General features: G+C 42.8%; 1 long non-coding RNA gene and 1 pseudogene across 1 annotated transcript; both read left to right on the top strand.

The window, feature by feature from the left end:
* The first annotated feature begins 12,833 nt into the window (after positions 1 to 12,833).
* LOC110344331 (uncharacterized) lies at positions 12,834 to 44,179 on the top strand. Its single transcript, XR_002386839.2, has 3 exons — positions 12,834 to 12,919; positions 13,021 to 13,095; positions 43,696 to 44,179. It is a non-coding gene; the product is annotated as an uncharacterized LOC110344331 (long non-coding RNA).
* Positions 44,180 to 69,701: 25,522 nt separating this feature from the next.
* The window catches only part of LOC101722476 (collagenase 3-like), an 8,088-nt pseudogene continuing 5,700 nt past the window's right edge, over positions 69,702 to 72,089 (top strand).

Here is a 72,089-nt window from a genome sequence, read left to right as displayed (position 1 = left end):
CCTAGCCGTGTCCCTCAGGGCTGGGAGGTGGGGTCGGCATCCTCCTCACACTTCATAGCCTGGTTTGGACCCTTGCATAAGGAGCTCCCCAATGGGCTGGTGTAGTCTGGCTTGATCTTTTCTTTCCCTCCTCATTGTGGTCACCCACTGGCCTCTCAGTCACTCTCTCTGATTCATTGAACACATGGCATCTGCTGAAGTTTTCATCCATATGCCAAAGTCCTGGGAACTTTAATGTCCACATGGAAAACTTATCCAAAATCCTGGCCAGTCTGTCCTCTCATCTCTTCACAATTTCACACACACACACACACACACACACACACACACACACACATTGATCTTCATCTTTGCTCCACTTTAGGCAGCCACCCCCACAGTGATGTCAGGGTCTTATTGTCCATAATTGCTCCCCCTTTGAAATCCTACATTCATACATCCTGCAGTTTTGACCACAAATTCTTATCTACCAAGTTCTCCTGCTCAGTTTCTTCTATTAAGTGTGCTTTTCACTCTTTTGGTGAATCCCTTAATTTCTTCACCTTACTCATCCGTATTTTCTTTCTCGACCAGTTTAAATTCTCTGGTTGATCATTTCAACACTGTATTAATCAGGATTCTCCAGAAAAACCAAACTAATGGGTGTTTCTGTATGTGATATATACATTCATTACATATGTACTATAAAGAATTGGCTTACATGATTATGAAGGCTGAAAAGTCTCCAGATCTGCAGTTGGCAAGCTGGAGACCCAGGAGAGAGGATGTATAAATTTCAGTTTGGCAGCTGGGAGGCTCAAGACTAAAGAAGAGTCAATGTTTTGAGTTCAAGTTCCAGACAAGGAAGAACTTCTCTGCCTGGTGGCCATTAGGTAGGAGGAGAATTGCTCTTGGGAGAGTTGAGTTTTTTTGTCTTACTCAGGCCTTCAGCTGTCTTAATGGGATCCATCCATATTAGAGAGAACCACCTGCTTCAAAACCTACAGATTCATATGTTAATTTCATCCAGAAGCGCCCTCATAGACACATCCAGAATCATTTTTGATCCAATGTCTGGGCACCCGTGGCCCAGTCAAACTGACACCTACAATTCACCACCACTGCTACCTTTTTGTATTCTCAGGCACTTTGCACCGCTGCTTCAGTCTCATAAGATGGAAAAACTCTAAACTGGATCAGTGCAATGGCTTACTCTTTTCACTTTTTTTCTTCTCTCTTTCCCTAAACTTTTGGTGTTTATCAGTGTTCATTCTCTGGCACTGCTTTACTTTTACTGGACAAATTCTCTCTGGTTATTTAAGTTCAACCCTATGACCCTAATTATGATCAGTCTGCTGATGACTGGCAACTCGTCTCTACCCAGACCACTTGTGTGTCCCACTCTTGGCTGCCTATCTCTAAAACTTAATCATCAGCCCCATCTGAACAAAAGTGTTCCTCTTCTTGCGTTCCTGCCCTTGGAAAATTCATTCATTTGGCTCATATTTATTCAGCGCCTGCTCTGTGCCAGGCAGTGGACTAGGCTCTGGGTACCCTCTGTCTGGCTGCCCAAGCCAGAAAGCCTCAAGTCAGATTTGACTCCTCTTTGATTTTCCATCTTTTAAAGCCACAAAATTCTGCCAGATCTATCTTTGCAGTATTTTTAAAATGTCTCCTGGTCTGTCCACTCTGACGGTTTCCTGGATCCTGTAGTTTGGATCTGAAGTGTTCTCCCGTGGTCCATGTGGTGCTACTGGGAGGTGATGGGATTTTTAAGAGGTGAGGCCTGCTGGGAGATCTTTAGGTGATTGACTGTTTGCTCTTGAAGAGGACAGTGGAACTCTAATTTCTTCCTTTTCTTTTATACCTCTTCCCAGCCATAAAGTGAGCAGTTTTGCTTGGTCATGCATTTCCTCCATGATGTGCAACCGAAAGCAATGGGGCCAACTACTAATCACAGACTGAAGCCTCTAAAATTGTGAGTCAAAATAAACTGTTTTCTCTATAAATTGATTATCTCAAGTGTTTATTATAGTAATGGAAAGCTGACTTACTACCTCAACTCCCAAATTTATCTTCCTACTTTCAGTTTTGTCCCCTGTAATCCCTCATCTCTATCAAAATAGGTTATTCGCACCACCATGCTACCACCAAATCTTTAGTAGACTGAAATTGGTAGATTGAAAGCTGTTCTTTGCTGTCAGCCTTCCCAAGGGCCTAAAAACAAACCTGCTTTTATGTGACTTGACCTCTGCTTACGTCCACAGGCTCATTTCTCATGGTCCCTGTCCTTGTCTATGATACAGACAAGATGAAGAATTTGTAGGCCCAGGCATGCCATGTTGTCTCTTCTGCCTAGCCTTTCCTGCCTGCCCCTCTTTGCCTGGCAAAACTTTCCTGACTTGGCTAGTGTCTCTGAGATCTTTTTTCTCCAGAAGCTCCTGATCTTCCAAGACCAGCTCAGGTATTCCAGCCTAGCATCCTATCTTGCTTTGTCCTGGAAACCATTACAATGTAATTCACAGCTGCTTTATTCACTGTTGGTCCACCTTCACAATGAAGTTCTTTCTAGGGAAGGGCTGTGTGTATACAAATCATCATTTGTATTCCCAGCACTTCACATAGTAACTGTTATATAGTAGGTGTTCAATATATGTATGTTAAGTGAAAAAATAGGCAGTGAGACAGGCAATGTATTAAATGGCCCAGAGCTCAGTCTGGACCACAGTGGACAAGGGTATCCAAGGATAAGGAGGGACTCTAAAGGTACAGAATGAGGATGAAGCTATCACCACAAATTCTGGTACTTGTTTGGCAACCCCAGTGGGGATGGAAGTAGTGCTGAACTCTGGGTCAGAGAAGTTGGATTCAAGTTATGTTTCAGATATTTTTTAGCTATTAATGACTCATGGCAATTCCTTTAACCTTTCTAGGTCCTTGATTTTCTCATTTGTTAAATGGGGACATGAATGCCAAGCTCACACTATTGCCAGAATTAAATGAGGTGAGAGTTGTGGGAAGTGCCATGGATTTTCCAAATGTGATGAAAGTCGCTTCAGCATCTGTTAAGAACTTGGGTGGGTGGCAACCTTAGACAGGCATGGCTTGGTCACACACAAAAGGGAGCCAGGCACCCCAGGGCAGCTGCTCCCTGGAGTTTGGGGATAGAGTCTCAGTAGGACAGACAGTGCTACCTCTAAAGCTTGTGGGTGTACCCCAGCAGGAAGAAGTTCAGCCTGGATTTAGCTCCGACCCAGACCCAGGCCTCCTGCCTAGGAAATAGGCCCAAGGGTGTGCACTCAAGAAGTCACAGCTTGAGTGTGTCCTATGGGAGCAGGACAGCCAGACCCACCCTCCTGAACCTGGCAAGCTCCCAGTCCCCTTCCCTTGCTCTGTCTTTTCCTGGATCTGTACCTGTCCTTCCCCTGTCTTGTTCCCAGGGCCTCAGGAAGCCCACCAGAGCTAAAGAGGTACCTAAATGTGGGCTAAGAGGTCACTGAACATAGCAGGAAGGCTGTGAGGAGGTGAGGAGATGTGGGTTCCTGTTCTACCTTTGACACTTATCAGTTTTGTGGCCTGGACAGTTGCTTCTGGGCCTTTTCTGTGTCTCAAGAACAGAATTTCAAGCTCAGCACACAGGCTGTTGTGCAGCCCTGTAGGATCAAAGAGCTTAAACTACATGGGACTGGGATTTAGCTCAGTGGTTCCACCAACTGCCTCAAAAGCGCAAGGTCCCCAGTTACATCCCTGGTACCAAAAAACAAAAAAAACCCCAAATAGCAAAAAAACTAAAAAACCCTACTCTGTGGATCATGAATGCTGTGTAAAGATTAGGAATGAGCAGAGACCAGGCTTTGTAAAGGCCTCCATGGAATCTGTACATTAGTCCAAAGATGAGTCCTAGTCACACCTGTTGGATTCTAGCCCTGAACCAGAATGTGTCACAGGGGTTTCATGAGGGTGGATTCCAAAACAGGGAGTTTCCTCCTTGTGTGTCCTCCAGTTTTGGGGTTTCCTGGGGGCGGGGGGGGCGTATGTGTGAGGAGAACACAGGGCTGCTGCCCAGTTTCAGAGGAGAGGTGAGGAGGAGGGAGGTCAGAGGAGAGGGGGTGGAGATCAGGAGAGGGCAGGAGGGTAGAGAAGGAGGACTCTGAAGAGCTGGGCAGGCTGATGCCAGGACTCAGCAGTGCCAGAGATTTAAACTGGTTGCTTATAGTTGAGTGTTTAAAGCAGTTTACTTGTGTGCCAACTGTTCTTGGATGATTTTCCCTAAATGTTTTATGTTTTGTACTTGTGCCCAGAGGCAATTTTATGTGGTGGGGGCTCTTCTGTCAATCTGTCACTGCGAATGATTAAAAGAAGAAAGGAGGAAAGGGAGGTGCCCGTGTGCTCCCAGGGGTCTGGGGGAGGTCTGTGTGCATAGTCAGTCAGGCAGACCATCTGTTGGTCAGTCCACCTTCTGGACTGAGAGAGCCCATAAATTCCTTAAATGTGGCTGGATGAGGGTGCCCAAGGAATGGCTGCTGTTGTCTTTGCCCTCAGGGTGCATAGGATCAATTCTCCAATTCTCTGTCTCTTTTAATCTCTGTCTCTAATGCACACACACAGGCACACATCTACACACACACACACACACACACACACACACACACACACACACACACAGAGGAAGCTTGAGTAACAGCTAATCTGGCTAGTGGATGATTCCCTATAGGGCATGATTTAGGAACCTCTGGGAGGATTCCCCATTACAAAACCTCTCCTCTATCCTATTACCTGGATTTCTTTTTCCTGAGAGGAGTAACTCTGACTTTTTTCAAATCTTAACTGCCAGGACAGGTACCAAGAGAGCAAACTATCTAATCTGGGACAAGGGCATGCTGCCAGCTGGATTCTTCTCTCTGTTTATAATTGTGCTGCTTAGGCACTGAATGCTAGCCACTCTGGCCTCAGAGCCTGGCTGCTGGTGGCTTCCGGACCAAATGGAATAATACCACAGTCAAAGGCCAGAGCACGAGCTCTGGGTGGCCTGGGATATGACCTGGCATGTTTAGTGTCCAGGACTGTGCCTGGCACAGTATTGTCATGACGTGAATATTTGTTAAATGGATGAATGAATGAAGACCTGTCAGAGCTCTAGAGTCAGGGTTTACTTTGTGAGCAAACTTTTATAAAATGCAGCTGCCCAGGCCAGAAGTTATGGAAAGCAGCCAGCGTGGAGTCAGACAGATCCAGCTTAGACTCAGCTTTCTTGACCCCAATGTGTGCAATCTCAGTTTCTTCATCTGTGAAATGGAAATGGATAAGGACCTCTCTCTTGTAGAGTTGTGGTGTGGATCAAATGTATAAGAATGTATAAGTTGGGAGGAAAGGCAAGCAAGAGGCTCAAGTGGCTGTGGGACTGGAAAGGAGGAAGGTTTGCTCTAGTAAACTCTTGCTGCAGGCTAGCTAGGCAGGGAATCCCTGAGGTAGGACTTTCACACCTCTGCTGGCCTGGGAGCCAAATCAAGCTCTGAGGTCTTGGTCCTGCAATAGTTGGTGGGGGACAGAGTGGAAAGCAACTCCTTAATTGAAACCGTTATCAGTCATTTCTGCCTTATTATATGTAACTTTGCAAGAGTTCCCTTGCCTTTCTGACCAATGGATAAAATGATGAACAGAAAGAGGATTATTTTAGGCCGGGATGATGCCGAAGGAAGCCTAAGCAGGGTGCCAGAAACCTGGGAAAGAGCAGAGAAAGTGGATCACTAAGGATTTGTTTTACTCTGGATACTCTTGCTTGGGAACTAGAAAATCAAAACATATTAACTTTCTACCACGTGCTTCACAAACCCATATTATTTCATCTAATTTTCATAAAAGCTCTGAAAGATGTTCATACAAGATACTATTTTCCCACTCTGAAGACGGTAAACTGCAGAGAATGGAAGGAGGCAGGCATGTGAGCTTGTGTACCAACCCCTGAAAACTGCATTTCTTGGTTGATGGGACTGTTATAGTGTAAAGAAGCTGAGGGTTGTTTAGGAGCTTTGGTCACTGAGGGGCAGTCCTTGTTTGAAAATCTGTAAGCAGTAAGGATGGGGATTTGGGGGACAGGTTCACATCCAACTCTGCCAGCCCCAATGGAGACAGCAACAGATTGTGAAGCAGGGTCTGGGTCCTGAGTTGGGAGGGTGGTCTGGAGCCGGGTGGTATGAATTCTGTCACCTGGCCCACTGTTCCCGGGTACCGGATGGTCTTGGGGCCATGTTACCCACCAGTGCGATGGCAGGAAATCATCTCTACACTGTGGTCCAGAGTCTGGGGTAAAGTCTGCATTCTGCTGCTTGCTGGCTGTGGAGCCATAGGTACAAGCCACTGGGTCCTCATTAGCCACCCGGTGGACTCTCTGGGACAGAGTTTGTGTCAGGGAGAGAAACTGTGGGGACAGAAAGGGTGAGCCCAGGGAGGGCCTCTTCCAATGCCAAGATGTTTGGATGTCAGCTTTAAATGAACACCCCATGTGTGCATCATGTCATAGAGGTGCAAAAAGCAGTGTCTGTGGAATTGATGAAATAACCTGGACAGGACCAGCTGCATAATTTGTGGGCTCCTGCAGTATAGAGGAGGCCAAAGGGCACCGCTGTCTCTGCACTGAGCAGACACAGAGGGATGTCTGCTCATCGCCTACCAGCCCTGTTCCCTCTCCCTCCCAAAGCCAGCACAAGGTAATAGTTTTTGATGCATTGCACTGAAATATAATAAAATATTTGCATGGCATTATTAGATAAATAAGGGTTGACTTGAAGCAGTGCTTATTGGGAAATGTGATATGAAAATTCATTTAATATGAAAGAACGTGGAAGCTTAAGTTTATGGTAATGGATTGATTGCAGATAGTATCTAATAACTCCATATAAATATATTTCAATCACAATATCTGTCGGGTTGGTCCCTGGTTCCACAGGCACAGGGGGTGATTGTATGCCTGACTTCTCTTCCGGGCCAGATTAGAATTAATTAATTGTTAATATTGCAACATTACTTTTGTAATTAAGAAGCCCCACAATTTTCAGTGGCAGTGAGAATGAGAAGTATTTATTATCATCTCAGATGAAGTAGGGAAGGAAGAAAAGCAGAAAAAGTCTAGAGAGGGAGAATGTATTGTTTCACTCTGTCTTGAGGTTTTCTGCCTGGTCTGCCGAGCCTGGAGCCTGTGAAGAGAGGCCGGGTCTCAGGGCTGGGCCAAGGGCAGAGCTTCTAGCACCAGCACAGAAAGTCAAGGGCAGCTTGTCTCTCAGATTTGCTGATCCCAGGAGGCTGGACCGGGAGCTGACTGAGTGAGGGGGGTCAGACACAAAGTTGTGGCCACGGAGGGGCGGGAAAGGCAGAGAGCAAAGGTGGGTCATGGTTGATGAGTCTGGACACGCCCCTTCCTCCCTTGATAAACTGTGAAATCCATTTGTCCTTGGCCACAATGAACTGAGTGTGGCGATTGCTGTCACTCCTGGGTGTCTGCAGAGGGGGCTGGAGGAGGAGGAGAAGGAGGAGGAGAGGTGCCTGTCTGAGGCCCATATGCCGGCCTGTCTCCCAGTATACGACCCTGGGAGTTTGCTTGTCTTTCTGCCTTTTCTCATCCTGGGGAGAAAATGGAAATAATTTCCTTTGAAACGTGACATTTCCTAATCCGGCGCCTGGCCTGGCTGACAGCAGGATTAGTGTGCACGGGCTGCCAAGCCTGGCTGGCCATATGCAGGCGCCTCCCATGAGGCCTCAGTGGCCAGTGCCAGCACCCTTCCCCAGCTCTTCTCCCAGCCCCAGCCTGGTCTCAGCTTCCCTCTCCATCTGCACACCAGGGATAGGTGGACTGGAAGCCAGCTCTGGGGCCCTTTCCTGACCAGGGACTGGGGGTCAGTCAGGGTGGGTTCTTGTATCCACCAGAAGCTGCTAGTGTGCTTAGTGGAAAGGAAGGTGGGGTGGCCAGGCTCCTAGAGATGGGTTCAAGTCCTGTCTCTACAGGGACCTACCATGTGACCTGGGGCTGTTCACGTCCCCTCTCTGTTTTAGTCTTCTTGTCTTCCAAAAGAGAATGTTGCATTAGGTGTTTTCCTCCCTTTTGCTTCCCGCAGTCTCTGGTCCTATAGTTGGTCAAGGCACTTTTGTTAATAAGGATCAACCTAATAATAAAATATCAAAGGCTGTTACTGAGAGAAGCATTCTTCTGGCTCTACTTCCCATTCTCTGTTCCTGTCCTTGAACGTGTCCAGGATGGGTCTTTGCCCATGAGGTCTGTCCACTGATGTGCTGGACACATATCTTACATTCCTGCATATGCCAGCCTGTTAGACTACACAACGACAAAGCCTCACACCAGTGTGACAGGTGGACATTGTTTTCTTCCTTCTTGTGGAAGAAGAAGCTACAGATCAGAGAGGTTAAACGATGTGTTCAAGTTTTTAGCTCAAGCAAAGTTGTGCCCAGAATGGCCAACTCCAAATCCCTGCCTGTCAGATGTTGACACATGAACCATCTTTCCCCACCCCACCTGCACCCTCCACCAAGCCTGTGAATTCCAGGACTTGGGCCACCAGCTCCACCCTACCCTAGGGAAGTGTCTTTTTTAAATTTTGCAGTGGGGATGGAGTGATTCCTGAGCATGCTCTCAGCTCCGCTCAGGCATTGTGACCTCTGAGGCTGGGAGCTCTGGGGATGTGCCCAGTTGCAGAGTGCCCTATCCTCAGGCTGCATCCACACATCAGGATGAGAACTGAAAATTCAGATGGGACAACTTTTTGGAGGCAACCATACAAGGAGCTCTAAATAGGTTTGCTGGGGTGGCATTTTCCCCAGTATATTGCTGGAGATCTTGTTCCTGGTCTTTGAGACTAAGAGCGGAAGAAGCCCAGGCTTCGAGGAGTGAATGAGCAGTGAGGTGGTCCTGGTTGCTTCAGCCTCAGTTTCCATATCATCACTGAAATCCTGGCTTGGATCTGAGACTCTAGGGTCTTTCCAAGATGTTTTGAGCCAGTGCGGGAGGAAGGGAGAGATTATGCACCTCCTCACCCCTCCATCTCCTCTGTGTGGCAGTGTTGTAAATGGGGTTTGCAAAATTGAGAAGCATTGTATTTAGGGGAGTGGGCATTGGTGGGGGAAAGGAGAGAGGGGAGTTAAAGGGTAATTGTTGCTTGAATGGCAGGAGGAAATGACAGTCAGTTCTCCCTTCCTCATCTCTGTCAAGAACAGCCTACAACAAGACTCCTCCATTGGGGTTTGGAATCACAGATGGGAACAGGTACTGCTTTTGGATGACCTAGGGGTGAAAGAGGACAGCTTGGTCAGCAGATGCCCTTCTTGGAAGCTGTATTTTGGAGATTAGGGTAGCAATGCTCAAACAACATCTAAACACCCAGGGCTGGGAGAGCTGGGCTGCCTCTGTCAGAGGGGTGTGGGTTACTGGGAACATCCCCCCCTCTTTGGGGTGAGTCTTTGCCCCATCTTCTTCTCTGAAGCCCAAGGGACCTTGGTCCACTTCACAGGTCTGTCTGTCTGTCTCCTGCTTGGTCTTCCTGCTTGTCCTTTCTTCTCTGTGCCCTGCCTCTTTCTTGGTGTCTCTGCCCCTCCCACTTTCCTCTCATTTTCTCCCTCCCCTATCGATCTCCCGACCTCTGCATTAGCATTCACAACCTCAGGCACCAGCCACTTAGGCCAGAAAGACAGCTCCTTGGAAACACAATTGAAATATTTTTATAAATGACCAGCGGAGTTTGAGTGACATGCCCTTCTTCGGCTAAATAAACTTAAACTTAAACCTTCTAAAAAATACATGAGCCAAACATCCTCTGCACATTTCATTATGCAAATGCAGCTGTCCTGGCGCTGCACAAATTAGCCCTCCTTTTGGAATTCGCTGCTGCTTCTTCCTTTCCCTTTGCGTTCCTCTTTTTTTTCTCTTCTTTCTTTCCTCTCTTTGGGCTTTGAGGGAAAGGCTTTATGATTTTAGGCCGACAGCTGGAGTCTGGGGGGTGGGAAGACCAGAGAACTTCTGATTTCTTCTTTGTCCCGTTCTTCCCTCTCTTTTGGGGGAACGCGGCGAGAGAACAATGAACGCTGGAGGAGGCCTCCGCCTTTCCGTCTCCCAGCTGCTTTGCAGGGTCTGGCCGGGAGAGGTCAGTCTGGGGCTGGGAATGGGGCTCTGGGGAGTGGGGGCTCTTGGATCCCTCAGTCTGGGGTTTTGGCTGTCAGGGACCCTGAGGGATGGAAAGACTGACTGATACTCCCCTCTCCCGCCCAGGTCCAGGCTCTCCTTTCCCAGGGCCTCAGGGAGGAGGGCGGGGCCACCCGGCTACCCTGGGGCTTTTTACCTGCCCAAGGCCAGTTGCCTAGTCTGGAAGAGAGGACCGTAGCCCTTACACCCGACCCTGAGCAGGCGCTGCTCCAGAGGGAGATGCCACCAGGAGAGTAACTTATTTGTCCTGTCCCCAGAAGGAGAAATACATCAGGAAAGGGTACAAAATCAGGTATACGAAGGTGTGAATTTTCTCCTAGAATCTCAGAGTTTGGATGTGTCCTACAGAGTTTCTGGTTTCCTTCTAAGGTATAGGGACTGAGATCAAAATGGACATGGTGTCCTGGCCTAGGCCCTGGGGGCCTAATTAGAACAGGCCCCGGGTTCTAAGCTCTCTTCGTTGATTGGGGCTGCTATAACATAATATATTTCTCTCAGTTTGGGAGGTTCAAGATACAGGAAACAGACTTACGTCAGTATGGCGGTGTTTGTATGTTTTTTTGGTCTGTTTCCTACTTTTCTTTTCCTCAATTCTGTTTTTAATGTTTATTCATGTTGTTAAATACAACTATTCCACTACTGCTGGCTGTTATCTAGCGCTTCTCTCTAAGCATCCACCAAATATTCCAAATATTCATGGGCTGCCTCATGTTCCTTGCCGTGATAGACAGTTTCTAACAAGTCATCTGGTGGGTCTTGGTGGAAGTTTGTCTGATGTGTGAGCCCAGAGAGACCTGTTCAGTTTCACTCAGAACTGCTCGGGGCTCTGGAGGTCAGCTTTGTCAGGGGACTGCCCCTCAGTGTGCCTGTGGGTTTTTGTCTCCCTCACCTTTTCCTACACTTAGTGTCCTCTGGCTTTCTAATGGGGCCAGGCAGAGGGGCGTAAAGGCATTCTTCACTGTTCTCTGCATTTCTGAGTATTATGTGATCATGTACCTTTTCACCTGCTTGTGTGGGGAAGGACTCGTTAAAATTTCACCTTACATGAATTGCCTATTCATACTTGTTTGCCCTTTCTCATTTGTGTTTTGCTTGTTGATTTGGAGGAGTTCCTAACGTGTGTTGGCTTGACACAGTCTTTTAGTTGTTGCAGTATTTTCTCTTCTTTGGTCACCTGCCCATTAACTCTTTGGTGTCCTTCTGTTAGCAGAAATCCTCAATTATATTCTGGTCAAATATATCATTTCTTTTTTGCCTTATAGTTTGTGCCTTTTGGGGTCTTATTAAAGAAATCTTCCCATACCAAGGTCAAAGTGATATACTTTCTACCTTTCTCCTATTAGTTTTATAGTTTTACATATCACATTTTAGGACCTTAATCTTCTGGGTTAGTTCAAGTTTTTATATAGTGCAGGGTGGGGGATTTAGCTCAGTGGTTTCACCGCCTGCTGCGCAGGTGCAAGGAACCAAGTTCGATGCCTGGTACCAAAAAAAAAAGTTTTTATATAGTGCAAGGAGAAATTTGAGGTTTTTTAAAAAAAATTGTATGATAAATTGATCTTCTCAACATTACTCACTGAGGAAACCATCTTTTTTGCCAGTGTTTTATGATTTCGTCTATATTGTTTACCCAGTCTAAATATATACACACTTAATTAATTAATTGGTACAGTACTGGGGATTTAATGCAGGGCCTTCACAATGAGCTACATCTCCAGACCTTTTTTATTTTTTTATTTTGAAGCAGGACATCTGTAAGTTGCTAAGTTGCCCAGGCTGCACTCAAACTTGCAATCCTCCTGCTTCAGTCTCCCAGAGTGCTGGGATTTTAGGCTTGCATCACCATGTCCGGGACATATCTGTTTTATATACATGGTATGATAAAAAATATGGTAAATATTCAAATTTAAAAAAAATTATTATAGTAAGGATTGTAAAAAGTGGGTGTTTTTATTTGACAGAAATTGTCATAAACATCTGGTCAATGAGAAGTGATCATAAAATTTAGCAAATATTTAGATTAAAAATTTTATTCCAGTAAAAGACACATTGCCGTAAATCCTCTCCAGAATACTCAAAATACTTGCCCTTACTTTGAACGCACTTATCCCATCATCCTTGCCAAGTTCTGAAGCAGCTCTTGAAGTCCTCTTTTGTGAGTGTCTTTAGTTGTACTATGGTGGCTGCCTTGATACCTTAATCAATTCAAAACATTTACCTTTGTGGTCATTTACACTTTAGGGAAGAGCCAGAAATTGACCTGTGCCAGACCTGGTGAATACGGTGAATGTTTTTATTTGACAGAAATTGTCATAAACATTTGATCAGTGAGAAGTGATCATAAAATACAATGAATGTTTCAATTTTAAAATTTATTATAGTAAAAGATGCATTACCATTAATCCTCTTGAAAATACTTTCTCTCAGTTAGAACACACTTATCCTGTCATTCTTAGCAATGTGTCTTTTGCTATAATAAGCTTTTCGTTAAATATTTACTGTATCTTTTGACTATCAGTTGTGCATTTATTTTTCTTGGATTCTCTCATCTGTTCCATTGGTTTGTCAGTGCTATGTCAGTCTTAGAATTTTCTTTTTTAAAAAAATATTGTGGTCTTCATTAGGATTGTTTACAAATAGTCTCATCTTTTTCTCTTTCAGGAAAACAGAAGGATTGCAGTTCCCTGTCCACTTGGAGTTAGACTTGCCTCTGGGACTTAATTTGGACAATGAAATGTGAGTGCAAGTGACTTCTGTCACTTCTAAGAGGAAGCTTTCAGAGCCTGTCTGTAATTTACCACGTCCCTTCCCTGCAATGATAACCTGTACTGTTCCAGGTTGGGTTAGGATGCTGGCTGCCCAGATTCTAGAGAAGCAACAGAGCAGAGCCTTCAGGGACCCACAGTGGACAGGTAACAAGAGTAAACAATAACTTTGTTGTTTTGCACTTGGAGTTTTTTGTTTCTGCAGCAAAATCTAAGCCTATCCTGACCAAGACAGCTGCCATGGCTTATATGAATTCAAATAGCTGATAGGACATGTCCCTCCTCTTTACTCTTCTTTTGAAAATTATTTAGTTCTAGGTGGGTGTGGTGGTGTACACCTATAATCCTAGCACTCTGGGAGGCTGAGACAGGAGGAACACAAGTTCAAGACCACCCTGGTAATTTAGCAATTTATCAAAATGAGACCCTGTCTCAAAATTAAAAAGGGGGAGGCCTGAGGATGTACCTCAGTGTAAAGGCCCTTAGTTCAATCCCTAGTACTGCAAAACAAACAAACAAACAAACAAATAAACCAAAAACTTTGAGGCTTTTTTTCTTACCTTTTAGAATTTGTTGGTCAATCTTCTAAGATATTCCAGTTGAAAAAAATCCACTCACACAGGCAGTTTGGCACGATACTGTAATGTGTAGCAGAATGAGAAGGACTTTATATTGCTGAACTACAAAAGACTTAGTTTTCGCAATGAACATTACCTTTTAAAATACACATTTTGGGGCCACATCTCTAGATACTTCACTGGGCGCTCAACTCATTCCAACCTCTTGCTGCTCTTCTTTTTTATCTTTACCCCATGTTCTCTTCTTGGTTTTCATTTTCTCTCACACTTTCTTTTCTACCAATAACAACAAATTCCTCCTGAATCTTACACAGAGAGGCTTTTCCCCTCATCCCAAGTATTGGTGCCACTGTCACTCAGGCTTTTGGGGGACTCACCTTGTATTTCAAATTTGTCAAGAGAATCTTCCAAACAATGACAGTTCTCCCCTTAGAGGAATTCTGATGCCAGCTGTTAAGATAATACAAAACCATCCACTGTGTTACACATAAAAGAAGCTGAGGGAAAAGTTAGGTAGCTGAGGGTAGGGTGGGCACAGAGGAAGGAAGACATGCATTCAAATCACAGATCTTACATCATGAAAAGAAGAACCCATTTCACATGGATGAAGGTGCTGACTATAAACATTAAGTCATTGAAAAACAGAAGACAATGTCTGACCTCTGTCCCTAACCTTGAAATTAATGGTAGAAATCACACACACACACACACACACACACACACACACACGCACGAACTGACAGGCTTAACTTCATGAAAAACGTAAAACTACCAAATGTCCAATCAGTATAAGCAGAATTTAAGGGTAAGTTAATCAGCTTTCTGTAACTATAACAAATACCCATGATAAATCAACTTATTAGGAGGATAGATTGATTTTGTCTTATAGTTTAGAAGTTTTAGTCGGTGATTGCTTGGCTTTGTTGCTTTGGGGCTTGAGGCAGGACAGTATTCATAGCAGAAATGAGTAGTGGACAAAGGGGAAACCTCTTCAACTCATGGTAGCCAGAAAGCAGAGAGGAGGGGCTCCAGTCTCAATATCCCCTTCAAGGCCACGCCCCCATCTATCTAATAATTTCCTTCCACTAAGCCCCACCCCCTAAAGATTCTACCACCTCCCAATCGCGCCCTTAGGATGGGATCATAACATAGGGTAATCAGTGAACTTGGAGATGTATTTTTATACACATGACAGGAAAATGTTTATAACTTCAATAAATAAAATGTTAAATCAAGAAATCCAGGAGTACCCTTTTAGGTAATCACATGACTAGTCAATTCCCAAAGGCGAGAATTGAAATAACTAAATAATTGAAATAACTAAAAAGTTAATACAAAGAAAGATACTCAAATAGAACCTTTTGTTTGAGTTAACAAAGCTATGGGTCTTGATGAAATTGTGAGGTACATCAGTATCTGCTGCTTGCATTTGCCATTACTTTTAGAGAATAAATCTGAGAGATAATGTTGAGACTCATCATAAGAAACTTAAATATCCAGCTAGTCAGTAACAACCCCACAGAAGTTGTAGCAAATTATAGTCCCAATGGCGAAAAGAAAAGCCAGTTCTCTGTACCTTTTTTTTTTTTTTTTTAATATGGCCAAGCTAACCAACATTTTTTATGGGTCTGGGTTTGAGATCAGAATGAGAAAGGTCTAACTGATTCCAACACTATATTTGTGAAATGCTGGCGCTTTTTCTAGAATTTTATGATTTGATTTTGTAAAACTGTAAATCTTAGTCTTCTTGAGTTGATTTTGTTATAAGGTGTGAGATAGGGATCTGACTTTACTTATTTTATTTTTTCCTTAGTTGGCTACTTGGTCATCTAAATGCCACTTATTAAAAATTTCTGTCTTCCACCCTTTTGAAACCAAATGTGAATGGGTCTTTTCTGTTTCACTGTTTTGTTCACCTGTGTTCATGTCGCATGCTAAGGTGATTTTAGTGTTGTAGCCTTGTCATCTTATAATACACAATGTCCTAATATCTGGTGAGACAAGTTCTGCTTCTATCTGTCATTACTCTTCTTCCTCAAATTTTTTTGGTAGAAATTCTTGTTTATTCATATAAAGAAGTTATTACTTATTTCAGAATTATCTTTTAAAGATCTTCTCCAAAACTACTCAAGCAACAAAAACAAATACAATTAAAAGGACAAATCATAACTTTTGTGCTTAGGAGGCAAGATTACACCAAATCTATATATTAACATAAGGTGAATTTAACATATTTTTGGTGCTTAATCTTCACATAGTGTCTTTAGTTTTTTTGATTCCCAGATCAGCTGTGTTTCTTGGTTTAATTTTATGTATTTTATCTTCTTTGTGGCTGTTCTAAACATATCCTTTTCTTTTATTATATTTTCCAAGTGGTTATATGTATAAATATTTTGACATGTTAATTTTATAACCAGCCAACTTAATAAACTTTTAAAGTTTATTATCTTGAATTTTTCAGGCAAATAATCATATCAACTGAAAAGGAGAAATATTTTTGTCTTCTTACATTTTCAAATTACTAGAACAATGTTAAATCATAACGGGAGTATTGTGTGTCCTGGTCTTGTTCCCAATTTCAGTGAGAACTCTCATAGTGTTTCCTCACTCTTGTGATTACTGTTTATACATGTCTTTATTATAATAAGGAAGTATCTCTCTATTGCTATTTTATAAGGGGCTGTGGAAAATCAAACATGGGTCCGAATTTTTCCATGGTTTATCTAGCATCTATTAGGATGATCTATGTGATTTTTCTTGTTTAACTTATTAGTATGGCGAATTACAAAATGACATTTTAATATTCAATCATTCTTAAATTCCTGGAGTAAATGTTATTTGACCATTTCTTGATGTACAACAAATTTTTTGTTGTAATACAGGCTCTATTATTTTATTTGTGCTTTATTACCTTTTGATATTAGTTATGTTATCTTCATAAAAATAATCAGAAGATTTTTTGTGTGTGTGTACTCTGAGGAAGCTTGCACAGCACAAGAATTACTTCTTTCTTAGAGCTTTCTTAGAATCCTTCCATACTCCTGTTTGGACTTGGTGCCTTTGGAGGGTGAAGGAATAGCACTTTGACAACTGCCCCTAGTTTTCTCTAGAAGCTGATATGTTAGATTGTCTAACTTTACTATGGTTGGCTTTCTCAATTTATATTTTCTTGCAAATTTGTCTCTGTATCTAGGCTTTCTAATTATTTTGTATAAAGATGAGCAAAGGAATGTCACATTGTGTTTTAATTTTTATCTGTTTCTATGGTTAGTTTCCCATTACAATTCTTTACTTAATGTATTTCTATTTTTTATCTTTGGCTTGACAAGGCTAGCTAATAGTTATCTATTTCATTAACTTTAAAATATATATGATTATACTTTGGATTTATACACTAATTATACAGTTCTTTAATTCTGCTTTTAAATAACCAGAGCCTTCTTCCTGCTTTTCATAAGCTTGAGTCTGTTGTCTATTTTTTAACTTTTTGAATTCAATACTTACTTATATTCATTCCCTTCATTTTTCCTTATTTTAATTTTAACTCTTATTTATTAGTGCATGTTTGTAACACAGAATAATGGTGTTCATTTTGGGGTATTGATACATGCACATAACATACCCTGATCATTTTCAATCTCTTTCCTCCCCAGTCATTTTTACTCTTTCGACACAGAGTCTGAGAGAAAACATTTTTATGAAGGCTATTTTAGAAGTATTTTCCAATTTCAGTTTTGATTTCCTCTTTGTCCCAAGGGCTGTTTAAGAGCAAGGATGAAAATTTCTGAGTGGAAAGGATTTTATTTCAAATTTCTAATTTTATTACATCATATTCTCAGAATATTGTTCATATAGTTTCTATTTTCTGCAGTATATTGAGGATTTCTTTGTAGCTTAAGATCTTCAGTGATTTAATTTTCAGTTTTGAGTTTATTGACCTGAATATATGTATGTTAGAAAAACTTTATGAATCAGATTTTTGCCCCTCTAGATATTTAGCTATTTTTATTTACTTCTGCCATGGACTGGGTGGTCAACTGTAATAATCGCTGACTTCTACTGTGCCTCTGTTTCTTCTTGTGTATCCTGTAGTTTTGCTTGAGGGATGCTGATGCAATGATATTTGAAGAATATTAGATGCTCATTGAAGGTGGTGCTCCTTACCATTATGAATTTCCCTTTTTCTAGTTGGGTGCTCTCTGCGGCTTCACTCCCTTCCCCAAAGACCAATCTTGTCAGCTGTGGTCCTTACTCTCTTTTTGCTTATGTTTTCATGTTATGTCTTTGCCCATTTGTTTGTTTTCAAACTAAGTAATTGTGCTTTAAAATACAGAAGAAATTTGAGCTTTATTTCATGATCCAGTCTGAGAGCAAATATTTTTAGTAGGTAAAATTCACATAAATCAATATGACAGACATATCTAGTCTTACTTTTAAGTCAAGTTTTGTGCTATACTTTCTGGTTTTATTGCTACTTCATTTTTTTTCAGTCTTTTACTCCATATGCTGTTTTATTTGGTTGAGTTTTATGTATGCATTTCTTCTAATAATTTGGAAGGCTTGGCATTTCCCCCTACTAAGATCTATATCTATGGCTGTATCTATATCTCTCTTTTCTTTAATATCTGTTGACCACTTCTTATAAAAGTAAATGACTGTATTTTATCCTATCTAAGTACTAACCAGGCCCGACCCTGCTTAGCTTCTGAGATCAGATGAGATCGGGTATGTTCAGGGTGGTATGGCCATAGACTGTACCTTTTAAAAAATTTTTTTATTTGTATCTTAGTTGATTATGTTATTATTTTTCTTAATGTATTTCTTTTGCACTTTTAAATTACATGTATGTATATCACTTACTTTATTAGCTTCAAATGATATCTTTAACAATCAGTTATAAGCAAAAAAGCTGCCAGCACACTGAAATTATTTTCTATCTTCTCTTCCTTTCCTCTGCCCAAATTTTGTTATAGAATTTTTACATTTTCAAGATCATGATGGTTACTTTTGGTTCTGTAGCTATAATCTCTGCATTACTTTAGGGTTATCTTCCTTTCAGTTATATGGGCTTCATGTCACCCACAATTCTCCTGGACTTTTAGTTCATCCTCTGATTGCTTGGAAGTTATCCTCTTATAGATTCTTGAAGCTCATGAGGTTGAGGTTCTCACATTCATGTATATCCATCAGTGCTGTTATTATACTTAATTGATAGTTTGCCTGGATAGAGGATTCTTAGATTACACTTTTTGTTTCTTTTCACTAAATAATATTGAGGGAGAGACATCTGAGGTTATCTTGATTTTTTTTCTCCCACTTATAGGCAACGTGATCTTTTTTTTTTTTGAGATGTCATCATATGTTAATTTCTTTTTACACATGGTTATGACAAATTTAAATCCCATGATATGGTGCATCCATCAATCCAATTACAGGCAACGTGATCTTTTGGACTGTATATTCCAAAGGAGTCTTTGTTTTTGAAGTCTAATGTCTTTATTAGATTTGATCACTTCATGCCAGTATTTTCCTGGGACACAATAGCTCCTTTCATCTGTAGATTCATTTCTTTTTTATTTTTGGAAAGTTCTAGTAAGTCATATTTTAAATTTCTTCTCTTTTCATGGGGACATGAATTGAATGTTCGTCTTTCCTACCATTTCTTTCTACCATTTTCTCTTATAATTTTTTAACCTCTTCCTCACTTCTAATGTCTCTCACTTTTTACAAATCTGTCTTTTGAACCTCTTTTATGCATTCAGCATTATCTTTATTGCTTTTGTCTCTTCCTTATTCTTAATTTCTGAACAATTCCATCTCATGATTTATATAATTTTCTTGTATTTTAAAAGAAATATTTGTATCTCTTTTTTGTCTTCTTGGTTTTTGGAAGTAATTGCTTCAGTGAGGGTTAAAAACTTTCCATGGCATTATGTTTGTTCATCTTCTCCATGGCAACATTTTTCTGGAAAACATTTATCTACTACTTATTTTTCATATCTCTCTGTCTTCTTTCTTATTGTATCATTATATGTAAAACCGATGGCGGTTCTCTTTGGATTATTAATTCATCTTTGAATGAAGTGATTTCCTGTTGGATCAGCTGTATGCATATTGTTTGGGATTTGGCGTGTGCACGGGAGCACGGTCATGTCCTGGGCCACCAAGAATTTTCCTATGGGGACATTAGTGTAAGGCCTTTTACGCTTTCCTTTTTTCTAGTCAACCGGCAATGACAGCTGCAGACAAGCTCATACAGAATCTCTGTCATCTGTGCCACTCCACAGATTGGCTGCTTCCTGCAAGTATGATTTAATGTATGACTTGTCGTATAGCCCCACCATCCTGCTTTTATTTTATGTCAAAACAGATTCAGGAAAGTTTCCACTGTTTTCATTATGCTTAACAAGTGGGTATTGTTTTTTGGCTCTGGGATGTGGCCCTTACCTTGCAGAGTGTGCTTGCCTCACTCCTCTGAATGCTGTACCACAGCTGCTCTTTCTTAGCATCTTTCAGCACCCAGGTGAACTTCACTGACCTTTCTCAAGTCTGTGGTCTGAGTTTATAGGTTTGTGCTAGCCTTATCAAAGATGGAATTTGTTTCTTATTCTTTCATTAGATGACTTTTAAGAGAAGTATTTTTCTGTTAGAGGATGCTCTGATTGCTCACAATTTCTTTTTACCCAAAATATGCTAATAACTGTGTTTCCTCAATACCTATCTCTGTGCATCTTTTCAGTGTTCACTTTTGTTACCAACTGACAGATGTCCTTCCCATATTTCCCCATTCAAACTTCTGAGAAAATGTGGTTGATGTAACAAATAACAACTTGCCATATCTGGACAGAACTTCTTGCCCTCAGAGACCCTGGGCAATCCCTGGCATCAGGTTTCCTCCTCTGGTGAGTAGCAGTACATGAAGGTCTTTAAGAACACTAGAGAGTTTGGCAGTCTTGGCTGTCTCCTTCAAAGGGGGCTGTGGGCAAGGGGTACGTTTAGTTAAAATAGTCCATGCAATGACTTAGGGTCAGGATAGTGTTCGGGGGGACACCAACCTTCGAAGGAGGAAAGCATGCTCAAGAGTAGTGGAGGATGAGATGAATATGCAGAGGGGTTGGCTGGCGGGGACAGCCTGAGTTCAATGCTGAAGAGTATGGTCTTAAGTTCATAGGCTATTGGGAGTCACTGCAAATGGGAGGGAAGCAACATGACAAAAATGAGGGCTTTAGGAAGAGTTGTTTTAGGTGTTACCTATAGTCCTTCTGTTACAGGCCGAATTGTGTCTCCCATGCCCTGTTTCCAAACTCATACACTGGCAACTTAATCCTCAGTGCCTCAGATGTTGTCTTAAAGAAGTAATTACATTAAAATGAGGTCATTTAGGTAGGAACTAATCCATTATGACTAATATTCTTATAAGTAGAGAAAATTAGGGCATAGGTATGTGTAGAGGGAAGACACCAGAAAAAGACTGCCATCTCAAGCCAAGAGAAATCTGAAAAATACATTTCTGTTGCTTAAACCATGCAGCCAATGGGACTTTGTTGTGGCAGCCCCAGCAAATGAACTCACTTTCTTTCCTCCTTCAGTTAGAGTAAGGTTTCTTTTTTTTTTTTGGTACCAGGATCCATCTCGGGACTTTTCGCTTGTGAGGCAGGTGGCATAACCACTGAGCTAAATCCCTGGTCCCAGAGTAAGGTTTCTGACATGCAAAGCTGAGCACTGCTTTTCAGCACCTGCAAGATAAAGTCTAGTATGATCTGTAGACCTTGCATCATCCGGCCTCTGGCTTCATCTTTCTGTGATACCCCAAGTCCAGCCTCATGTACCAAGCCCCGGAGACACCAAACAGATTATAGTTACTTGCACAGACCATGCCCCTTCACACCTCTCAGCTTGGGGGGCTTCTTGGCTGTCGGTCTGGCTTACTCCTGGTCATCTGCAAAGCCTGGTCAGACATCACCTCCTCTGGGAAACCTGTTCCTACTACTGCTTCTCTTGTGCATGCTGCACTTTGTTACTCAGTTCTGCATGGCTCACAGTGATAGGTCTCTTGTTATATTTATCTGCTGGAGAGTGAGTGTTTGAAAGGCCTTCATTTTCTCTCTACTTCTGGACTTAGCCTGGGTAAGTAGGTAGGTGGTCAATAAACTTTTGTTGAAGTTTAGCTCTATAGGGCCATACATCTGTACCCTAAGGAGAAAAATAAAAGAGATGGTCCTGGTTACAATCTGGTTCCAACTAAGCCTGACATTAGCAAGGGTGGCTCCTCTGAACATGCAGCAAGGGTAAGTTTGTTGGCTGCATGCATGGCACAGCTGGTTCATGAATATCTGTTTCGATTTCTATAGAACCAAGAGATTCCCAATCTTCTGTTATGTCTGCTTCAAGCCCAACAGTCTAGTGTAAGGCACAAAGGGGCAGAGAGCAGAGATTTAGTGTATTGTTTCTTACCTCAAAAAGTCTGGATTTGAATTCCAGCTCTGCTACTTATAAGGTGGATAACTTTGGGATAAGTTATTCAATCTTACTAAGTCTTATTTCTCTCATCTGTCAAATGAGAACACCCAGCCTCTTGTGGTGCTGATAATTAAATTCTATCCATCCATCCATCCATCTATCTATCCGTCCATCCATCATTTTTATTAATCTATCATCTATTTTTCAGTTTATTTATTATCTACTTATCTATTTGTCACCTATCATCTAACTATTAATCCATTCAGTGCTTGCCATGTTCCTGGCATCTATCAATGCTCAGTAGATGTTAGTTTCATAAACTGAAAATGGATGATTTTCTTCATTTTCTTGTGCTTAAATGAGAAGACACAGAGAGAAAGGCTATTCAGACTTTTGACCTGTGTCCCACATCACCCTCAGGCCCACAATAACAACAGTAATAATACTGGCAATTACTCACTCCATGGAGCACTTGGTAGCTCATAAAATGTTTCTCTATCTACAGTTCCATGATATGCATTCACCAATCCACTCAACCCTATGGCAGCCAGACCCAGTATGAGAGAGAGAGAGAAAGAGAGAGAGAGAGAGAGAGAGAGAGCCAGCTACAGCATGCAGCCTTGGCATCTTGAGGTTCAGCTGATTCTCCTCTGGTCAGTCCTATTCCACATTACCCTTTCCAGGAAGCCTCCATAGAAAAAGCTCTCCCAGAGACCAGTTGAGCTTTTAAGAGGGTTTGACCTTCAGGATTCTTTTCCTGGGCTTGGGGAGTTAGAAGAGGTGGCTCGGACCCAGGCATCCTCTCTCTATCTGCCTGAGGTGGTACCTCCCTGCTTTGCATTGGTCTGCTCTCCCTGGCAGTCATCCCAGGCAAGCAGCCCCTCCTGCATGCCATCCCGGAGGGCCGTGTCCTTATTCACGGACCACTGGGTGCAGGCTGCTGCTCTCTCCTGCCTAATTGCCAGTGTCCTTGTTAACACCCTCCCTCTGCCTTCATGCCTCACAACCACCCACCACTCCTGGCTCCCCCATGAGTGCCTCCTACTTGATGAACAAGATGTAAGTATACAAGTTATTAATCTTCCTACCAAGACAATTACAGCCCTGCAAAGTTCCTCCTTGGCCACGTTGGCTCTTCTATGACAACCTTATCAGGTTAGCAATTTCAGATCTGCATTAAGTGTTCAGAAATCAATTTTCAGCTTATTTTGTGTTGCAAAGTTTGCCATGCCTGAAACCACACTGCTAATTGAACAAGAGCAATTGATGTTTTAGCAGTAATTAAAGATGGTAATTATGACCAAATCTCCCCCATGGCCCTGCCGTGTTTGCTTTTGGACCTGTCAGAATGGCGGGCAGGCCAAATCAATCTTAATAAAGTTGATGCTTCAGAAGTCTCCCCAGAAATGGTGCTGCCCTCCAGGTGGGGACAATGGAGTCATGAGGAGCAAGGAGGATGGCATGTTGGTGCTTGTGTGCTGACCAGTCAGTTGTTGCACAGTCATTCAGGTATGGCCACTTTGTCGCTCTGAGAGTCCAGTAAGCATAGAGTTGGGTATAGTAGTTGGGTGGGGGGCATTTCTTGCCACTGAGATGCTTACAATATATTTGGGAATAATGCACGTGCATACACAAAATAACTTCAGAACACTTAATTTCATTCATAAACACTACAGAGGCCCTACTATGTGCTGGGAAACAAAAATAAAAGATGTCGTCTCAAATGAACCTACAAAGAGCACAGATGACTATCATATTAATCAATGTTCTTCAGAGATAGAACCAATGGTGTGTGTGTGTTGTATGTGATTTATTAAGGAATATGGCTTCCATGATAGTTTGCCTTTAAACTGAAAAATTGGAGAACCAGAGAAACTGGCAATGTGACCCAGTCCAACTTTGAAGAACTCGGAACCAGGGAAGATGATGGTGTAATTCTCAATCTGAGGCTAAAGGCCTGAGAACCGAGGAATCCAGAGGCCAGGGAACCTGGAGTTCTGATGTTCAAGGACAGGAGAAGGGCTTTTAGGGAGGTGGGGTGGGGAGAACAAATTCACCTTTCCTCGGCCTTTTTTGTTCTATCTGGGCCTCAGCCAATTGATTGATGCCTTTCATATCAAGTGAAGATGAATCTTCCTTACTCAGTCCATGGATTTAAATATGATCTCTTCTAGAAGCACCCTCACAGATACATTGTACACATGTGGAGGGTCTGTACAACTGAACAGAGAGCCTGACTCATGACCCAAAGATCCCACACTTCTCCAGTCAGAACTGCCACCAAGAATTGGAGCCTATGCTTCAATGGCACCAGAAGGGGCAGACACAAATTGATGGCAGTCATGATGTTGGGCAGTGCTGTGGAATGGACTCTCCTGGAGAAGAAGCAAGATAAGCAAGCTCTTTGGCCACAGTGGTGTCTACCAGCCTCTGCCTGGGGCATGCAGGCCACCTGTGTTCACCACAGGCATGACATGAGTATGCACCATTCACACCCTCGTAGTACCCCTGAAGCACACATGCATATAGATGGCTCTGCCTCAATCTGAACAGACTAAACAAGAGGCCCACACGTTTATGCACATACAGCACCTTACATAGATAGGCCTAAGGACATGCATTTATGTGTGCTCATGAAACACAGCTCCTGCCCATGCCATTTGCATATATGCCCAGGAACCCAGGGGAGGATATGTGTGTATGCTCTCAGCCCTGATGGGAATGTTTGCCCTCTGGTCCAGGTGGCAACAGTTTAAAAAACGAGGTAATTTGGAAACCAGACAGGTCTTCAATCAGAGGACGTAACTCTTGGGGGGGCCGGGTCAGGGCGAGGAGTGAGTGCAGTGGAAGTCTGGATCCTTTGATTTCTGTGTGGGTATGAGGCATTCTTCCCAGGGACTGGCCTCTTGTGTGGGTGCTGGGGCTACACAGAAGGGTCTACATGGGTCTTCAGACTTCAAGTGGTCAGTCTTTTTCCTGTCACGGTCAGGCTGACTTAGCTGGTAGCCAGTAAAGGGCTGGTAGCTATAATGGGAAGATAGTGTATGGGATCCACCTCCACAATGGTGAAGAAAATGTGCCAGAGAGTTTCAAATTCAGATTTCATTTCACCCAATCCTTATAATACCTAGTGAGTAGCCAGAGGCCCCAAGGGGAAAGTGACTTGTCCAAGGTCACACTGGAAGCCATGTGGGACACACCTTACTGTGACTCAGAGGCATCATACTCATTAACAAACACACACCAGGGGCTGCAGGAGGCTCTGCATGCCAGTTGGCTCTCAGATCCCCTCCCCCATTTTAAAATTAGTGCATATTGGTTATACAGGCTCATGGATTTCATATTGGCAAATCTGAACGTGCATATAACATATTTTAATCATTCTTCTCATTGGCCCTTTGTCCTACTGTCCCCCTATTTTTAAATGTTTTTATGCAAGAGTTTCAGTGTGCATGATGTGTTTTGATCATATTCATGCTCCCTATTAGCCACTCTTATACCTCTTCTTTCTCCCCCTCTTCCCTTCCCTAATAATTATGTCCCTTCTACTTTCTTTTCATCTTTTTACGATTCTACATATTAGAGAGAACCTGTAATACTTGTCTATCTGAGTCTGGCTTATTTCACTCAATATGATGATCTCCAGATCCATTCATTTTTCTACAAATGACAAAATTTTATTTTTATGGCTAAAACATTTTTATACATATTCTTTATGCATTTTCTTTATTTTAACATTTTCTTTATCTATTTTTATACATTTCTTTATCCATGTTTTGATGGGCTCTTAGGCTGTTTTCATATCTTGGCTATTATATATTGTGTTGCAATAAGCATGAGTATGCAAGTATCCCTGTAGAATGCTAAATTTAATTCCGTCAGGTACATACCAGGGAGTGGTATAGCTGAACCAAGTGGTATTTCTATTTTTATATTTTTGAGGACCCTCCATGTTTATTTCCATAGTGGCTGTACTAATTTGCATTTCCACCAGCAATGTAAAAGTGTTCCTTTTCCCCCATGGAGCTTAGGTTTTATTGGCCGGGGTTGTGCTTCCTATAACACATTTTGATAAGAGCTGAGGATCTGAGACACATGACCATGCCCATGTCTCCATATAGCCCTATCTTGCTCATTAGATAGTATGTTTGGATTCCTGCTTTATAGGGTCTTGACTGGTGTCCCTCTCCTTTCTGCCCTCAGTACTGTCCCTGAAATCTTATTTACTTTCCTAGTCAGGGCTGGGTGTCTCTGAGAGGACAGAACACCCCCTCCACCAAGCTGCCCCTGCCAGTTTAAGCTCCTTTCATTCGGTGCTGTTTCAGGAAAGGTGAGAACAGCTGGTCATTTCTTCCTGTTGTTTCCTGATGTTAATCCTCCAGGCTCGTCCAATTTACAGACATACACTTTGCAAGCACTTTCTAATCTCCAAGTTCTCGAGGAAGCAGCATCAGTGGGGAAGAAATTGGTGTGGTAGGAGTTTTCAAGGGTTAGTTCTCAGTCTTAGCTCAGGAGCTATTTGTCAGCACCTCTATGGGAGCCTGGCACCTTCCTGGCAGTGGCTGCTGTGGCAAGACCATGGGGGAACCCATTTGGGAAAGATGGTTGGGGACATAAAAAAGAGGGCCAGCTGTGGGATTGGTTACTCACAATGTGCCTGTAACCTGTGATCAATGCCTGGCGAGCCTCTTCTGCCCCTCTGGACCACACATTGTCTCCCACTCCTCCTTCTCAGGCTGTCTGTGTTCCCTAAGCTCCTTCCCTGGATGAGTGATTGATTAATTGATTTACATATTTATTAAAATGTATTTTAGTAGCGTCTTTGCCTTTGATGCCAAATCTCATTTCCTTTTGTGGGGCTGCTGACAGCCAGCATTGTAAATGCAAAGACACTTTACAAAACAATTTAAATAGCAATTGCCACCAGCTTAAAAATGAGCAAAACAGACAAATAAAATACTGATGAGGAAATTGGCAGCTTCAGAACAAGGAGGGCCTTGGGTTTCTGAGCAGCTACCAGCTCTGAGTGCTGGGACGGAAAAGAAAGGCTGTGTAATTGGCTCTTTGGAAGGGCCCAGATTTTAGGTGTGGAGAGAGGGAAGTTAACAGTTGCTGCTGTCAGTGTAAAAGGGCCTCACTCTTAAGTAGACCTGTCCTTGGGGAACAGTTCCCAGCAGAGGGGTATAGACAAAGGGAGTAGTTAGGGTTTGAACTAAGTCTTTGCCTTGCAATATAGACTAGTGAGGTTAGTTTTGCCTGCTCTGAGGAGCACTATGAGGACCAAGGCTGGCCCAAAGATCTGGGAGACCAGCAGGCAGGTTGTCCTTGTTCAGGAAGGAGGATGGGAAGAGGGTGGATAGGAAGTTCAATCTTGATTCTGGCCCCAGTATGACTTATCTATTAATCTCAAGCAGGTCACATTCTCTCTCCGGGTCTTTGCATCCTCTGGAGGATGCACAGAAGTCGGCAACCAGGAGCACCTGCCTGGGCCACCTTATACCTGGCATCCAGTCCTTCTCCCCTCTCGCTGGCTGTGTCTTCTACTACATTATATTGCATCTCTGGGGTCTTATCTGTGTCAAGAAAGCAAAGGATGTGACGCTTCGTGAATTCTCTTTCTCTCTTTTTAGAATCTATGACAGGCTAGGAGCCCATGATGCTATGTAGGTCCACTGATGGCCTGATTGTAGAGAGGAACAGAAGGGAAGATGACTGTGTGTGCAGAGAGAAGAGCCTACAGAACAGAGGCTAGGACAAAGCCAGAATTTGTAGGAGGACATGGCCACACTGTTCCTGAGAAAGGGCAGAGGTGAAAGCTGTTGGGAAAGAGGCTAAAGATCCCCACAGGTGAGCTGAATTTTGCTCATTCTCTTTGACCTTGGGCACAGACTGTCCTCCGATCATCTCCCTCCTCCCTAACTGTGCTTTCTTGGACTTCATCGCTGCCCGTGGGTCCCCAACTTGGAGCTGTCCCCTGAGGCCCCTGCTGGGGCTGTCTTTACTCCTGCTAGATTCCCTTCCTACAGGAGCTCATTTGCAGCTATTCTCTCCTCTCTTCTTCTTCCAAGATGCTCTATTTTTCATTTCCAGCCTTGACCTCTTAGCAGTACTCTAGTCTCATAAATCCAGCAGCCTGCAGGACATCCCTCCTTAAATGTCTTGCTGTCACTGTAAAATGTCTAGAGCCAAATTCGGCATCTTCACTCACGAACCACTGCTTTCCCCTTCACCCTGAGTGTGCTTCTTCCCCAGGCATTCTTCTCTTTAGTTTCCTATATCCAGGCAGTTATCAAAAACAGAAATAAAAATATAAAAAAATCCTTATATCATGTTCACAGTTGCTGGTGTCGTTTTCTGGCTGTGATCCCATTTCTCTCAGTAGGTAAATATGGAGCACCTGTTCTGTGCCAGGTGCAGGACATGCAGTGAACCAAGCAGGCATAGACCCTGCCAGTATGCGGCTCAGACTCCAGTGGTCACTGTGTCTCAGGCCTCCAGTAGGCTGCACCATCCATGGGTGCAGAAACACTGCTCTGCTTTGCTTGGGAAGCTTCGTAAGTCTTCTAGTGTGGCTTAGTTCAAAGCCCATAATTCTGACTCTGTCAAAATTTTGGGGTGCATGGTAACTATATTATACAATAGCTTATAACATGTTCTATCAACAAGTACTATTAGAACTTGCAGATAATGTATGGGAGAGTCTGTGTTTAATCCCCAGCACAAAGCAAAAGCAAAATACCAAATAAGAACCACAAAATAACAACAAAAACCCTCAAAAAATTACTACAGAGTAACTCAAAGGCTCCAAACATAAATGATAAGGAGATGGAAATGTTAATTGCCCTGATTTGATCAGTACATGGTATATATGTGTGTTGAAATATCACACTGTAAGGCACAAATATGTACAACCATTATGTCAACATGGGGTGCATTTGTGTGAACATAGCCCTGTGATAAATGCAGAAGGTATGGAGATAGGGTCCCTGCCCTTTGGGAACTTGCACACTGAAGGAACAATATGTCTGCAAAAAATTAAGCAGCAAAATCAAACCACAATGCAAGATATTTACAAGACAGTGTTCATTCATTCATTGGTTTGTCATTCACTTAACAGGTATTTGTTGAAGACCCAGAATGTGCTGTGCTGGGTACAGTGAAGGCTGAAAAAAAATAGTTCCTGTCTTTGAGGAGCTCAAGCTCCAGTGCGAGGAAAGATGTGGGAACAGTAATGTGCACACAGTGTGGATAAGGTGATGAAAGCAGGAAGCATGGGCTGCTGTAGGGAAGAGATGAGGGCCCAAGGAAAAGGAAATCTTTGTAGACCTTAGCCCAGAGCATGAATAGGCCTAGGTCAAATCTTGGTTGCCAATTTGATTGGCTTGAAATCCATCGAGGGATTAGTAAGGCTTACTTTTGTGTCTGGGTGGGTCATAGAGGCATGTCCTTGGGGACTATATCTGGTCCCTGGCCGTTTCCTCTCAGGCACTCTTCCATGTGCTCTGCTTTGCTTCACCATCCTCTTCCCCCATGATGTTCCTGCCTTGGAGCCAGTTGACCATGGGCTGAAACCTTTGAAATGGTGAGCCAAAACAAACATCTCCTCCTTTAAGTTCAGGGTGTTAGGTATTTTGTCCAGGAACATGGAAAGCTGATTGATATAGTTAGCAAGCAGAAGGTGGTGGGTGGGGAAAAGGGAACTTCAGAGAGCGTAGAGCACATGCAAATGAACCAAGCAAATGGAGAGGGCCTGCCAGGCTGGCACATGGAAAGCCTCAAATGTGCAGTGAGTGGTGCTGAATGTCAGGGCAGACAGAAGTGGTCAGTGGAGGAAAGAGCCAACCCTTCTGGTAAAATGAGCAAAGGGTCCAGGAGAAGTGAACCTTTCACCATACACTGAGGGGCAAAGAGGATTTGGACCAACAGAGATAAAAAATGCATGGTGGCATCTGGGCCCTCTGGGAGCTGGCGTAGCCCACCTGTGATCCCCCTTCCTGCTTGATTCTGGATTTCTTGGTTCATCCAGAGAGGACAGTAACCATGAATGACTTGTCAGGCATATGTGTGAATTCTTATGTGGATAGTGTGTCTATGGCGTGGATAAGATGTATGGGGCATCTCTAATGAGGAAAGCTACCTCTGAGTTGGGGAGAAGGGGGCTCTTCTCAGTACCTGCTATTCTTTCTGTTGAAGGGGGCCAGGTGGCTCTTACACGGGAATCCAGCACTGAGTGGATGAGTCAGGATAGCCCTGACTGTGGCAGAAACTTAGCAAGTGCTCCTTTTGGCTTTGGCTAGTGAGCAAGCAAACTCTTCCCTCACTCAGTCACTCATTTATTCCTCACCTCAATTAATTAATGATGGTGTCCAGTTGCTCTGGTGCACAGGGAAATAAGTTGGTGCCTGCCATTTATATTTCCTGTCATTATTTGCTTTTTGTTTTCCCTGAATATTTAGTAAAGTCTTTTAAAATGCCAGCCTGCATGGAGGGGAGGGGCTGGAGTGTTAAGGGCATCTTGGGCACCAGTAGGGTGCAGGCCGGGAATCCCCATGCACTGGGGTGCTCAAAAGGACAGAGTGGCACCCCTTCATCAGCCCATCCCCTCCCTTGCCTGAGACTCTCCTTCCTTAGCTCTTCTCTGCTGAGCCTGTGAACACGCTGGCTTGGCTCTTCACAAGGCTCTCTCCTCTCAGGGGGCATTGTGGCAGAGTAGTTAACACATCTGGTCTGAGCTGGCCAAACTTGGGAGTGCCTCTTTCCATGAACCGATTACTTAACCTCCCTGAGGTGGTGTCTCCCTCAGAGGGCAAGAGTAAGAAGCGCAGAGGTCTCTGGTGTCTTGTGCTGACTCAGCACCCCCCCCCCCCCCGCCCCCGCCCCCGCCCCCGCAGTGGGTCTGTAACGAGCGATGGCTGTCATTGTCATTGTGCAAGGTGAAAAAGACTCAAGGTTCTCCATTGTACAGGTGGAGAAGGAAGCAAAGATGCAAGGCCTAAGTGCAGTGATCTTTATTCATACAGGGAAGACCGGTTTGCACATCCTTGGTCCTTTCCTGTGCCTCTAGTCTGGCAGCTTGGTTAGGGTGGGGCCCTGAACACCAGGAAGCAGCTCCATGGCCCAAGGGAGGACTGAACCTACAGTCTTGGCTTTGACAAAAGCGTAGACTGAAGGGCAGCTCTGGATGTCATGGGGCCCCTCAGGCCCCTGACTGAGAGGTGCCCCTGAGGGGTCCCTGGGAGATGTCAGAGCTCACCGATGGCCCCACTACCCTCCCCCTCCAGATCTCTGGGGCGGGAGCTCCCTCTGATTCCCTTCCCTGAGCACCATTCACAGCCATCCCCATGGAAACTGTGACGGGACCCTGTTGGGGGATAAGAGAGGCAGAATAATCAAGAATTATTTGTTTGGGGAGAGGAAAAAGAGTGGAGAGGGAGAGTGGGAGGGAGGAAATAGAGGAGGGCAAGGAGAGACAGAGGGGAGAGAGAAAGAGAGAAAGAGAGAGACAGAGCGAGAGAGAGAGACAGAGCGAGAGAGAGAGACAGAGAGAGAGAGAGAGAGAGAGAGGAGAGTCTTTTCTTTGGGGAAAAATGGAAATTTAATCAGATCAGTTTTTATAGTGCAAATAGAAAATCAGTTTTAATAAAGCCAAAAGGAAATGCAAAACAGCCGCTTGAGATGGAGATTGTGTTAAACAGACAGCTCTTTAGGAGTGGCCCAGTCTGGGATGTTTATTGTGCAGAGACAGAGCAAGGAGGGGGGTTTCTGGCTGAATTTCAAATAGGAGTTTGATTTGGTTTTGGGGGTGGGCTATGAGCTCCTCTTCCCCAACCCTGGGCCCATCTGTCCAGAGAGGGAAGTGGCTCAAAATGAAAAGGGGGCAGTGGGGCGACAGGGACCTTTGTCCGGACCTGCAGCAAGCAGAGTCCCTCTCCCCTTCCTGTGGCTCAAGACCCCCTAGTATCCCCTGGTGTTGGCTCCCCAGCCAGTCCTGTCCCTGCCCCCTGCCCAAAGTCTGGACTCAGCCCTCCACTGACACACCCCCGTTTTCAGCGCTTGATTCTTAATTATAGTTCTGGCCCAGCTCTTGGTTTTATTGCTTTCATTTATTATAAAAAGACCAGTGTCTTTTTTTGAAACGGCTATCTGGTCAAATCACGGTTGATAAGCAACACTGAGCTGTCTTTTTAAGACAGGCCAAATTTATCACACTTAAAAAAAAGCGAGCCTTCGATGGTCTATTAGAATCCCCCCCCCCCTTTTCCCAGAGTGACATTTTAGTAAAAGGCTTTATTTTTCCCCTCAGCTTTCACAAAGCTATTGCCTTGAAAGAGAGAGGGAGGGCGGGAGGGCGAGACACAGAGTACTTTTGAGGCTGCTCCATAAAATATATGGAGAGGGCATAGAAGATAACAGGATCTGTCCTAATGGGGCTGTTAGCACGAGAGGAAAAGAGGGGGCCTCTGGCACGTGTTTGTCAGCTGTTAGTTTTGTAATTAGAAGAGAACTACACTTTACATTTCGGCAACACAGCTATTTGACGCTGTAAGGAAAATATGGGGGGTCTGGGCCAGAAAGATAGGAGGGCAATGGGGTAGGGGTGGGGCTGAGCTGGTGGTCCTGAGGTCAATGTCCTCATCTATCACCTCTGAGGCTGGCTGCGGAGCTCCTGCAGTGGATTCTCCTGTCCTCACAAAGGAGCTGCCACCACCCAGTATTCTGGAAATGGGAATGCTGAATCAATACAGAAATCAAGCAGCAGGCCCACTGGGGGGTGGGGGGCGCGGGGTCCAGGTGACAATCTTCCTATAGCTGTGGTAGCCTCTCCCCTCCTGCTGGCACTAGGACAGGAGCTGGAGTGAAGCCATTTGATGATTTCAGGTAGAAGCAGATGTCTTCTGTTGGTTCCAGTTTGGTTCTAGACAGAATAGAGGTCCAGGAGATGAAGGTGGTCCAGAGAGGGGTGGTCCAGGAGATGGGGTGATTGCTGCTCTTCCTGGAGTGGGTGGCACTGCCTTGGAAGCAGGGCCTGAGTCTAATTCTGCAGATGTGTAGTATCTGGTAGGCTGTGGAAGGGGAACAGAGTGGTGAAAATCAAGGTGCAGGAGGCTCTTCCTCTGGGTCACCCATAACCTTCATGTTCTTCTCTGATGCCTTCTTCTTGTAAACCTTCTTGAAGCCTGCTCCTCCTTTGATTCCTCCTTTCATGCTTTCTGTCCCAGCAGTATTTCTGTGTACCTCATTCTGAAAAAGACAGCATTCATTGGTAAGCTATTCCCTTTCTTAATTATCCCAGTGTCACACATATTGGTCCCCTCCCCTCTCTGTTTATGCTCCTTCTCTGTCCTGGTTTGGATGCTGTCAGCCTTATGTCACTCAGAATCTCCTTTCCGGATGGTGAGCAGTGGATTTAACACTGATGGTGTAACTGATGCCAGACTGCAACGGGACCCACAGAAAGCTAGATTGGGAGGGACAAGGGTGGCAGACATTTAGGGCCTGGGGTTAGTGGGAAGGGCTTGAGCTTTGGTGTCAGAGAAGGTGTTTGAAATCAGCACTACCACCAGCTAGATAAGCTTAGGAAATTTGATTTTTTCTGAGTCTTGTTTTTCTCATCTGTAAAATGACATAGTGGTACTGGGAGGATTAAATAAAATAGAGTAGAAAGTTTGTGTCACCAAGCTGGGAACTTATTAAATGCTAGTCTCTTTCAGAGGTGAAGAGGTAGGTTAGGCAGCGCAGCCTGCATAATGGTACAGCAAGGGGACTACAGGTCTTAACACTTGAGCCAGTGTCATCCACTGAGTCTTTGTATCTTCTGGTGCCATCTTGGCTAGGCCACTTCCCATTTCTCCAGGACTCAGTTTCCTATCCTCAGTGATCTCCAAGGTTTTCCAGTTCTAAAAAGTTTTGTCATGGGAATACACTCTAGAATTCTCTGGATCCTTAGGCCTGTGTGGTCAAAATCATTCCTGGAACTGCTCCTCCCTTCCCTCAAGACATCATGGATATGAACAATGCTGCTTTGAAAACAGGCCTCATTATTTGAGGACTGCAAACTTCAGCTCCTACTGAGAGGCACTGAGTACCAACCACCTCAGCTTGCCAGAGACTGAAGGGTTCCCTGGGATGTAGGACTTTCAGTGCTAAAATAGGGGGAGTGTTGGGCCAAACCAGTCTGAGTTGATCACCCTCAGACTGGGCTTCAGTTCAGGTCTATAAATGTTAGCTGATGCCCTTATGCGGGTGAGGCACTGTAGCAAGAACACTCACAGTCAGATTAATTGCCTATAGAATGTGATAAGGGGATTGATTGTGAAGCTTTTGTAAGACCTCCAGGACTCCTAGAGGAAGTGGGATGAATTGTGATTTGGTAGTGGTGGTGGGGTAATCAGGAAGGCTTACCAGAGGAGACAATGGCTGAGAAGCGTTCTGAAGACTGATGAATTGTTCACAAGGCAGTCAGAGCGGAGGGAAGGAGCACTGAGGATGGATCACAAGAGGCAGGGCTTGGAGGTATAAGAACACAATTAAACTTGGGATCAAAACAGTATGAAATGGGGATGGGAGGCAGGAAGCTCCAGAAGTGGAAGTAAGCTTTCCTGTTCCTTGGAATACAGGCAGGGGGCAGGAGGCAGGTGTGGGATGTGATTTGAAAGGAAGGCCTCAGGATCTGGGAAAGGTTTGAGATGCTTTCTCCATCTCAGGATGGAGACATAATTTCTGCAGAGTGTCCTTGTTCCACCTCAGCCTTCCAAGACCAATGAGAATGTTATAGGGCTGCTCCATGCCAGGGCTGCTTGGCTCCCTAGCATGGCTGGGTGCCTGGCCCATGGCTAGAGGCCAGTGGCCCTGAGCCCAGGGAAGCCAGCTGGTGACAGGATAGAGTTGTCCTGCCTTGGCCAGGCAGACTGGTGGGCTCTGACCCAGGCTGTGATCCCTCTAGGACCTCTTCTTGGAGTCAGCTCTGCAGGAAGAGGGAAAGACAGCGGTCTGCTTCTGTCAAGAGTGTCTCCCTGACTCTGTATCCTTGCCTGGGTCACTGGCTCAGGGACTCTGGTGACTCAGCCTCTTTGGGGAGTTCTACCTCCCTCAGATCCTGCAGTCAGAGGACCTGGGATGATGGAGAAGCCCTGAGCCAGGCCCGACTGTGAGAGCTGGGCCTCTTTTCATTGCCTAAACCTGGGGATGGGACTGTAAACAAATAGAGTGATGAAGGCATAGTGGGCAACCCGGGCTTCTTCCTCTGCCTTCTACAGGAGAGATTGCACAGTCTTGGTCCACCACAAATCTTTTTTGGTTATTAAAAACAACAACCAGTCATCCAACCTGTCAGTCAGCCATGAAGACTCAGCCTGAGACGGCAAAGCAGAATCCCATAGGAGGGAACCCCAGGTGCCCAGGGAGGTCTTGGGTATCTGGCTTCGGCTCTCAGCCCTTGCTTCCCTTTATGTGGTGGTAATGGACTTAACCTTGAGGGGTTTGTGGTTGTCAGAGACTTTGAAAGTATTTTTCTCCTGATCTACCATGATTTGCCAATGAACATATTTTTTTGGACCCAAGGCTAGGTGTGAATTTATATGATTATTTTTTAAAAAATAGATGAGATGATGACAATATTGTGTGTATGTGAGGGGGCACATATTGGATCTCAGTGTAGCAGACATGGGCTGTCCTGCCTCTGTCCCTCACTGCTGTGGTCCTTGCTTAGCTCTCTGATTATTCTGTCTCTCCCCAGGGAAGTGTAGCACTCTGTCCCTGGGCCTCTTAATTTTTTCTTCACTTAGTAGGTCTCGTCAAAAAGACTGAGCCTCCTTGAAAAAAGAGACCGCCTTTTTTCTTGTCTTTATATCCCCAGGGCCTGGCACAAAGTAGAAACTCAATAAATGTTAGTCAAATGAATGAATAAACGTTTGAATAACAAAAATACCTGCTCTACCGACCTCTCTCAGGATTATTGGGAGGATCAAATGAGATAATGCACATGAAAGCACTTTGTAAATTGCAGAGCACTATACAAATGCAAATCATTCACAGCTTTGGTGGAAATTATTATTCAAATTATTATTATTATTTTCACTGTAAAGGAGGACAGGAAGGAGAGGGCAGTGGAATGGTCCCTGATGCTGGAAGCTCAGGCTGCAGCCTCCGGCAGTGGGTAGTGTTCTCCAGCCTGTTGGAGCCCTTTTAAATTACCCCTCGGCAGGCTGCCTCGGGTTAGGTGGGTGACTGCAGCTGCTGGGGTGGGGCAGAAGTTGCCCTTGGAATCCTGCCCAGTGTGGGGAGGAAAGCTGCCTGCACATCATACCCTGAGCAAAATGAATTAAACAGCAAGCTGTAAATGGAAAAGGGCTTCCTTTCAGGGCTGCATTTTTTCTTAACGAAGTGAGAAAGGTGATATGAGCTAGGAATGCGGTGGCGGGGGGGGCTTCCAAACCTGGGGTTGGCGCCCATCTCTCCGTCCAGCTCCGTCCAGCTCCAGTTTCCAAAGCTATTATCTGGCTTCTTCGACCCCTGTCCTGCAAGAGGGAGGGCGAGCCGGCCGGGCAGCCAAGAGACAGGAGCAAAGGCGTGATTGATAATTGGCGACTGTAATTCTATAATTCATCTCTCTGCACCGCAGTGAAATTAAAAGAGTTTAGGTTCCCAAGCATAATGATCATCAATTAAACGCCGAGGAGATTTAGTGTCCTCATTTGAATTTTGTTTTATTTATTTAAATGTTTCTCTTTGGCGGGGAGGGGCGAGGGCGAGTGCCGGCCCAGTTTTACCATCCGCTTGCGGGCGGTGGAGGGCGGGCTTTGAGAGACAGGGGATCCATCATCCTGGGCCTAATCAGTTAATACTGATAAACTGCCAGCAATAACTGCCAATTGCGCCGGCGTTTGGAGCTGCCAGTTCATTCATTTAGGGAGTGCGGGGGTCGGGGAAGCGCTTGGAGCCACGTCTCCGTCTATGCTCTAGCTGGGAGACGCTGTATCTGGTGCAGGCGAAGCGCCAAGCAGACATGCCGGCCAGGGGCGCCGATCACCGGTCAGCTCGAGGGTGGCCCAGAGGGCTTTGGCAAGAGTCTGGCCTGCTGGTTCAGGAAGAGGCCCTCTTGCTTCTTAGCTCCAGGTTGGCCAGGCACTCTGAGGACTAGTCAGGATGGAAACATTTCCTAGCCAGGCCATGGGGCCTCCTTACGCAGAGGCACAGAAAGAGACCCCAGGAATCGGGGACTTCTTGGTGGGGCCCTGCCACCACAGCTAGGTGACTCAGTTTACCCCCGTGGAAAGGAGGGGGCTATGCTGGATGGCCTGTAGGGGTTCTTCTAGCTCTGTGGCTTTCCTAAAGCTGCCTTTCTGCGTTGGATTGGAGGTGGCACAGATAACGCATCCTCCGCCCTCTCTTTCTCCTTGGGGATTCGGGCCTGGGTACTCTCTGGGTCCCACACCTCATCCCAGGCCCCTCGCCCCGTCCTCCTTCCCCAACTTGCTGTCCGTTTCTCTGGGTTGGTGAGAGATGCAGTTTCCCGGCATTCTCTGATTCTTCCTTCTCACTTGCAATCAAGAAACTAAAAATAGAGCATAAAGGAGCTCTCCAAGGGGGGTGGGCAGGGGTGGGCAGAGGACTTGAAAGTGCTCTGGTTTCCCGTGGGAATAAGAGCTCATCAGCTCTACATAGGGAGTTGGAAATCCAATCCAGACCATTGAGAAGAGGTGGATGTATGACAGAGGCCTTCCTGATCCGCAAGTGGAGAGCTTGAGAAAATTGTATGTGGTGGTGAAGGAGGGAGTGTGAAGGAGGAGAAGGACGAGATAGCCCTGGGGCAGCTTTCTGACCCTTTTGGGTTGGGGGATGAGGCCATAGCATGCCCTGGGTTGAGAGTTGAAATCTGGAATCCAAGAGGGCCCGTGGAATGTTCTAATTCATCTTCCATGAGGGGGCACCCTATTCTAATTTTCGCAAAGGCATCTTTTGTGCAAGCTAAGGCACTGGGAAGGATTCTGGGGATTGGCTGTGTAGCTGTCCTATTGGACTTGTAGACAGACAGGACCCCTCTCCACCCATCAGGGATTTCTTCATCAGAACCTCAGAATGTTGTCTTTTGTATTGTGATACCAAGCTTGGTGTAGTGAGACCGGCAACTGGGAGGCATTGTGCTGAGACTGGATGTGAGGGCAGAAGGCCTCTGGGCTCTCAGACTCAAAGACACTGGGGCTAGATTAGGAGTTGGCCCACAGGCTGGAGAGCAGGGGCCCTGAGCTCTCAGACAACTGCTCTTGACACTCAGGCCATGCCTTGACACCCAGGTCGCCCTGTTGCCTGGGCAGAGTTCCCTGGAGCTTAGGCTTGTGTGAGTGACTGTTGGCATTAGGGGGAAGACACCTGATTCTGGAGTCTGGAGCCCTGGGCTGTAGTCTTAGCTCTACTATTCTGTGCCCTCAGTCAGGGTGCTCTTTCTTCTGAGCCTCAGTTTCCCCTCCCATCTAATAATAGGATATATTATATAGAAGCTCTTGGAGAGGGGAGGGTGCTCCATACATGCAAAGGATTCTTGTTATAGCTTTCATCTCTCATGCATAAAAATAGCAGCCCAGCCTTATCTTCTGAGGGCAGTGCAAAGGGAGGACTTTATCTCCACCCTTGTATGGCAGTGCTTCACAGGTCTCTTCCTCCTGTAGGGCTATCTTCAGGACCCATGGTGCTTCCCCTCCTGGAGGAGAAAGGGAAATGGCTGATATTAGAATCCTGAGACTTGCCAGTTTTTGTACCACCGATTCAAATCAAGATTCAGTCTCCTGTCTTGCTGAACTCATTCCAGTTTCCTTACCAAGACAATTTCTATTGAGAGAGTGACATTCTTGAAAATGTGGTGACTTCTCTGGCAAGGGAGGGCAGTGAGGAGCCAGGCCCTGCTGGGGTGGCCACCTGCCCTCCCTGCCCTGCCCATCTTAGCACTTCTGGACCTAGCTGCAAGGCTATCTCTTCTAGTTTCTAAAAGGGCTCCTCTCACTCTCCTCCTTCCAGGAAGGCTAAGTGCTTCCTGGTTGATCAGAAGAGTGATGAAAGTGACCTCAGGTTCCCAGAAGTGCCTACCCACTTTATGTTTCCATCCCTTTTTGCCCTGTGCCTGGCCAGTCACAGCCTCTGGCCTCCAGCTTCTTTAGGCTGATCAGCAGCTGTTTTTGGGGTGAGGAGCTCGAGGGCCCAGGATGCTACAATTTTCAGTGTGGAATCCACAGGAGCACCAAGCTCAAGTGGGCATACATCCCAACAAAGGCTTTTTAAAAAATTACCATGTGCTGTCCTTTTCTCTGATTACAAAAGCAATACATATTCATGGTCAAAAATCTGAAAAATATAGAAAAGCACAAAGAAAAAATTTCATCCATATTCCACTACCCAGAAGCAACCACTATTAATATTTGAGGTATATCACTTTTTTATCCTGCCCTTTCATGCTGCTGTCTCTTTATCTCTGTCTTTTAATGGAGTTTCACTTGGTAATACTGCTTTGTCTTCTGCTTGGTAACAGCGTATCAGGAGCATTTCCTCACACAAAAAAATGCCATTTGATGAGTGTAGCCAGGTGTTTGGTCTGGGAAATATAGGATGGAGGCTCTCAGAGGAGATCACAGCACTGACAGATCCGACTCTCTCAGTTTCCAGTGGAGACAGAGGACCATAAAATCCACTGATGGAGGGGCACACCTCGAGGCAGAGCGATGTCCAACCCAGTGTTCCAAGAACGCTGTGAGATTTGTACAAGGCAGATCCTGCTGCACCACTGGAGGCTCATCACTGCCCAGCCTTCTTTTTTGTATTCTCTGGCCCGGGCCACAGCAGGCCAGCTGGGGCCAGGCATGGAGGGATACAGGTCACTGGGAGGATGTAACAAAATAACGGTAGAAGGTAAACTGGAAACAGCACTAGAAATGTAAAGGATGGCCCCATATGTCACTTGGGGTGAGGATGGAGGCTGAGAGCCCTCTCTCCAAATGTCACGTGCTTGCACATGGTTAGTAACAAGGAAGCAGCGCAGTCCACTTAAACTGCAGCACTTCTGTTTAACTAAGTGGGGCATACAAGCTGGGATCCTTACCTTTTCCAAATGCTGAATGAATACTTACAGGATCTTGGGTTGGTGACTGTGCTCACATCCACTGCCCATCTTGTCAACACAGCACATCATGTTCACTTTCTGGAAAGAATTATGATTGGCTCATCCGACTACTGGCTCAACAAAAGCCTGTCTCTCCCTGAACCTGCCAGACTTTTTCTTTTCTTCACACTCAGCTTTAGATTCACTTCCTTCAGTAATAACAACAAAACACCAAATAGTCTGTTTTAAAACGGGAGCAAAGCAGGAGGAGCAAAGGACATGAATGGACATTTCTCCAAAGATGATGTACTGAATGGCCAACAAGCATATGAAAAGTTCAGCATCATTAAGCATTAGAGAAATGCAGATCCAAACCACAGTGAGATGGACACGCATGCCCACACATACACACACAGAGGGGAGGGGGAGGGTGTGGAGAAATTGGAACACTCATGCCTTATTGGTGGGAATGTAAAATAATACAGTCACTGTAGAAAATAGTATGGCAGCTTCTCAAAAAATTAAAAATAGAATTACTGTATGATCTAACAATTTCACTCTTCCTCTTCTGGGTATATATTCAAAAGAATTGAGAGCACATTCTTGAAGAGATATTTGTACACTCATGCAGTATTCACTGTAGCCAAGAGGTGGAAATAATCTCAATGTCCATGGACAGATGAATGGATAAACAAAAGTTAGTATGTACATACAATGGGATGTTATTCAGCCTTAAAACATGCTGCAACATAGATAAACCTTGAGGATATTATCTTAAGTGAAATAAGCCAGTCATGTAAAGACAAATAGTATGTGATTTCACTTATATCACAAATACTATGTGATTTCACTTATTCAGGTATGTAGAATAATTAAATTCACAGAGATAGAAAGAAAGGCTGGATGTAGCTCAACAATAGAGCACCTACTTAGTGTACATGGAGCCCTGGATTCAATTCTTGATACTGCAAGGAAAAGAAAATAAAAAGAAAGTAGAATGGGGGTTGCCAAGGGGTGAGAGGAAGGAAAATGGGAAGTTTAATAAGTATAGAGTTTCAGATATCAAGAAAAAAATTCTGGAGATTGGTTGCACAACAGTGAATATACTGAAGACTATTGAACTGCATGCATAAAATAGTTAAGATGGTAAATTTTATATTACATATTTTTACTACAGTTTTAGAAGAAAGATGCTTCTCTTGCCTTCTGGTCATGCCAGTAAGGAATGAGCACTTCCTTCTCAGGATCCCTTACAGGGCTTACACTTTCTGCACCTGAGCCCTTAACACTTACTGGTTACTTCTCATGTGATCATACTTGAGCTTTCTTTTGTTCAAGTCCTTTGATGGCAGAAATAAAATCTTTACCTCTTTATTTTCTTGCTGGACACCTAACTCAGTGTCTCAAACATAATGATAGTTCAATTAATATTTATTGATTGACTAAATTAGCATTTCCCTTGACATAGTTTGAACTGTGAGCCGGAGGGTGATGATAGGTGGAAGACAGCAGGCAGAGAAGGTAGGACAGAGTGTGCTTGGGTATATCTCCCACACGTTGCCTATGAACTGTTCAGGCAGTTGCTTTCTGTGTGGTTAAATTTACACGTACACACTATTTTTATGTGCACACACAGAGTCAATCAGATGGGGGGAGTGAGAGACTCACAATTCTAAGCTCGAGTACATCAGATGTAAGAAAAAGGTGCTGTGCACCCTCCTGGTGGTTTTAGACTGAAGAATGTTGGAGGATATTAACTGAGCCACCCGGGGCATGTACCTAATTTTACTTTTCTTTAGACTGTCTGGAGAAACAGATCCACAACTCTCCTCAGAAACACAGATCAGTGTCTTACAATGCTTCTGCCGGGAAAGTTCTTCCTGACCTCTCACCTCTATCCCTCCCTGCACCATGTAAACTTCTCTGCTGAAACAGAGAACATTCTCTTGTGACTGTCTCCTTTGTAGGCTCTTTTAAAAGTTGAACTTTAACAGAATAAAGATCCCTCACATTAGGTGCCTGTTATTTTCTCTTCATAGGGTGGTTCTGCTAAATTAATTGTCTGGTTCTCTTGAAAAGCAATCTTTTCCCCCAGTTCATGTTCTGTTTTTGACCTAACATGGCCATTCTTGGCCTTTTGAATGGGATTTGCTTCTAGTCGGGAATTAAATTTCCATAGCAACGCTGGCTGCCATCTTTAGAAGTATTCTCCCCCAGCCCTATTTCAGTACTCTGCATCCTCCTCACAGACAGGGGGCTTCCTTGGTTATAGGCCATGTGTATATTTATTCTCATTTCAGTCAGGGCAGACAACGGCAGTGGCAACTCATACTGTCGAAAGGATGAACAAAAAGTACACAGGGGAAGGAGTCTTCCTGGTCTTAGTTCCTGGGGGCCCTGGGCTTCCGACGGAACATAGCTGTTTACTTTTTAGGCTCACAGCATTTTTCGAAAGTGGGGTTGGAGGTTTTCATCTTATTTCTAAATCACCAAGGCCTTTTTCTTTATGAGGGGCACCCTGCTAAGCAGGAAGCAAGAGAAAAGCCTGAATCCTAGCTTTGGGGATTTGTCTGTTTGTTTAAAGTTTATTATTTATGGCCTTCTTTTTTAAGTAAACTACAAGACATGCGAGACTTTTTCTTTTTCTTTTTTGAATACACCACTCAGCTCCCTATCAGTAACTCTGAAAGGATCTTTGTTGTGTATGGAATCAAGTTAGACTCTGAAATCCAGCATCTAAGGCCCTCAATTTGCTGGCTGTTCACTGCCTCTCAGTCTTAACTCATTTGCTCTTCCTTAGGTTCCTATCCCTCCTGCCAAAGAGGATTTTAGCAGGCTGCCACAATACACTCCTCATGGCAGACATCCTGACTAGTGTGTCATGAAGGAAGTTGCAAAAGTATTCTTTGCTGCTAGTGCTGGGGCAGGCAGATGGGGCTGGTCAGAATTTCCATCCAGGGCAATGCTGTCCATTTGTTTCACTGAGTCATCCAGCTGGGGTCATCTTCTGAGGGTGCCATGTCATGAAAAGGTTGGGAAGCATTGCTTTAAGGCACAGTCCAATGTTGTATCCTAAACAAACCTCTTCCGAGTCCTCTAGCCAGAAGGCGCTATCTTTCCTTGGCCACCATTACTGATCCCTCCTTCCGGAGAGTTGATGGTCTGTTCTGTGTCTTGGGTATTTTTTGCTCTTTTATACATCCTTCCTGCCTCCTCCCTTCAGGGATTGGGAGCTCCTGGAGAGATTTATTTTTTGTTTAGTTTCACCAAACAGTGTTGGGAACCGTGGTTTATGTGTAACTGGGCTGCTGTATTTGAAACCTAGCCATGGATTGTCTCCCCAGTGTCACTCCCTTGCATACACTGCTTGTGTTCCAATGAGACCACCACTGTTCAAAATATTTCTGGAATTATGTTCAGAGAAGGTTTATGAACCGAAGAATGAAATGAGTCTCTTTTCTTTAGAATCAAACAGTGTGTATTTAATTTTCATTTTGTTGTCATTGTTAGTCAACAAATATTTATGGAGCCCCAGGGACAAAGTTGTTTTAAAAAATTTAATATAAATGACTTGTCTACCTGATCGGCAAAATTCAGCTCCAAGTAAGTTTGGTCTTTTTCCAGAAATCAAATCTATCCTCAGAACATGAAAGATTTACCATCTTGGAACAGACTTTCACAAGGAAAGTGAAGAATACAGAACTGCAAACAAAACAAAATCAAACAACAACAATAAAACAGTGGCTGCATCACTGGAATGGGGAAGAGCCTCACAGAGCACCAGCTGTGTGACCTCTGCTGTGCTTGTTAAGGAGACTCAGGCCACCTGGCTTATACTCCCCTCCTACAGGTATGTGTCCTTCAGAAAACTATAGGGCATCTAGTGTGGTTTATACCTTTAAGGAGCTTATATTCTAAAAGAAGTCTCTTAATTCATATACTTTTATGAGGAATCTTTTCTATAATTGTGTTAATATCTGAGAAAACATCTAAACCCATGAGTCAATACAGTAGGTAGTTAAGATTATGCCGTTTGAAGCCAACAAAAATGGTTTATGTCCTAACTGTCATCTGGCTGGGTTGCCTTGGGTGTTATTGAGCTCTGGGGCTCCGTTTACTCCCTGTTTAGTGGGAGGATGGTATGTACTTTATAGAGCTGTGGCTGTAGAGCTGAGTGTTCACTGACTTGGCCATGGTTCTGATTTCTAAGAAAACACAGACAGGCATTTTTGGATTATTATTTCTTTCTCAGACAATAGAGGACTAAGAAATAAATTGCTGCCTTCAAACTTTTGGAGATTCAGATTAGATAGGAGTTTAAGATGTTCTTTGATTTCTCTGAAGGGAGTAGTTGAATAACTGGCATGTCTTGCCATAGATGTGATTGGGACTAGATCTCATGAAGAATGTGTTCTGAAGAAGGTTAGGGAGAGAGAGGATGGACAAATAAAGGACATCAAGGAATCATTCATTGAGAAGCTGGAGCCTAGCTTGGCCAAGTACATTGCTATAATTTGGATCTTGAATGTTCCCCAAAGGCCTATATGCTAAGGCTTGGTCACCAGCCTGTGGTGCTACTGGGACCTTTAAAAACTGGGGCCTGCTGGAAGAAAGTTAGGTCACTGAGAGCCTACCCTTGAAGGGAATATCAGTATTCTAGTGTCTCTCTCTCTCTCTCTTTCTCTCTCTCTCTCTCTCTCCTGGCCACCACATACTCTTGTGATGTTCTGCCTTGCTACAGACACAAATTCTAAATGACCTAAAACTTCTCAGACTGTGAGCCAATATAAATCTTTCCTCTTTTTAAGTTGATTATCTCAGGTATTTTGTCACAGTGGTAGGAAGCTAACACATGCTGTAAAGCAATTCCTGATTTCTTCCAGCAGAGTTCTATTTAGAAAATGGTTGGGACCTTCTTCTAAGCTCTGGGCTCTGCAGCTTGAATGCAGCTACCTCTGGTTTCCCAGGCATTGGACTTGAGTGCCTAAGTGGGGGACTATTGCCTATTGTTCCACACTAGTTCCAGGCACTATTTCAGACATTTCCCACAATAAACTTGCTTAATCCTAGGAAGTAGATACCCTAATGGTCCCTGTTTTATGGATGAGGAAACAAAGTCCCAGATAAGGGGAAAAACTGACCAGGTCAATGGCTGATTAGTGGCAGAGCTAGGATTGGGCCCAGGAAATCCAGCTGCAGAACTCCCACTTGATGCTGTCCTCACACCCCACTGGACCCCCCCATTCCTTGACCCTACTGATCTTAAGAATGTCATAGATTACTCCAAGCAAAATAATTACCTACTCATCACATTTATTACTTGTTCTCTTTCCACCAGTGTGTAGGATCCATGAATCAAAAAATTTATCTTTGTTTTTTATTAACTGCCAAATCCCAAGCGCCTAGAATAGTGGACACACATAAGATGTTGAGTAAATGAAATTGTCAATGCATTATTAAAAATACATTTATCTCTCTTTCCTTCTTTTGCACACTGCTTTTTGAGAGTTTTGATTTGTGTGTCTCTAGGCCTTCTAATGGTCCTTGGTTGTACAGGTGGATTTCAGTCAGCGTTATTAATCACTACCCCAACTCTTCCTTGGAAAAGCATACTCCCAGCCTGAAACCTGTTTTCTGTGGATACTTTTCTTATTTAGAGACAATTGTAAGTCTAAGAGATTAACTGTTCCTGGGGTTGTCATGGTAAATAAGGCCTGCAGACATGACCTTTTGGTGTCTGTTTAATTTTTTTTAAAGTTGAATGTCTGTTGGGGGGATGTACATTTCTCTTTGCATTAGTCCCCTAACCTACTTATTGTACAACCAATAGTTATTCATTCATCCATTCTCCCTCTTAGTTCCTAAATGGAGGGGATATTGGGAGTCTGGTCTGTCTGTCTGTCTCTCTCTGTTTCCTTATCTCTCCCTCTCTCTCCCTCTCTTTTTCCCTGATTGTAGTCTAACCCCATAATTTTACAGTTGAGCAAACTGAGGGCTAGAGGGAAATGGTGACTTGCCCATAGCTATGTAGCTGGCAGAGCCTGCAATTAAGCTCTGATCTGCCTCGAAGCCCCACATACTTTCTCCTACACAGTGTCCCTCAGGCAGGGATGCCCTCTCTGAACAGGAATGAAAATGGATGTCACTGGTCTAGGGCTGTGAGTTTTGGGTGAAGGGATGGAAGAGAGGAGTTGAATGGAGACAAGCACCTCTCCTTGTTCTCTGCCACCGCAAAGCTACAGCGCTCATTGGTGACCCCTTCAAACGATGGCATTTTCAGCAAATGAGAGGGGAGCAGGTCTCTTTCTTTCCCTCCCCCAACCCCTATTGTAATTAGTTGTCAAAAAATTTTAGATGGAAGGGGGAATGCTCAGGTCCTGATGAGATGATACAGCAAAGATTTCATTTCATCTTGAATTTGACATTAAACTTTAATAGTCTCAAGGACAAGAAGCCAAGAGATATCAGATGTAATGAGATAAAGCAAAGTTTCTCTGACAGCAAATTTGATCACAAATGGGCTCCGAGATTGCTTCTTTGATATAAATGAAACATAATTCATCTTCCAGCAGCCTGAATGGGCTTTCAGGCTGGGGATGAAGCTGGCATCTCTCTTGCCTAGTGCTGACAAGTGGCAGCACAGGGAGGAGGCAGAGGCTTGGCCAGAACCTGCTGGGTGTCAGCCACTCTGTCTAGGAGGAGATGGAACAAGCAGCAGCAGGAGTAGGAGAGTATCTGGGGGTGCAGCCTGTGTTTAGGAGGTGCCAAGTTGGGGGTGGTGTGGAGAGCATGAGCCTCTCGGACTCCATCAGCTCCCCATGTATTTTCTTAACCTTGCATAAGCAACTGTACTAATGTCCTCAGGGCAGCTCATCAGAGTTCAGCAAGATGGCTGCCCTCAAGTGTCTGTTACAGGAGTTCAGCTGGGGCTGCTGGTTGGGTGCCACAGGGTCTAAGGTCAGAGCCACTTGCCATAGCCTCCTGATGGCCTCTCAGTCTCTAAGCTTTGGCCCTTCTGATCTCTTTCCCTCCTCAGGTCACAAACATGTAGCTACTTTAGGACAGGTTCCCCAAGCCATCTCCATCCAGAGGTTCTCTAGCCCCATCCTCCACCTCTCCTGAGTTCCCTCATCACAGCCTCTATAGGCAGTCTCTGCAGGAATCCCTTGTCTTCTCCAGCTAACATTTTCCACCTTGCTTCAATCTCTAAGGTTACATCTGCTGAGAAGCCTTCCCTCTCCTGCTCTGCTGGAAGACAGCTCCCCTTCTCTGGGTCCCTGGACCCCTGTATGACTCAGAGTCTTTGTGCCCTGTTTTATTGCTATTCCTGCATATATCTGTCACCTTTTCCAGATCATGAGCTCATCAGGCCAGATCTCCCTGGGGATGTCATGGTGCCTGATGTGGAGGAGCTACCCAGGGAGCATGTTTCAGATAAAATTGAATCCTGGGGGCTTGGCCTTCTGGAATGTACCAGGCTCAATTTAGTAATGATCTTTCTGTTGGGTTAGGAGGATCAGAATGCAGGCACATTTACCTGTGCCACGGTGGAACAATTATACCAGATACAGTGGTTCAGACTAAATAATTTTGTCCACATTCTACTTGGTTGAGCATTTGTGACTGCAGAACTGAAACTAGGTTTGAAACAGATCTACTGGTGGCATCTTCTCTTTTTTCTTGGGGCTAGAATGAGGGTTTTGGTTAAAGCATCTTCACCTTTCTCACCTGAGGACACCTGAATACCTTGATGGTAGAGATCCCTCGGGAAGGGAGTATAGGATAAACAAAGAAATGATTGGTGAGCTGTGTTAGAGTGAAGTATGTAGGGAGGCAGAATCAGAACTGGGAAGCAAAGCCAGATGAAGCAACTCAAGGGGAAGTTGAGCCTAGGAGCTTTGGGGCCAAGTAGCAATGTAAATGTAATCCAAAGGCCCATCAGCAGATAAGTGAATAAAGAAATTATGGCACACACACCCACCCACAGGAATATTATTCAGCCATAAAAAGGAATGGGATACTGGTACATACTACAGTGTGGATGAATCTTAGAAATATTATGCTGTGCTGGGTGTGGCCATGCACATCTGTAATCCCAGCACTCAGGAGGCTGAGGCAGAGGATTGATGTGAGTTTAAGGCCTACCTGGGCTACATAGTGAGTTCAAGGCTAGCCTGAACTACATAGTGGACCCTGTTTTTTTAAAAAATATTATTCTAAGTGAAGAAGCCAAACATAAAGTTCATATATTGTATAATTCTGTTTATATGAAATGTTCAGAATAGGTAAGCCGATGAAGACAGAAAGTGGGTTGGTGTTTGCCAAGGGCTGGGAGGAGGAAGGAATGGGGCAGGGTAGGTAACTGCTAATGGCTGTGGAGTTTCTTTTGGGGGTGAGGAAAATGTTTTGGGACTAGACAGAAGCGATGGCTGTACAACACTGTGAATACACTAAATGTCACTGAATTTTTAATTTGGAATGATTAATTTTGGCCAGAGATCATGGTGCAAGCCTATAATCCCAGCACTCTAGGAGTCTGAGGCAAGAGAATTGTAAGTTTTAGCTCAGTCTGGATAACTTAGTGACTTATGAGCCCTGGGCTCAGTCCCCAGTACTGTCAAAAAATTTTTATGTTATGTAAATTTTACCATAATAAAAAATGAAAACAAACTTCAACAAAAAAGAGAATATACAGGTTTAGTCTTGGGGCCTAGACTTGGGAGCACTTAGGTAGATTCTATTGGTTATCTTTCTTGTCATCCCAAATACTGCCCACACATTTGTGTGCTCACCAAGGCTGCCACTATGCACATCTCTGAGGGACAGCATTGTTATGATGGTTACATTAGTCAGCTTTCCCATTTGTGGGACAAAATACTCAACACTTACAACTTACAGTAGGGGAGATTTAATTTGGCTCACATATTCAGGGAATTCAGTTCATGGCTGGTAGGCTCTAAGGCAGAAACATCATGGTGGAAGGGAGTAGTGGAGCAAAACTGCTCAGTTTATGGTGGCAAGGTAGCACATTTGGGAACAGCACCAGAGAGGTAGGTGCCAGGGACTAGGTATGGTTACCCAAGCTTGCCTCTGTAAACCACATAGATATGCCAGAAGTGGGCTTTACTAATTCCCTAGTTGGTTGTCAAGCCAATCAAGTTAACAGTCCAGCTTTACTGTCACCGATGTCCATGTGGATGATGTATGGTGGGATTATGCCCAAGAAAGGAGGATGGAAGCCCCAGGCCAGCCCCCTCTATCTATATCTCATGCTTGCATAGCCATGTATGATTCATTTCCCCTCTATAGTTGCCAACTCAGTGGTCTGACCCATTGATAATCAAGATCTGGTGGTGAAAAGAGGGTCTCTCCTTCTATGGCTTTAGTATTATCCCTGCTGAACTTCTGGTCTCCCAACATGGGGCATTGGCAGCACATATAAGTTACAGTGGGCAAGGCATATAAGTTACAGTGGGCAAGGGAGAGGAAGAAGACCCCAGGTGATGACAGAAGGAACCCGAAGTCATTATTTTAATGGAGTGATTGGCTGTGCTTCCAAATCCCCTTATCAGTGTCATTAGAATTAATTAGATTGCACACTCTCCTTCTTCTCTCTCTCTCCTTTCTCATCATAAATGACTTTCCTATGGGTATGTTACTCACAGGGATGACAAGTTTCCACATGGTTGACCCTTTGAGGCAATGACACTTCCGCTTGCTCAGAGCTGATTGCAAAGGCCTCCTCCTTCTGAAAGTCAGCTTCTGTTGCTCCCACTGTGCTGAGCTTGGAGAGGATCCTAAAGGGCCTCTAGCCTTTGTCAGATAGTGACTCTCTAGAGAACTGAGAAATTCCATGTCCTCTTTTCTCTTTTTTTCCCATTAAGTTTCTTGGTACATTTTAGGTATACAATACAGTTATATTCATCATTGGGATCTTGTACCATTATATGAGTATCTTGGTTCTTATTTTTTCCCCATTCCCCTGCCCTCCCTTTACCCCCTCCACCCTTCCCTATTTGCAAAGACTTTGTTTCCATTTTTTCCTTTTCTCATATTTTTTCTTTTCCCTTCTTTCCTTTCCCCTACCACTCCCACTTCCCCTACTCCTTTAGACCTTTTCTTCCTATGACACAATATCAATTATACATTTTTAAAAAATTGCAATATCAAGATTTAGAGGACACTACCACAGATTTTACAGAATTTAAAAGGATATAGAAAGCATATGACAAAAATCTTTTTTGAAATAAATTTGACAACTTCTATGAAGTACCTTGGAAGACAAATTAATGAAACTGACTCTGGAAGAAATATAAAATTTGAATAGCACCTATTAAAGAAAGTATATTCCTAGCTTGAAAACCTACCTATATGACAACAACAGGCTCTTATACATTTTAACTGATAAATTATATCAAGCATTTAAAGTAGAAAAAAGAAGGAACAATTTTTCCCTCATTTTAGGAAATCAACATTGTGCTAATACTAAAACTGGATAAAGATAATAGAAGAGAAAAGTATGAACATAGATAAAAAATTGTTTAAAAAAACAAACTATTAGAAGTCAGATCTGGCGGTGTGCAGAAAGTGGTTTTATTATAGGGATAGCAGTGTTGGTTCAGGATTGGAACATCCACTCGCATAATTTATCATTTTAACAGAGGAAAAGAAAAAGCCATGTGACCCTGTCAGTAGTTGCAGAAAGAGTATTGGACTAAATTCTACAGCTGTTCATGGTAAGAGCTATCAGGAGACTAGAAGTAGAACAGAACCTTCTCAACAAATAAAAGACATGTACTCCATACTTCCAGCAAAAACACCTTATATGAATGGAAAAGATACAATGCTTTCTCCCTAAGGTGGGGAACAAGGGCAGATATGCCTACTCTTCATCTGTCCATTAGACTTTGAAATATAGGTCTAAGCCAAAATAGTCTGGCAATAAAATGACACAACTAGGATAGGATTGGCATGGCGGAAGCAAAATCTTTATATGTAGATGAAATGCTCATCTACAGAGAAAATATTAAGAAATCTCTAGGAGCCCCTAGAACTTGTATTTGAATTTAGCAGGATTAGAAAACACAAGGTATATATAAATTCAGGTCTATGTATACTTGCTATAAATGAAGAATTGGATATTGAAATTTAAAAGTTATGTAAGAGTACAAAGGACCTGGAAAAGTAAAAAGAAAAAAAATAACAATGTTGGAAGACATTTAATACCTAATTGTAAGACTTCTTCTATAGCTACAGTAATCAAGGCAATGTTGGTGTAAGGAAAGATATATAGGTCACTGGGATAAAACAGAGAATCTAGAAATAGAAGCACATATATATGGTCCACTGAATTTTGAAAGATTATTTAACATTAAGATTTTATAGAACATAAACTCAACTCAAGAGCAGAGGAATAGATAATGTTTTCAACAAATGGTACTAGGACACCTGGTATCCATATGTAAAAAAGTAGCCTCAACCCTTTATTTCCATTCATAAAAATAACTTGAAAGGATCTATGAACCTAAATATGAAAGACTAGAAGTATAAAACTTTAAGAAGAAATTATAAGGGAAAATGTTCATGAATTTAGGGTAGGCAAGAATTTCCTAGGATACAAAAACATGATGTATAAAAGAAAAAAATTTGATAAATGAGATTCCATCAAAATGTAGAACTTTAAAAGACATCGTTAAGAAAATGACAAGTAGTCCTTAGCCAGAACATATTTATAATACATATAACCTATGAACAGAATATATAAAGAACTCTTACAGCTCATTAATAGACAACTCAATTAAAAAGTAGACACAAGAAGATGATAAATAGCCAATACAGCACAAGGAAAGGTGTGCAACACTAGAATCAGAAAAATACTAAACAGTACAATAACAAGATCATATTACACACTCATTAGGGAGATTAAGTTAAAAGTTTTAAAAGAACAAATGTCAGCTTAGGTGTGAACCAGTTAGAACTTTCTAATACTGCTAATGTGAATGTAAAATGATAAAACCATTTTGTAAAACAATTTCTTGTATTGCTGTTAAGAACCAACAGTCCTGTTCTTAAGTTTTTACCTAAGAGAAATGAAAACACCTGTTCACAATAGATTTGTACATACAGATTGACTGTCCCTTATCTGAAATTCTTGGGACCAGAAGTGTTCCAGATTTTAGTTTGAAATCCACTTGATCTGCAAAGAGGATAGCTACTCCTGCTTTTGTTCGGGTTCCTGTCGCATGGAGTACTGTTTTCCACCCTTTAACTTTCAGTCTATGAGTTTCCTTTTGAATTAAGTGTGTTTCTTGTATGCAGCATATTGTTGGATTTTGCTTCTTGACCCATTCTGCCAGTCTATTTCTTTTGATTGGTGAATTGAGACCATTAACATTGATAGTTATAACTGAAACGTATTGACTTGTCATTGCCATGACTTTTTCTTTTTGTTGGGTTCTCCCCCTTTACATTTAATTTCTTATCATGCCAGATGGGTTCATTCTGGTTTGCTTCCTGGGGTTGTGATCCTCAATGTCTGTTCCTAGGATATTGTGTAAAAATCTTTGGAGTGCTGGTTTGGTATTCACAAAGTTCCTAAGGTGCTGTTTGTCATGAAAGTATATTATTTCTCCATCCATTTTGAAAGATAGTTTTTCAGGGTACATCAATCTGGGTTGGAGGTTGTTTTCTTTTAGGGCTTGGAATGTGTCACTCCAAGCTCTTCTTGCCTTGATGGTTTGTGTTGAGAAGTCTGCTGTGATTCTGATGGGCTTTTCTTTGTATGTGATTTGTTTCTTTTCTCTGACTGCTTGTAGAACTTTGTTCTTCTGTTGTATTTCTGGAATCTTAACAATTATATGCCTATGTGTAGATTTTTTGATCAAGGCTATTTGGAGTCCTATATGCCTCACTTATCTGTATGTCAAGCTCTTTTCCCTTGCTTGGGAAGTTTTCTGCCATCACTTGTGTGAACAGTTTTTTTTTGTCATCTGCACTCTCTCCTCTTTCTTCATTGACTCCAATCAGTCTTATGGTGTTCTTCTTTGCATCATCTAGCAGCTGCTGGATTGATTTCTCATGTTCCCTTACAATTTTGAAGCAATTTTTCTTTTCCTCCTCACTAATTGCAATCTTATCTTCTATATCTGAAATTCTATCCTCACATTTGTTCATTCTGCTGCGCAGACTTTCAGTGGAGTTTTTAATCTCTTGGAAATCTGTTTGTATCTGTTTTATGGATTCCATTTGTTTCCTATGTTGGGATTCCATCATGTTCCTCAGATCCTCTATTTTTTTGTCTGTGTCCTCTCTAGATTTATTAATCATGTCTTGCACCATGAGCAAAATCTTTACTGTTATCTGAGTAATTATTTCTGATTTTATTTTTCCAGATCCTCTTTTGTTGCCAGTTCAGAGAGTCCAGGTTGTTAAGTGTCAGATTGTTCCATCTGGTTTCCCGTTGGGGTTGCTGTAGGTGATCTGGAAGTCTGTTTTTGAGGCTTGTTTATGTGTCTTTTTATTTCCTTGTGGGGGGGTGCTTCTGGCGCCCATGTGGCTCACCTTCTCTGCCCTAGGAGCTTGGGATGGCAGCAGGGGAGCATCCTTCCAGGTTCTGGGACTGGCTCAGCTTCTCTCCTCTAGGAGCTTGGGATGAAGGCAGGGAGCTTCCTTCCGGGTGCTGGGCCTGGCTGAGCTTCTCTGCCCTAGGAGCCTGGGATGGAGGTGGGGAGCTTCCTTCCAGGTGCTGGGATGGGCTAAGCTTCTCTGCCTTAGGAGCCTGGGATGGAGGCAGGGAGCTTCCTTCTGGGTGCTGGGACTGGCTCACCTTCTCTGCCCTAGGAGCAGTTTATAGAGGATTCAGTCCATAGTTGGCTGGCTCCTAGGCAGGGTGGCATAGGAGAGGGGCCTGACAGGGGAGAAAGAGTTCACAGTGGCATGGAAGGTAGGAAACTAGGTTCACATTTATAGGAAAGAAGTTTGGTTCTAAATCTCACTAAGCTGGAAAATTTGGGATGATTTTTCTCTTATTTCTGGCTTCAAGTAATATTAATCTATTTTCATTTTGTCCTTGTACCACAATATACACAAACTCTGCACAAAATTCTCTACATAGGGAAGTAGAAATCTCATCTAAAGATTTTATTTGGTGCCAGACACAGTGTCCAATTCCTGAAAGCTTCTGGTAGAAATTATAAGAGATGGGAGAATACTCAAAACTGGAGATGTTCATTATGTTGCTGCTTTAGTAAGATACCCCTGGTTGAAAATTATGAGAAAGAAACATAATCAAATTGTTCTTCTATTTATGTGCAATCCCTAAGGCTGAAAGTTAGTTTTGATCAGTGAAGGGATAATTGAACCTGGTTTCTTGGTGTAAGATGCAAATTTTGTGAAATATTTTCCCCACAAGAGAAATGTAAATGCAATTGCACTTGATAATAATCTTGTTACTATTTCTAGGAACAACAGTTGACATTTGTTGAGTGTTAACAATGTACCCGACCTGTGCTGGTGCTTTACATGTATTATTTGATTTAATGGTCACAACCCGATCCGTGACCAGGTAACATTAGATCCATTTTATATACAAGGAAACAGACTTGGAGAGATGAGTAAACTAGTGTGCTCAATCCAGCCCAGTGCCAGGGCTACAGTGGTTGCTCATACATTTGCCCCATTCCTTGGCTACTCTCCTGCACCATGTACTATGGTTGTCGATGCTTTGAACTTTCCTCGACACACCTGGAGTCCATTAGTATTTGCTGCCTATACCACCTCTTGGGTTAATGAGTTTTATAAGCTGACAACCAGCTGTGCAAAGCAGTAGTTCTTCCTTTCATTTGTTTTAAACTACCTGTTTCAGGCTTCAAGTGGTGCCTCTGTAGATCCAGTGATTCAGGAGTTGATGAGCACATTCATGTTCATCTTTGATAGCCTTTCATCTTGTAGCCATTTATTGTGCACCTGCTATGTGCCAGGAGTTGTGCTCACTCTCTGTGGATACAAAGAAGAAATCTTCCTTGACCTTAAGGAGCTCTTACTTAAAAGACTTTGATTACTAGACTTAGTAATACAGTTGTGAGAAAAATGGATTTTGGAACCAAGTGATCAGGGATGTTATATTTAAGCACACAGGTTGTCACTGCACCACTCCAGCTGGTGCCAGCCAAGTGGAATATGATTATGCGCTATGGAGCTGTGAAGTGCAGGAACTGACCTTGTAGCAAAAAAGAGGTGGTGGAGGGACAGATGTCATAGACAAGTTATCGATATTTTCTTTCAACTTCTATTTCTTTAAATATATTATGATAATCCTGCTACCCTCCTCACAGAGTTGCTTTGAGGATTAAAGGAGATCATGCATGCTGACAGATTACAGAACTGGCACATGGGAGCTGCTGGGTGAATAGGAGCCTTTGCAGATTCAAGAGTGTGCTTTTTGTGCAGTTAGCTCCAAGAAGATCTGCTTTTCTCTGGGGAGGCTTAGGCCCCAAAGTCCTTCCTGTGAACATGGCCGTGGTTTATTGAGACCTTGGTGCTAGCTGGGTAGAAATTGTTCTCCATTGCTGCAGGAAGGCTGGAAATCTCTGAGAGCCTAATGATGAGGTGGCTGTGAAATGGTGTTCTTCCCATTTCCTTCTTGCAAAGTCAGACAAAATAATAATCAAATGTCTTTATTTCTATTACTTCTAACAAATAGTTGACATCTGTGGTTTGCCAGTAACTTTGAACATCCTCCTTAGACTGGGGTAATTTGTACACATTTTGGTAAGTCTTCAGCCTCCCTTGCAGCTGAGGCTTGGATTGTGGCACATTTGGCCCGTAACACTCATCCACAGAGCCTTGCTCAGGGTGGGCAGCATGTGGATGTGCAGGGAGAGGGCCACTTGTGTCCTGGCTGGTGCACTGGGGAGGAGTTTAGTTTTTCCAGGGTGGCAGTGTGAGAGCTTCTGATATACAGTCCTCAGTGTCATTGGAAGAGATTAATTACTAGTTTCAACTCTGTGGTTTTAGATACTGGCTCTAGGTTGCCATATATGTATATATGGTTATATATATCCACATGTGGAATGTATATATATATATATATATATATATCAAGAACTAGCTACAGTGGGTTGGGCTATTTTTGCCTACAAAGGGCAACTGATACTGTAGAAAATGTTAATAATACTATTTATAGTGAAATCTAAAGACCCTCTGCTTTATCTTTGGGAAAAGTGATAGAGGATTCCAGAACACCTGATGCTCCTGGACAGAATTCCCCAACATCCCCCCTTGCTCTCCTCAACCCTCACAGCCTCACCACCACTCCTTGCCTCTGCCTCCCAGAACTGTTCATTTGTCCTGATTTTCATCAGTCATATGAGAAGCCCACAATTCCTGGTTCCCAGGCTCTGCTCCCCATCAGGCTCTGCTTATCTCTTTCTCACTTAATTTCCCATCTTTCCTCACCTCTTCCTCTTGTACTCTGGAATTTACAGTTGGCCATCAACTGTAAAATCCAACTATAAAATCCTTCATATCCTCAGGGCCTCTTTAAGGGCACTATTTCCTGGGAGCCCTTTTATTGCTGGCTCTTTTCTCCATCAAACCTCTTGGCACCATTATCAAACCTGTTGGCCCAAAGGTGGCTTAGAGAGCTTCTCAGGGCTGCTTCCACACTATTCTCTGTCCCATCTCTGAGAACCCCTAGATGTGGAGCTCATATCATCAAGCGATATGGTTACCTAGTGATCCCTGGTGACCTCCTCTCATTTCTTCAGATTTGAGCCCCTGGCTTGCTGTCACTCCTCTGGTATTACCTCTCCAACTTCATGTTGTGTTTGAGCTCAAACTTGTACAGATGAACATGACTGGAGAAGAACATGTCCTACTGATTGATCTTACTTTACCACCAGCAGGCCCCAAGTGCTGTCCTATAACCCTACTATATTTTCCAGCCCCTTTCACTCTGTGACCCTTCTCCATGACTGCTTCATTCCTTTCTTCCTCAAAGCTCAGCATCTTATCCTCTGTCCTCACTCTCAGATGATGACTTAAACTCTTCCATCACTACTACATCTACCCACCCACCCATGCACCTGCCATTCCTGTCACCACGGGTGAATCATCCATGACCCTGGTCAAGGTCTGCCCTGCCACATGTATACTTGGTCCCACCCCCATCAGATCTCCAAGGACATTACTTTGCAATTCTCCCTGCCCTCTCCTGAATCGTCAGTTTCCCCCTCTTTGCTGTAGTGGTTCCCAGTATAAAACATACTGACATTTCTCCTACATTTAAAAAAGTTCTTTTTTGACCCCACATCTCCATTTAGCAGATCTCCTCAAAAAAGTTGTCATACCTGGGTGTCCAATTCCTCTTCTCTCATTCTTTCATCATCCCATTTAAATTACTCTTCACTCTCACCTCTGAAACTGCCATTATCAAGGTCACAAACAGGTTCTGAGTTGCTTAATCCAGGGGTAAGTTCTTTGTCTTCACGCAGTTTAACTCATGGCTGACATTGGACAGAATTTATAACCCTTTCCTTCTCAAAACATTTTCTTCACTTGCTTTACAGAATTTTAGTTCTCTGGGTATTCCTCTTTCTTTCATGACTGGTTTTTAATGTTCTCCCCTCTTTTTTTGGTACTGGGGATTAAACTCAGGACCTTGTGCTGGTAAGGTAGGCCCAGCACTATTGAGGTAAATCCCCAGCCAATGTCCTGCCTTTTTATACTTGATCTTAGCCAAAAGTCTGAGAAGCGATTGTCCTGCCCTTTTAAAGGTGCTAGAGCTCAGTTCTTGGACCTCCTCTTTCTGAGGTCTCAGCCTGCTCTGGGACTGTAAGTTTATAGTAGATTAGATGAATTTCAACTATGTATCTCCAGTCCAAGCCTCATGCTGAACTCCAGACTCATGCATATGACTTGACATCACCTAGGTGTCTAAAAATGAACTACAGATCCTCCTTTCCAAACCTGCTGCAGTAATTTGCTAAGGCTGCTGTAACAAAGTTTCGCAAGTTGAGTTGACTAAACAACAGAAATTTATTGTCTCACAGTTCAGGAGCCTGGAAGTTTAAGAGCAGGGTATCAGCAGGACCATGCACCCTTTCTGAAGGCACTAGAAAATGATCTATTCCAGGCTTCTTTATATTCTTGGCAGTTTCTTGATTTGTGGCCACACAATTCTAGTTTGCATGTGTTGCTCTCCCTGTGTGTGCCTGTGACCCTTTACTAACATTAGATAAGATTACTGCTCTCTAATAAAACCCTCTAGTACCTCCATGGCTTCCTATAGCATGTAGAGTGAATGCCAGTGGTCTGCAAGGTGTTACATGGCCCACATACCTGCTTACCTCCCTGGACCCATCTCTTACAACCCCGTCCTCCTTGCACCCATTTTGGCCTCCTTGGTGGTTCTGCTCGAGTATCCACACTTGTTTCTATTGGTTAGAATGCTCTTCCCTGGGATAAGGGCTTGGCTCACACCCCTGTTTCCTTAGACTTTTGTCCAAGTAAAGCTTCTCTGTGAGGTCTTCCCTGATCAATCAATGTAAAATTGCCACCCTCCTGCCATCACTTCTTATATGCCTTCTCTCACTTTATTTCCTCTGCAGTATTGTTTCACCCGACATATATATTCTACTTGTTTGTTTCTTGTCTGTCTCCTCCACCTGAATGCACGCTCCTTGGGGACTGTTATGGTTTAGATTTAAAATGTCCCCCAAAAGTCTCACATTCGGAGGTGGAGTCTGGTTGGAAGAGGTAGGTCACTGGTCAGACAACTTGGATGTGTGTATTCTCTTCCCTGACACCTTGGTTTTCTCTCTACTTTCTGACCTCCATGCAGTGAATGGTTTTCCTCCACAATACTGTTCTGCCATACAAATTCTGACTTAGAACCAGCTTACCATGGACTGAACCCATATAAACTGTGAACCAAAATAAACCTTTCCTCCTTTAAGTTGTGGGTGTGAGGTATTATGTTTCAGCAATGGGAAAATGACTAATACGGGCATAGATATATTTATCTTTATTGATCACTGCTGTATCCCTAAATGTAGAGCAGGGCTGGCACATAGTAGGTGATCAGGAAGTATCTGTACAAGGAATTAATTTATCAAATTAATAACAACAATTATAATAATGGTGGTGATAGCAATTTGGAACATTCAAAGCATGGTTGCCACTTAACTTATCCTCCCAAGAGCCCACTAAGGTAGATCTTGTTATCCTTATCTTGCAGGTAAGGGAACTAAGGCTTACTGTGATTGAGTGATAGGTCTTAGGTCTCACTGCTAGCAAGCACGGCTTGACTTTGGAATCAGACCGTCTGGATTTAAATGTCTACCTTGTCTCTTTCTATGTATGGGTCCTTTAGCATTTTCTATAATCTCTTGAAGCCTCCATTTCTTTTTCAATAAAATGAGGACATTTGTAGTTCTCTTTTCATAGGGATGACAAGAAAATTAAATGAGATATTCTTTAAGAAGAGACTGGTGAGTAATAAGCACTTGATAAATGTGGGTTTTTATTGTTCTCATTCTCCCTATTTACTGTTGTTATTGTATCCCACTGATAAGCAAGAAATAAAAATTTTGGCAAAAGGATTCTGCTTTGAAACCTTTAATTTCTTTTGGCATCTGCTGGGGATCTAGCTACAGCATTCTTCTTATATCCAAGAGTTTAGGATTTAAAAAAACAAACAAACAGGCTCAGTCTAGCCCCCGTCTCAACAACTGTATGTTCGTGTTCGTGTGTCTCTGTGTGAGTGTTGGTTGCATGTGTCTGTGCATCATTATTTTCCATTTACCTTGAAAATTGATAGATTTCCAATTTAGAGCAAGGGGGGATCAGGAGGGAGAAGGAAAATGGAGCTGCCCATCAAAATTAGCAGGGAAGTGGGTAAAGGTCATTTGATCACAGCTTGGGTGCGCTCTGAATTAACCTGTATAACAGAGACTTGTTGAGTTTGTAGCTCTTTAAGGCACATATTAACACTGGGAGGGAGGCAAGGAGACACCTGGAGAGAAGGTCAATTTGTGGTTACTCAAACCAGCAGGGCTCCTGGAGAAACTTGGCTGGAGAAGCCAGCTCTGGGCTGCTGGGGTGAGAAGCCAGAGAAGAAAGTGCTCTGTGGTGGAAGGGAGGCCTAGGTGTGTCCCTGGGGTACTTCTGAGGTCTGGCCTGACCCCGTGAGAGCCTTGGCACTGCAGCTGGGTAGGGCTCCCCTGGGCTGGCATAGCAGCAGAGAGAATTAAGGAGAAGTGAGCACAGCGTCCAGTGGTAATTGCAGATTCATTAATAGTCTGTGGGGAAAAGAATGGGAGGCATTTATATGATAAAGATGCTGGGAAATTAGAGGCAGCAGCAGTGCTGTTTACTGTTTTTATTTTATTTTTATTATTATTAAATTGCTTCGAGTCACCTGTAATTTTCCTAGGCTGTCACAATTACAAATCTTTGAGGCTTACACAGACACACACAGTCAGTAGGTACAATTTAAACTTTCAAAGGCCTGAGGGCCTCAGCTCTTTTTCATTACCTCCTTGGCAGTTGGTGCTGATGGGTTGAGTGAGGTGACCCTCAAGGCAGGCTACAGCCCTCTCGTCTTGTGGTTTTGCCACTAACTCAGGCCATAGTGGACCATTAGGTAGCTGTACACTGGAGGGAAGAGGTTTGAGCTGGGGCCAAGGCCTAACTTCATATTCCTGCATTTCCCCACAATGCTTCTCTGCCATGGTGAGTCATTTTCCCTGCCTATGTGTCAGTCTACCTATCTGTAACATTGACCCACAACTCACAGGACTGTGCTCTGGCTATGATGTAAGGCTATGATGCCTGTGATCTGTCAAGCATTATCTGACACCAGCTCGGTATCTTATAATTCACTTTAACTCCGACATGAATGAGTGGGAGTTAACATCAGTCCCACAAGTTCCCAAGCAAGGTCACCAACAAGAACACAGTTGCTTCAGATATCAGATATAACTGGGACCCTAGTGGCTATAGTTTGGATTTGAATGTCTCCCAAAGGCGCATGTATTGAAGGATCGGTCCCAGCCTGTAGTGCTGTTGGGAGAGCGGTGGAACCTTTATGAGGCGAGACCTAGTCAGAGGAAGTTAGGTCACTGGGGATGTGTGTTTGAAGGGGATATTGGAGCCCTGGCCCCTCCCTTTCTCTTTGCTTCTTGGCTGCCATGAGGTGAACAGTGTTCTCACCATGTGTGCTATGTGCCACAGGCCAAAAAGCAATAAATAAACTGTAGTGTGGCCAGAGAGGGCTAGGAAATTCTAAGAGTTTTTGTCCTTATAACTGGGGACAAAACCCAGATACATTTTTTATTATATCACAGTTCCCAAGGTATAGTTTTCTTTTGAATCACTCTAGAGCACGTTAAGAGTTCAGCTCACAGGGCCCTGACCCTCTAGGTGACTCTGGTCCAGTTGATATGGGCTGACCACAGATATCTACTTCTACTAGGTGCCCAAGTGATGCTGATGCTGATGCTGGTGGCCTACAGATCACTTGCTGAGAGAAGCTGAAGTAGTATTATTGACAGTATCATGCATGAAATTGTTCTCGACACTGATGTTCTTCATAAATATTTTAGGCATCATTATGAAAACTATCTCCTTTGAACAGATCGGATTGTCTGATATGTTTTAAGTGTAATTGTCATTAAATATCAGAGCTAAAGAACATTTAGAGGCCTAGGAATTCTAGTTTTGTGGAATTCTTAGAAAAGTTTCTAAGGGTTGTGAAAAGGTAGGAGATGAAATCAGAATGGGAATGTGCAAAGCTCAATGCAGAGTTGGACATTTGCAAAGCTCCCTCAGTAATTCTTGGAGTACTACTTCCTTTTCCTCTGCTGTTACCTCACTCTTTCCTTGTTCATTCCAATAATGGTGAGTCCTACTCATTGCCTGCTCCCTCACTCCCAGGCTGACTATGAAGGGAGCATCCTGGGTCCCCAACAGACCTGGACCTCAGCTGTGACTTCAGAACTCTAACTTACTTTCTTTGTTTTTGTTTTTTGAGACAGTGTCTTGGTATGCAGTCCAGGCTGGCCTTGTCAACTCACATTCCTCCTATCTCAACCTCTAGAATTACAGGTGTACACACTGATACCTAGTCTAATTTGACTTCTTGAACTGTGATCTTGAGACATTGCCCATAGAACCACTTGAAGAGTGACACTAAATTGGTATCTTTAGGGAATGCCAAGAAATTGGCATTTTAAACAAGTTCTGAAGGACCTCCTAAGCCACTTTCCCTTAGCAGATGGCTTTGTCCCTGAATTATGGGAAGTACAATGCAATTTAACAAGGATTATTTGCTATTTGGAAGGTAATAGACACTCAATGGAAATCTACGGAATGAATGAGAATATCAACAAATACATTTTCCTTCTCCCCAATTTAAATCCCTGTTATGTTTTCATGTGTCTTTCCACCACCAGTTCCTGTCTTGGCCAAGTCCCCAGGGACACTTCCAGTGGCTTGGTCTCTTGGCCACTCTCTTTCCTGTATCTTCTTTTCTTTCTTTCCACTAGGTTTCTCTGCATGGGTAGATGGCCACCGTTGTCCTTTCAAGATACCCTCCTGGGCTGGGGATTTAGCTCAGTGGTTCCGCTGCCTGCCTTGCAAGCTCAAGGACCCAAGTTCAATCCCTGGGACCAAAAAAAAAAAGATACCCTCCTATTCTCTCTCTTATCTCCGATCAACATTTGCTACTTTCTCACTTGTATTCATAACATAGCCATACCCTTGACTTCCTTCACATCCTCCAGTCATCTTCCTTCTCCATTTTCACAACTAATCTGTGCCTAAGTCTTCTTGTTTTACCTCTAATTTTTGTCTTGTATCTATGCTCTTCTTTTTCTCGTACCAGATTATTTACTCCCCACGTAGGAACTTTATTCATTCAAGTTGGGTCTGTTGCACTCTGATGTCCAATTTGCCCTCCAAACCACACTGAACACATGGTCCAATTAGTCACTTTAAGCCTCAGCTCTTTGCTACTATTATCTGGTACAATATGCTTCTCTCACTCCTATTGCCAGCAGAATAAGGTTCCCAATCTGTAGCCTTTATAACTTGAATTCTGCCTATTTTTCCTTCTTGTCCTCTGCTATTCCTCCAAACTTCCAGATTTGTAAAAGCCCTGGGACTTTAGTACATTTGCTGTATGCTGTCACCTTTCCACCTGTGTCTTTGCTCTTTTCCCAGAGTTATTACGTTACTCATCTATCTGTTCAACTCCTTTCAGCCACAAGGGCACCTTCATTTCCAGTCTTTTTTTTTTCCCTTAAATTCTTTTATTGGTACATTTTAGGTATATAGTACGTTTACCTTTATCATTGGGTGCTTGTACCTGTACATGATGTATCTTGGTTTTCATTTCTTTCCCCCATTACCTGTGCTCCCATCACCCCTTCCACCCTTCCCTATTTACATAGACTTCGTTTCCATTTTTTAAAATTTTCTCATAATTTTTCCTTTCCCTTCTTTCCTTTCCCCATCCCTCCCACCACTCCTACCCCTTTGGACCTTTTCCTATTTCAAAGTATCAATTATTCATTATTAATCCTTTCAATCCTTATTTACACTTTCAATTTCTCACAATACAGAAACTATTTGTTATTTATACGTGTGTCCTATTTATTTCACTTAAGAGTATGGCCTTGATATACATCCATTTAGCTATAAATGACTCTAATTTTTCATTCTTTATGGCTGAGAAGTACTCCATTTTATTAAAAAACCACATCTTATTTATCCAGTTTCCAGTTGGTGGGCACTTGGGCTGCTTCCGAGCTTTAGCTATTACAAACTATGCTGCTATAAACATGGGTGAGCATGTATTGCTGTGGTATGATTCTTTTAATTCTTTCGGAAAGATACCCAGCAGGGGAATAGCTGGGTCAAATGGGACCTCTAGTTCCAGTTTTTTGAGGTATCTCCATACTGATTTCCCCAGTGGTTGCACCAGTCTGCACTCCCACCAACAATGGAGAAGGTTCCTTTCTCCCTACACCTCTGCCAGCATGTGTTATTTGCTGATTTCTTGATAGCAGCCATTCTTTGTGGGGTGAAGTGGAATCTCAGTGTTGTTTTCATTTGCATCTCTCGAATGACCAGTGATGTTGAACATTTTTTCATATATTTATTTGCTGCTTTTACTTCTTTATCTGAGAAATATCAGTTCAATTCAGATGCCCAATTTTGAATTGGGTCTTTGAATTTGGGGGGTCTGATTGTTTTCTGTTTTTTTATATTCTAGATAGTAGTCCTTTGTCTGAGGTACAGCTGCTAAAAATTTTTTCCAACATTGTAGGTTGTCTCTTAGCTCTGTTGGTGGTTTCTCTTGCAGTGCAGAAGCTTTTTAATAAGATGAAATCCCAGTTGTTGATTCTTTCTGCTAGTTCCCATGCTATTGAGGTTTTGTTCATAAAGTCTTTTCCTATGCCAATATCTTCAAGAGTTCTACCTAACTTATCTTCCAGCAAGTTTAGTGTTTCTGTCTTAATATTTAGATCTTTAATCCACTTCAATCTTAATTTAGTGCATGGTGATAGGTATGGGTGTAGTTTTAATCTCTGGCAGGTTGAAATCCAGTTTTTCCAACACCATTTATTAAATAAGCTATCTTTCCTCCAATGAGGGTGGTTGGATCCTTTGTCAAAGATGAGGTGGCTGAGTATGTCTGGAGTTGTTTCTGCATCTTCTAATCTATTCCACTGATCCTTGGGTCTATTTCTTTGCCAGTACCATGCTGTTTTTATCTCAGTAGCTTTGTAGTATAGTTTCAAGTTGGGGATTGTGATACCCCCAGCCATGTCTGTGTTGGCTAGAATTGCTTTTGCTATTCTAGGTCTCTTCTGGTTCCAAATGAATTTTTGGATTGTTTTCTCTAGTTCTGTGAAGTATATTGTTGGAATTCCACTTGGCATTGCATTAAATCTATTTCATAGTTTTGGAAGTATGGCCATTTTCACTATATTGGTCTTTCCATTTTCTTATATCCTCTTCAATCTCTTTATTCAGAGTGCTGTAGTTTTCAGTGTAGAGGTCTTTTGCTTCCTGTGTTAGATTGATTCCTAGATATTTCAGCTTTTTGGATGCTATTGTAAAAGGAATTGTTTCCCTAATTTCTCTCTCAGTGAGTCTGCTCTTTGTGTATAAGAAGGCTATTGTTTTTTGAGTGTTGACCTTATATCCAGCTATTCTACTGAATCTGTCAATTAAGTCTAGAAGTCTTTTGGCTGAGTTTTTTGGATCTTCTATGTAAAGTATCATATCATCAGCAAACAATGACAGTTTAACTTCTTCCTTTCCTATCTTTATTCCTTTTATTTATTTCTTTTTTCTAATTGCTATGGCTAATGTTTCCAGAACTATATTCAACAGGAGTGGTGATAGTGGGCATCCTTGTCTTGTTCCTGATTTTAGCATGAAAGTTTTGAGTTTTTGCCCATTCAGTATGATGTTGGCTGTTGGTTTTTCATAGATAGCCTTAATCAGATTGAGATAAACATCTTCCATGCCAATTTTCTGTAGACTTTTTATCATGAATTGGTGTTGGATTTTGTCTAATGCCTTTTTTGCATCTATTGAGATGATCCTATGGCTTTTGTCCTTGACTCTGTTAATATAGTGTATTACATTTACTGATTTATGAATGTTGAACCATCCTTGCATTCCTCGGATAAATCCAACTTGGTCAGGGTGTATGATCTTCTTGATGACACTCTGTATTCTGTTTGCCAATATCTTGTTGAGGATTTTTGCATCTATGTTCATGAGGGAGATTGGCCTGTAGTTCTCTTTTTTGGTTGGGTCTTTCTCTGGTTTTCAAAGTAACACTTGCCTCCAGGAATGAATTTGGAAGTATTGGTTCCCTTTCAATTTCCTTGACGAATTTAAAGAGTAATGGTGATAGGTCTTCTGTAAATGTCTTGTAGAGTTCAACAGTGAAGCCATCAGGACCTGGGCTTTTCTTTGTTGGTAAATTTTTTATTACATTTTCAATTTTTGTCATTGTAACTGGGGTGTTTAGAATTTCTATATCCTCTTCATTTAACTTTGACAGTTTTTATGTATCTAGGAATCTGTTCATTTCTTCTGTGTTTTCCATTTTATTAGAGTACAGGCTCTCGAAGTCAGTATTGATGATCTTTTGGATTTCTGCTGGGTCTTTTGTGACTTCCCCTTTTTCATTGTTAATTGCATGGATCTGAGCCTCTTCTTTCCTTTTTTTGATAAGGTTGGCTAAAAATTTATCAATTTCATTTATTCTTTTGAAAAACCAATTCATTAATTCTTTATATCATTCTCTTAGTCTCCATTGCATTGACTTCTGCTCTGATCTTTATAATTTCCTCTCTTGTGTGAGCTTTGGGTTTGTTATTCTCTTCTTTTTCTAGGAGCTTGAGGTTTTGCATTAGGTTATTTGAGTTCTCTTTGTTTTCCTAATATGGGCATTCACTTCTATGAATTTCCTACATAGAACTGCTTTCATTGTGTCCCATAGATTCCTGTATGTTGTACTGACATTATCATTTACTTGTAGAAACTGTCTAATTTCCTCTGTGACCCATTGTTTGTTCAGGAGGGTGTTATTCAGTTTCCATGTGTTTGTGGGAGTTTTGCAGTTTCTTATGTTATTGAGCCCCAATTTTATTGCACTATGGTCTGATATTATACAGGGGGGTAATTTCAATTCTTTTACATTTACTTAGTCATGTACAGTGAGCTAGCATGTAGTCTAGTTTGGAGAATGACCCATGTGTCATCAAAAAGAATGTGTATTCTGTTATTATGGGGTGGAACACTCTGTAAATATCTATTAAGTCTATGTGTTCAATAGCTTGGTTCAGTTCTAGAATTTTGTTGCTAATTTTTTTGTCTAGATGATCTGTCTATTTGTGATAGTGGGGTATTGAGGTCCCCCACTACAATTGTATTAGTGCTTATTTGGTTTTTCATGTCCATTAATATTTGTTTTGTATAGTTGGGGGCATTTGTATCTGTTGCATATATACTTAAGATTGTCATCTCTTCCTCTTGGATTGTTCCCTTCATAAGGATGTAGTGACCATCTTTGCCTCTCTTAATTAGTTTTGGTTTGAAATCTACTTTGTCTACAAATAAGATTGCTACCCTTGCTGTTTTTTTGGTTCCTGTCGCATGGAGAACTGTTTTCCATCCTCTTACTTTCAGTCTATGAATTTCTTTTTGAGTTAGGTGTGTTTCTTGTATACAGCATATTGCTGGATTTTGCTTCTTAATCCATTCTGTCAGTCTATTTCATTCGATTGGTGAATTGAGGCCATTAATATTGAGAGTGATAATTGATAGATATTGACTCATCCTTGTCATAATGTTTTACTTTTGTTGGCTCTTTTATTTCTTATTTTTTCCTCCTTTCCCTTTAGTTTGTTACCTTGGCTGGTGGCTTCCCTCTGTTGGACCTCATGGAATTGTGACCTTCGTTGTCTATTTCTAGGATATTACTTAGACTTGTTTGGAGTGCTGGTTTGGTATTCATGAAATTTCTCAGGTGTTCTTTGTCATGAAAGTATCTAATTTCCCCATCGGTTTTGAAAGATAATTTTTGCAGGATACAACAGTCTAGGTTGGAAGTTATTTCCTTTTAGGGCTTGAAATACTTCACTCCAGGCTCTCCTTGATTTGAGGGTTTGTGTTGAGAAGTCTGCCGTGATTCTGATGGACTTTCCTTTATAGGTGATTTGTTTCTTTTCTCTAACTGCTTGTAGGATTTTGTTCTTCTGTTGGGTTTCTGGGATCTTGACTATTATATGTCTAGGTGTAGATTTTTTTTTGATTTTGGCTAGGTGGATTTCTATATGCCTCACTTATCTGTATGTCCAATTCTCTACCTCTGCCTGGGAAGTTTTCTACTATTACTTTTTTGAACATTTTTTTGGTGCCAATTGTATTTTCTCCTGTTTTTTTGTGGACTCCTATCAGTCTTATGTTATTCTTTGCATCATCTAGCAGCTGCTGGATTGATTTCTCATGGTCCCCTATTATTTTGAAGAAATCTCTGTTTTCATGGTCCTTAACCACAATCCTGTCTTCTATAACTGATATTCTATCTTCAGATTCTCTTAATTTGGTCTGCATGCTTTCAATGGAGTTTTTAATCTCCTGAATGTCTCTTTGAATCTATTTCATGGATTCCATTTTTTTCTTATGTTTGGCGATCATGGTTTACATTTCTTTCCTATGCTCTGCATTCATGGCTTCCAGCATGTTTCTGAACTCATCTATTTTTTTTTTTTATCAGTTTTTGTTCTAGAGCCTCTAATCATGTCTTTCACTCTGCTACCATCTCTGTAGTTATCTGGGAGATTATTTCTGCTTTGAATTTTTCTTGAGCCTCATTCATCTGTTTTGTTACTTCCTGTGCTATCAGTTCAGGATGTCCAGGTGGTTGATTATCCGACTTTCCCCCCTCATTTCCCCTAGAATTTGCCTTTTGTAGGGTGGAAGTCTGATTTTGTGACTTGCTTAAATGTCTTCTCTTTTTTGTCTTTGGTACTGTCCTTGGTTTAGTTCCTGGGTTGAAACTTTTAAGTTGAATATTGTAAGTATCTTTGTTGCTTATATTTAGAACCCTTATGGAATGATTGCTTCTTAGACGTGTCTTCCACATATAGCTCGTCTTTAGGTTTTGAATCTCTAATGGCTCTGAGGCTATCTCACTTTCATTATACCAGGAAGGACAACTGATTAGATCAATCACAACACCTTAGCCCAAGTGATACCATCAGCAACACCTTAGCATCAAGTACATCTTAGAAAATGACAATTTGTGGTAGTTATTAATCTATCACCTTTAACTGTGTGAATTAAATCAAAACAAGGACCAACCCAACATATGCTTATATTGGATAAACTTAATATAGGAATGTTACCCTTCATGATGGGGAGTTAGAAGGAGTTGAGGAGGGAGGAATAGGTAGGTAGAAGGATACGGGAAGGTTAGCAGTGAGGCCAGAAAGCACAGGCAATAGAAGGAAAGAGAAGAAAAGACAAATAAACAAGAAATATATATTAGGGCCAGAACAGAAACACAAAAGGGAGATAAAGGACAACATGGGAAAGCAAGGGAGAAGGCAGAGAGAGAGAGAATAGAAGAGAGAGAAAAAAGAGAAAAACAAACATTTTAAAAGAGTAGAAATGAAAAAAATATTGAAAATAAGAGCAAAAGATTCTCTCTGCTTCCCCCACCTCCAGGCCATGAGATCCTCTCTTCCAAGATGCCCCTGTGCCATACCATCTTGCTGTGGAGCCAGTGGACTATAGACTGTAGCCTCTAAAAGCTAATTTAGCAGTGAAGCCATCAGGACCTGGACTTTTGTTTCTTGTATCCATAAATATGCTGTCGCCATTTATTTTGCCAGATGGGGTTTGAGACTCTGCCGAAACAAGAGCTGCCTTTATTTTTGTATGTCCCTCAAATTCTGCCACAAACCACACTTGGGAGAAAAATAAAGTTGCCTTGTAAGCATGTTTACCTTCATCTCACTAGGAAGTTGAAACGTATCCATTAGTGATGACTCACCACCTATAAAAGCAAAGGTAGTGCCAGCGGAAAGCCAGCAGCCTCCAGGCACAACCATTCAAGATGTGCCCAGGTGTCCTGGCTGCCTTCCTCTTCTTGAGCTGGAATCATTGTTGCTCCTTGCCCCTGCCCAGTGGTGATGATCATGAGGACTTTTCTGAAGAAGGCTTCCAGTTTGTAGAGTGCTATCTGAAATCATACTATCATCCTGTGAATCTTGCGGGCATCTTGAAGAAGAACGCAGCAAGCTCAATGGTTGATAGGCTCCGAGAAATGCAGTCTTTCTTTGGCTTAGAGGTGACAGGAAAGCTTGATGATAACACCTTAGATATCATGAAAAAACCAAGATGTGGGGTTCCCGATGTGGGTGGATACATTGTTTTCCGTTGAACTCTCAAATGGTCCAAAATGAATTTAACTTACACAATTGTGAATTATACACCTGATATGACTCATTCTGAAGTGGAAAAAGCATTCAAAAAAGCTTTCAAAGTTTGGTCCAGTTTGACCCCTCTGAATTTTACTAGACTCCATGAAGCCACTGCAGATATCATGATCTCCTTTGGAACTAAAGAGCACGGTTACTTCTACCAATTTGATGGCCCCTCTGGTCTACTGGCCCGTGCTTTTCCTCCTGGACCAAATTATGGAGGAGATGCCCATTTTTTTTTTTATTAAATCCTTTTATTGGTACATTGTAGGTATACAACACAATTACTTTTCTCATTGGGAACTGTACCTTTACATAATGCATCTTGGTTCTTTTTTTTCCCCATTCTTAGCCCTCCCTTCACCCCCTCCACCCTTCCCTATTTACAAAGACTTTATTTCCATTTTTTCCATTTCTCATCATTTTTTCCTTTCCCTTCTTTCCTTTCCCCTGCCCCTCCCACTACCCCTACCCCTTTGGACCTTTTCTTCCTATTTTACATTTTTGATTATTCATTCTAATCATCAGTACATTTTAGGTATACAATATAATGACATTCATCATTGGAAATTTGCACCTTTACATAGTCTCTCTTGGTTCTTATTTTTCACCCTTGCCCAGCCCTCCCTTCAACCCCTCCATTCCTCCCTATTTACAAAGATTTTGTTCCTATTTTTCCATTTTCTCATATTAATCCCATTCCCTTCTATCTTTTCCTCTAGCCCTCCCACTTCCTTCCCCTTTGCCCCTTTTCTTCCTATTTCACATGACCTATTATACATTTAGTCCTTATTTACACTTTCAGTTTCTCACACCAGAGAAACTATTCAGAATTTATTCATGTGTGTCCTATTTATTTCACTTAAGAGTATCACCTCAATGTGCATCCACTTAGCTATAAATGTCTCTAATTTCTCATTTTTTATGGCTGAGTAGTACTTCATTTTATAAAAAAACCACATTTTCTTTATCCAGTCTCCAGTTGATGGGCATTTGGGCTGTTTCCAAGTTTTAGCTATCACAAACTGTGCTGCTATGAACATGGGCACACATATATCCCTGTGGTATGATTCTTTTAATTCTTTGGGGAAGATCCCCAGCAGTGGAATAGCGGGGTCAAATGGGACTTCCAGTCCTAGTTCTTTGAGGTATCTCCATACTGATTTCCACAGTGCTCGCACCAGTCTACACTCCCACCAGCAGTAGAGCAGTGTTCCTCTTTCCCCACAGCCCTGCCAGCATTTGTTATTGGTTGATTTCATGATAGCAGCCATTCTTGCTGGAGTGAAGTGGAATCTCAGTGTTGTTTTCATTTGCATCTCTCGAATGACCAGTGATGTTGAACATTTTTTCATGTATTTATTTGCTATTTCTACTTCTTTGTGTGAGAAATGTCTGTTCATTTCAGATGCCCATTTTTGGATTGAGTCTTTAAATTTGGGAGGTCTGATCTTTCTAAGTTCTTTATAGATTTGAGATAGTAGACCTTTGTCTGAGGAAGAGCAGGTGAAGATTTTTTCCCACATTGTGGGTTGTCTCTTCACACTGCTGGTGGTTTCTCTTGCTGTGCAGAAGCCTTTTAATAAGAAGAGATCCCACTTGTTGATTGTTTGTGCTAGTTTACATTCAGCTGAGGTTTTGTTCATAAAATCTTTTCCTACACCGATGTCTTCAAGGGTTCTACCTAACCTCTGTTCCAACTGGTTCAGAGTTTCTATTTTAATATTTAGATCTTTAATCCATTTTGATTTTAGTTTAGTGCATGGTGAGAGATATAGGTCTAGTTTTAATCTTTGGCAAATTGAAGCCCAATTTTTCCAGCACCATTTATTAAAGAGGCTATCTTCCCTCCAGTGAGGGTGTTTGGCTCCTTTGTCGAAGATGAGATGGCTGAGTGTGTCTGGTGTTGTTTCTGCATCTTCTAATCTGTTCCACTGGTCCTCAGGTCTGTTTCTTTGCCAGTACCATGCTGTTTTTATCACAGTAGCTTTGTAGTAGAGT

The sequence above is a fragment of the Heterocephalus glaber genome, unplaced genomic scaffold (genome assembly GCF_053883595.1).
Source record: "Heterocephalus glaber isolate CG9 unplaced genomic scaffold, H.glaber_assembly_v1.0 deba00001429, whole genome shotgun sequence".
Classification (NCBI taxonomy): Eukaryota; Metazoa; Chordata; class Mammalia; order Rodentia; family Bathyergidae; genus Heterocephalus; species Heterocephalus glaber.
The sequence above is the reverse complement of the archived record's forward strand: the minus strand, read 5'-3'. Positions and strand labels throughout refer to the sequence as shown.